Raw genomic sequence first — 72,089 nt, 5'->3', positions numbered from 1 at the left:
AACAAAAAGTGTCGGAAACATTTAACACCTCTGAGTTGGACACATTTTCGCATGAAGAGTGAGACACAATAAAAACCACTGAAAGTACAAAGCTATACATTAACATTAACTCAACAAAGTACAATGTCCAGCCTTATAAACTATAGTAAGTACAAAGTTGTACATTAGCATTAACTCAATAAAGTACAATGTCCAGCCTTATAAACTATAGAAGTACAAAGTTGTACATTAAAATTAACTCAATAGAGTACAATGTCCAGCCTTATAAACTATAGTAAGTACAAAGTTGTACATTAAAATTAACTCAATAGAGTACAATGTCCAGCCTTATAAACTATAGAAGTACAAAGTTGTACATTAAAATTAACTCAATAAAGTACAATGTCCAGCCTTATAAACTATAGTAAGTACAAAGTTGTACATTAAAATTAACTCAATAAAGTACAATGTCCAGCCTTATAAACTATAGAAGTACAAAGTTGTACATTAAAATTAACTCAATAAAGTACAATGTCCAGCCTTATAAACTATAGAAGTACAAAGTTGTACATTAAAATTAACTCAATAAAGTACAATGTCCAGCCTTATAAACTATAGTAAGTACAAAGTTGTACATTAAAATTAACTCAATAAAGTACAATGTCCAGCCTTATAAACTATAGAAGTACAAAGTTGTACATTAAAATTAACTCAATAAAGTACAATGTCCAGCCTTATAAACTATAGAAGTACAAAGTTGTACATTAAAATTAACTCAATAAAGTACAATGTCCAGCCTTATAAACTATAGTAAGTACAAAGTTGTACATTAGCATTAACTCAATAAAGTACAATGTCCAGCCTTATAAACTATAGAAGTACAAAGTTGTACATTAAAATTAACTCAATAGAGTACAATGTCCAGCCTTATAAACTATAGTAAGTACAAAGTTGTACATTAAAATTAACTCAATAGAGTACAATGTCCAGCCTTATAAACTATAGAAGTACAAAGTTGTACATTAAAATTAACTCAATAAAGTACAATGTCCAGCCTTATAAACTATAGTAAGTACAAAGTTGTACATTAAAATTAACTCAATAAAGTACAATGTCCAGCCTTATACACTATAGAAGTTCAAAGTTGTACATTAAAATTAACTCAATAAAGTACAATGTCCAGCCTTATAAACTATAGAAAGTACAAAGTTATACATTAACTCTATAGAGTATAATGTCCAGCCTTATAAACTATAGTAAGTACAAAGTTGTACATTAGCATTAACTCAATAAAGTACAATGTCCAGCCTTATAAACTATAGTAAGTACAAAGTTGTACATTAAAATTAACTCAATAAAGTACAATGTCCAGCCTTATAAACTATAGTAAGTACAAAGGTGTACATTAACATTAACTCAATAGAGTACAATGTCCAGCCTTATAAACTATAGAAGTACAAAGTTGTACATTAAAATTAACTCAATAAAGTACAATGTCCAGCCTTATAAACTATAGAAGTACAAAGTTGTACATTAACTCAATAAAGTACAATGTCCAGCCTTATAAACTATAGAAGTACAAAGTTGTACATTAAAATTAACTCATAGAGTACAATGTCCAGCCTTATAAAACTATAGAAGTACAAAGTTGTACATTAAAATTAACTCAATAAAAGTACAATGGCCCAGCCTTATAAACTATAGAAGTACAAAGTGATACATTAAAATTAAATCATATAAAGTACAGGTCCAGCCTTATAAACCTATAGGAAGTACAAGTGTACATAAAATTAACTCTATAGAGTACAATGTCCAGCCTTATAAACTATAGTAAGTACAAAGTTGTACATTAACATTAACTCTATAGAGTACAATGTCCAGCCTTATAAACTATAGTAAGTACAAAGTTGTACATTAACATTAACTCAATAGAGTACAATGTCCAGCCTTATAACTATAGTAAGTACAAAGTTATACATTAACATTAACTCAATAAAGTACAATGTCCAGCCTTATAAACTATAGTAAGTACAAAGTTGTACATTAACATTAACTCAATAGAGTACAATGTTCATCACAATGAACTACAGTAGGTACAAAACTGTACCTTCACATATACTCAATAGAGTACAAAGTTCAACCCAATACAATCAGGTCAGTACAAATGTGTACTTATAACTCAGAAGAGTACAAAGTTAAACAGTTTAACTTTATGAAAGAAAATGATTTATCTTAACAGTTGCATGCAATGTTAGCTTTACATTCCACTATGAATTGAAAATAAACTTTCTGAAGACGTACATGTACAACAAAACCGATGTTTCCCATAAAACATTTTAAATAACTGTTCATAACCTACAGGACGTGAATACATCAATAAAGGAGTGTTCCTTACATAACATCGTTCTTTCTGTTTCCTAGTATTTGTCCTGTTATATTTTCATATACTAACTTAATTCGGTTTCGTGTATTTGATTAGGCCTGCTGACGTCATCCTCCTGCAGACAGATCACGTGACATTTGAATGAACAAGATGTGCATTCAACAGAAAACAATGTCTAAAGCTTCTATTTTTGTCCCGGTTTCGATAGTATTAACTAAGTGACGCCAATTCAGTCAACTGGGAGACGCATACCAGTCCTGGTGTTTATCAATGTATTAAACAGCAATCGTACAGACTGATAAGGCCACTCTCGTGCAAACGTTTCCCCAGAGGTGGGTCTAGTCTATAAAGACTACTCTAAGACAACTACTTGCAAACTGCCGGTGAAATACGGCTCCCCAAAGATACAAGCGCTCCATTGAAAGCGTTGCTTGTTCATGAGCAAATGCTTTAAGCTTACACGTTCACCCCTGGAAATTAATTAGACGACTTTTTTTGTTAAAGATAGATTGTCCGGCTTTACTTCTGTGACGCGAGTGCTGACAAAGCAAATACAACAATTTGTATATTCAACTAAATATTACACTGTTGTCTAATAGATACGGATACTTTATGGGTCTACACGTGTATAACGTGGCCCTGGGAGACACGATGACTCACATAAGAATTATCGGCGGTTTATTTCTGAATATATATCAAGGAAACGTGGTTGTTTGTATTTATGATTCATGACGCCTAGAGATATAGAGCTACCTAATGTCATTTTCACATTGAACTTGATTGAATTAAAAGTTAACTGTGTCTGACTTTTGTGAATTGAGAATCAAAATGGAATTGTAAATAAGATTTGTTTTAATGAGATAGAAATCAAAAAGGAATATTAATATTCTTCAGCGAGTTCGATTCTGCAGGTTTGGGGAACGTGTACTATATGTCATGACATCAAATGATATATACATGGTACATAAAACATATATATCTAGTTGATGATACGGCAACAGAATGTACAGAGAATGATAGCATCATAACACCACAATACCAAACAATGATGAAAACCTATGTCATGTATTTACAGTAGATATATAACATTGCATCGGTGAAATATCAAATATGAACAATTCATTATTATGGCATATAGTTTCACAAAAACCCATATGACTTGGATATTTGACCAATCGGTCAATCGGTGTTTTTTCATCAATGACAATCATCGAAACAACTTCCTCGGATTGTTGAAAATAATAAGACATGGCATTATTTTGCTTAATATTTACTATATATTTTAACTTGGAATATTTCGGTGAGTAGCTGCATTGGTAAGTGCGTTTACTACCAAGTTTTAATTAATTTAAATAGTGACACAATTCAGGATATACACACGTGCTTAACGTTCTTTTGAAATCGAATACTGAACATATGAAATTTATTAAATTGTGAAGATGTTGCACCTCTTCAATCCAGATGTTTACATTTTTGTCGACCTTTCGAGAATCCTCCATCGCTAACGTGTCGTAGAAGGACGAACAAGGTAGGCGTGTTATGCAGTTTAATTCACTTTGGCTATTATTTTTCTGCCGCTCTTATTGTACTGAGAGGTGCTTATATTTGTAAACCTGGTCAATAGCTTGTTACCATAACCAGATAAATAGACATTGGTGTAGGAGTAAAATTCAGACAGGAAAGTGGAAATATAGACCGCTCAAACAACACATTGACAAACTTGAATGGCCGTTTTCTCTAACATCCTATTTGTATCCTCGTTACAACAAATATAAAAGTTGACGATTCAAATTTTATCGTAAAACAAACAAGAAAAAAATCAAGTTTGCTATAATAACCAAACGTCACAGGGGTGTGTTGGTATCTTCCAAATTACAATATTAATTCTTAGTAATGTCACTTAAGAGAATAGAGTGTCGCTCACAGATCTTTGGATGGAAATCAAAACACAATAATTTGAACTGCAAACAAAGGCAAAACTGTGGCTGCCATATACTTCAGCGAGTTTTATGGTTAGCCATGAATACACCCCGCCACTTGCTAGCTGAAGACTTATTCAGGAATCCACACAAAGTATACAACAGTAAAAAAAACTTTCCAAGAACAAAACCCAACAAAGCGAGATAGCCGAGTCCTGTTACTGAATACCGACTACTGGGTATACAGACATACAGGCAGAAGTCACTGTGAACCAAAAATCCTAGATATTTACGCTATGTGTCCCATATAATGGTAATAGTGAACATGACCAATGAAAGGAAACAATTGGCAAGTAAGTAAGTAATTTCAGTGATTTTTTTTTTTTTTTTTTGTAATGAAGTTATATTCATCCAACATCAAACAAGAAGAACGTGTTAAGGAAATAGCATTTGTACATGTTGTTCCAAGTGTTATTTGAGGGAACATCATCCATCACAGTATTTCAAATAAGGAAGCTTTCAGATCGCCCATCTGGAACCATGAGTATCTCTGAATGCTTCTGATAATCAAATGTTGGCCAAAGAATATATTTGTATAAACATGACTATCATGAAATTTCCAGCTAATGAAGTTGCTAGACTATCGTATATTATTTACAACGGGACAATTAAAGGTTTCTCAAGCACTGTTGCATGGCCGTGTACAAGCATTACTCACGTAAGAAGGATCCTATCGGAGATAAATCTTACCTTGATTGTACTAATATTACATGTAATGTATGTAATATATACCACCGACTAGGGTAGATCTACCACTGAATGAGATCCGTTTCAATACAGCCTGAAACATCTTGCCGGTAATTATTCAGCAACAACTACATAATGCCATTTTATCTTTTTTTTTAAATGTTTCATCGACGCTTTGGTAACGAGAGGATTACAGCAGGATTCCACAAAGGAACTAATCTACATCAGCGGATTGACGTCATTTCCGGTCACACTATCAGTGAGGAGGTGATATTATTCTTCCTGATGACACTCCATAAATATGTTTCTATTTTCATATCATCTGAATTCATATTTTACTGAAATCAAAAGCTTGTAATTACTGTGTTCATCCGACACATATCTTAAAGATAGAAGGTGATAATTTTATAATGTGGTATTGAACTGTCATATATCACAATGACAATTAAATTGAACACTACTTCACAATATACATTGTACGAAGCGAATATCTCAGCCATGCCAACATGGCATAAGATAATTTTGACATGGTGACCACTAAAACTCTAGCAACAATAAACAGATTGACATGTTGGTGACTTGTAAATAATAAATTGATCAGTTGGAATGGTCGAACCAATTGTGTTCAATCACTGTCGATGTTTGAGACAAACGAATCCCTAGAGAAGAAAGATAATGTATTTGGTATTTAACTATGACTTTTGACTGATTTGACGATGGTTCCTAACAAAGAAATACATAACAGACTCTATAAGTTTATGTAATCTCTGTATACTTTGAACAGCCATGGTCATTTAAGGACGTGCCAGGTTTTGGAGGCGGAGGAAAGCCCGGAGAAAAACCACCAGCCTACGGTCAGTACCTGGCAACTGCCCCACGTAGGTTTCGAACTCGCAACCCAGAGGTGGAGGGCTAGTGTTAAAGTGTCGGGACACCTTAACCACTCGGCCACCGCGGCCCCTCTGTATACATGTAGGTATCACCCTTCAATACCATATTATGTTTTCTTAAACGTATGGTATTGGACGCCAGATTACATAAAACCACTGTGTTGCAGACTTAAAGCAATTGTGATGATTGAACTGATTGTTAAGTCTCCAAATGGAGAAGGATCACAGTTTTGTATTGGATAGATATGTTTCTGTTTCTCATAATATTAATGATATACTGTAAAGTTGGTTTTATACTATCTGTTTTTTGTTTATTATATTATTGTTGGAATATCTAATTGTTTTATTATATTATTGTTCCAGAATTTCTAGTTCCGGATTGGTTGTCTTTCCTTGCCGTACTTTTAGTTCGGCCGTCCATAGGATCACGTGACTTCTTTGTTTATGTTCACTGGCGGAGACAACATTTTTCAACTTTCCCTCCTCCACTGGTTATATTTGAGAGCAATTTGATCGCGCTATAGAAGGGATCATTGAATATTGTGCGAAAATAAATACTCGATGAATATTCATACCTTGAATTATAAAAAGTTATCATATGTTCACCCAAAAGGATAGAAGTTTTCACTTACATTCTGTATAATGATTACAAGCAGGTGTTGCACGAAATGTCATTCCTGAAAATTAGTTCTGAACGGAACAACCACAGAATACACCTATTGGAGCCTTGAAATTGTACAACTATGCGGTAGTAGGTTCATACCTGACATTGACGCCTGCCCGCAGGTGTGTATGGGCGTTATTGTCAAGGATACCTGTTAACAAGTTTAATCTGACATCTTCCGGATTGGTATCAATGCGCGTAATCCAATTTTACATGACTATCTGTTCACAGTGAAATGAGGAGGTTTGCCTGTGATACTCACAATAGGGTGAGTGGGTGTGTCTACTGGACAGCACAAATGTAACAATAGAGCAATATACGTTCTTATTGTCTCAACATATATTGCCATTAACATGATGCAAGAACAGAGACAGTTATATCAAAGAATGATATAAAAAGTCATACAACTGTCATCACGTCCATCCAATATACTGGAGTTATAAATTAGCATCACTCATGAAATTGGATTCGGATGTCTGATAACTTCAGCAAAGGATTATAAAGATAATCTTGTTCTTCAAATCGTTGTAAGTCACACATGCGCTGAACCAAATGTAGTGAGGAGTTCATTTGCGAGAAATTATTTTCAAATGTGTATTAAGGTCAACTGAAGTACACCAACGCTGAACTGTTCTATTGTTCCTTTTAATTACATCAACATACACACATCATAACAACACATACACACATCATATACATCAACATACACATCCGTCTGATACTTCAGTCTACATAATTATATACTATAAAATATCTGCAATGAAAGATAATTTGATTGGTTTAATAGTATAGATATCTCCCAATTACGTGCCTAGGAGTAGAAGGAAGATCCGCTATATTGTTAAAAACACATTATTATAATCCTCAGGTATTCATTACTCCCACAGCGATGTTTTCATCTTCAGCATACGCAGCTATGATGTTATTATCTTATAATAAATATAAGACTTCAAACAAAATCTGGAGTTATCAAAATATTTTTCGTTTCCATATTTCAAATAAATCAATTTAAAAGTGTTACTTCATTTTGTCTTCAATTTATTATTTTATTACATGCTTTAACACTTTGAAACGCCATTTATCATAGTTAGCTTTTCCATCGTAACATAATATCTTCCAACAGGATTGCACAGCAAGCACATCGGTGTCAGGTTATATCTGGGGTTTAACGACAATTAGAATTATCAATTTGACGAGTATGTGCTAAATAGCTTCCTTTGAATCAAAAAACAAGTTAGAGCTGTAAATTAGAGATAAATAAAAGACATTAAGCACATTTTAAAGATATCATAATGAAATCAAACAATAACTTGTACAGTTGCACTGGAGATGTACTTTCATGATGGGATAAGTGTACCAAGAAACAGTTGTTGGTCTATGTTGTTGAATATCAAACTCTCGGAGTATACACCTTATAAGTAGTCTCTCGGAGTAAACACACTATCAGTAGTCTCTCGGAGTATATACCTATTAGTAGTCTCTCGGAGTATATACCCTATCAGTAGTCTCTCGGAGTATATACCCTATCAGTAGTCTCTCGGAGTATACACCCTATCAGTAGTCTCTCGGAGTATATACCCTATCAGTAGTCTCTCGGAGTATATACTCTATCAGTAGTCTCTCGGAGTATACACCCTATCAGTAGTCTCTCGGAGTATATGCCCTATCAGTAATCTCTCGGAGTATATACCCTATTAGTAGTCTCTCGGAGTATATACTCTATCAGTAGTCTCTCGGAGTATACACCCTATCAGTAGTCTCTCGGAGTATATGCCCTATCAGTAATCTCTCGGAGTATATACCCTATTAGTAGTCTCTCGGAGTATATACCCTATCAGTAGTCTCTCGGAGTATACACCCTATCAGTAGTCTCTCGGAGTATATACCCTATTAGTAGTCTCTCGGAGTATATACCCTATCAGTAGTCTCTCGGAGTATATACTCTATCAGTAGTCTCTCGGAGTATATACCCTATCAGTAGTCTCTCGGAGTATATACCCTATCAGTAGTCTCTCGGAGTATATACCCTATCAGTAATCTCTCGGAGTATATACCCTATCAGTAATCTCTCGGAGTATACACCCTATCAGTAATCTCTCGGAGTACATGTATATACCCTATTAGTAGTCTCTCGGAGTATATACCCTATCAGTAGTCTCTCGGAGTATATATATACCCTATCAGTAGTCTCTCGGAGTATATACCCTATCAGTAGTCTCTCGGAGTATATACCCTATCAGTAGTCTCTCGGAGTATATACCCTATCAGTAATCTCTCGGAGTATATACCCTATCAGTAATCTCTCGGAGTATACACCCTATCAGTAGTCTCTCGGAGTATATACCCTATCAGTAGTCTCTCGGAGTATATACCCTATTAGTAGTCTATCGGAGTATATACCCTATTAGTAGTCTCTCGGAGTATACACCCTATCACTAGTCTCTCGGAGTATATACCCTATCAGTAGTCTCTCGGAGTATATACCCTATCAGTAGTCTCTCGGAGTATACACCCTATCAGTAGTCTCTCGGAGTATATACCCTATCAGTAGTCTCTCGGAGTATACACCCTATCAGTAGTCTTTCGGAGTATATACCCTATCAGTAGTCTCTCGGAGTATATACCCTATCAGTTGTCTCTCGGAGTATATACCCTATCAGTAGTCTCTCGGAGTATATACCCTATCAGTAATCTCTCGGAGTATATACCTTATCAGTTTTCTCTCGGAGTATATACCCTATCAGTAGTCTCTCGGAGTATATTCCTTATCAGTAGTCTCTCGGAGTATATACCCGAGATTTACACTAACCACTGCATCAGAGCAAAATGTATCACTAATCTAGACCAGCATGGAATTGGGTCACGTCATATAATAGGAATTTCGGGTCATAAAAGTGAAGGAAGTTTAAAGTCCTACTCATCAAAACTCAGCGACAATAAAAAAAGAGACATTTCAAAAGTATTAGCTGAAAGTACTACTAACTCTATGAGCAGACAAAATACAGTACAGAACAATCCGGACGTTCAACACTGGTCAAAAAATGTAAATGTCCCAGAATTCGATGTTTCTCATATTGACTTTCTGGATGATGATGCTGTAAATGATCTTCTGAGTAAAATAAATGACGGTTCCTATGATATAACAGAAAATAATCAAAACTCAAAGTCGGTGTTTCATCGCGAACCATGTTATGACTCAGGAGTACCTCATCAAGGGGTTAACGTGTACAATTCAGTTGTTCATGTGCATTACTATCAAAAATGAAATAATTTCAGAATGGACTGATCATAAATTTGAGATATTGTTAGTTGTTGAATAAACTTATTTTTTGTTGAGTTTAAGAGTTTTGTCATTTCCATACCCATTTGATAACTGTATACTATCGAGAGACCACGCTATCAAAAGACACTATCGAGAGACCACGCTACCAAAAGACACTATCGAGAGATCACGCTATCAAAAGACACTATCGAGACGACGCTATCAAAAGACACTATCGAGAGACGACGCTATCAAAAGACACTATCGAGACGGCGCTATCAAAAGACACTCTTGAAAGACCACGCTACCAAAAGATACTATCGAGAGACCACGCTACCAAAAGACACTATCGAGAGACCACGCTACTAAAAGACAATATCGAGAGACCACGCTATCAAAAGACACTATCAAGAGACCACGCTACCAAAAGACAATATCGGGAGACCACGCTACGAAAAGACACTATCGAGACGACGCTACCAAAAGACAATATCGGGAGACCACGCTACCAAAGGACACTATCGAGAGACCACGCTATCAAAAGACAATATCGAGAGACCACGCTATCAAAAGACACTATCGAGAGACCACGCAACCAAAAGACACTATCGAGAGACCACGCTACCAAAGGACACTATCGAGAGACCACGCTACCAAAGGACACTATCGAGAGACCACGCTACCAAAAGACACTATCGAGACGACGCTATCAAAAGACAATATCGGGAGACCACGCTACCAAAGGACACTATCGAGAGACCACGCTACCAAAAAAGGCCACTATCGAGAGACCACGCTACCAAAAGGAAACTATCCAGACCACGCTATCAAAAGACAATATCGGGAGACCACGCTACATAAGGACACTGTCGGGAGACCACGCTACCAAAGGACACTATCGAGACGACGCTGACAAAGGACACTATCGAGAAACCACGCTACCAAAGGACACTATCGAGAGACCACGCTATCAAAAGACAATATCGGGAGACCACGCTACCAAAGGACACTATCGAGAGACCACGCTACCAAAGGACACTATCATCGAGAGACCACGCTATCAAAAGACACTATCGAGAGACCACGCTACCAAAAGACACTATCAAGACCACGCTATCAAAAGACAATATCGGGAGACCACGCTACCAAAGGACCTGTGAGGACCACGTAAGGGACCACCTACAAGCCTTCGGAGAATACAAAGAACTCAACCAGACAGGCAATATGACCCTACCAGCTATGGGCCACCTAAAAGATTGACGGTCAAAAAATTAGGAACTAAGCTATCAACCGCTACAAAGACTTTCAACATTTACCGAAATCACCTACAAGAAATACCGTACAAGCAATCCACGATCAACACTGGACAAAATAAGTCAAGAATTCGGACCATAGACTTCGGAGACAGTACAAAGACTTCAGTAAAAATACGGGCCACTAAAAAAAAAAAAACCAACTTGACACGCAAGGATACGGAGCCACAAGACTTCAGAGTCAGGCATAACCAAAAAAGACATATCGAGAATGTACCTGGATCATAAAAGATAGGACGTATAAGACATACAAAACCTACCAAAGGACTTAAGAGCAGTTACCAAAGACACTATCGAGAGACTCAGCTACAAAAGACATATCGAGAACACCTACCAAAAAATCCGACCGCTATCAACATTGAGAGACCCGCACAAAAGACCTATCGAAGACCACGCTACAAAGAACTATCGAGACGACGCTATCAAAGACACTATCGAGACGCTAAAAGAAATATCGAGACCACGCTACCAAGAACTATCGAGAGACCACTACCAAAAGCACTATCGAGAGCCACGCTACCAAAGAAATTCAGACCACGCTACAAGAACTATCGAGAGACACGCTATCAAAGACACTATGGAAGACACCTACCAAAAGACACTATCAAACCACGCTACAAAGACATATCGGGAGACCACGCTACCAAAGACACTTCGAGGACCACGCTATCAAAGACACTATCGAGACACGCATCAAAGACACTATCGGAGCCACGCTACCAAAAGACACTATCGGAGACCACGCTACCAAAGACACTTATGAGACCATGTACCAAAGACCTATCGAGGACCACGCTACCAAAGCACTCATCGAACACAGGCTATCAAAAGACAATATCGGAGACCACGCTATCAAAAGACACTAATCGAGGGACCACGCTACCAAAGGACACTATCGAGAGACCACGCTACCAAAAGACACTATCGAGACCACGCTATCAAAAGACAATATCGGGAGACCACGCTACCAAAGGACACTATCGAGGGACCACGCTACCAAAGGACACTATCGAGAGACCACGCTACCAAAAGACACTATCGAGACCATGCTATCAAGATACAATATCGGGAGACCACGCTACCAAAGGACACTATCGAGGGACCACGCTACCAAAGGACACTATCGAGACGACGCTATCAAAAGACAATATCGAGAGACCACGCTATCAAAAGACACTATCGAGAGACCACGCTACCAAAAGACACTATCGAGACCACGCTATCAAAAGACACTATCGAGAGACCACGCTATCAAAAGACAATATCGGGAGACCACGCTACCAAAGGACACTATCGAGAGACCACGCTACCAAAAAAGGCCACTATCGAGAGACCACGCTACCAAAAGGAAACTATCCAGACCACGCTATCAAAAGACAATATCGGGAGACCACGCTACATAAGGACACTGTCGAGAGACCACGCTACCAAAGGACACTATCGAGACGACGCTACCAAAAGACAATATCGGGAGACCACGCTACCAAAGGACACTATCGAGAGACCACGCTATCAAAGGACACTATCGAGAGACCACGCTACCAAAAGACACTATCGAGACCACGCTATCAAGAGACAATATCGGGAGACCACGCTACCAAAGGACACTATCGAGGGACCACGCTACCAAAGGACACTATCGAGACGACGCTATGAAAAGACAATATCGAGAGACCACGCTACCAAGAGACAATATCGCGAGACCACGCTACCAAATGACACTTTCGAGACGATGTTACCAAAGGACACTATCGAGGGACCACGCTACCAAAGGACACTATCGAGACCACGCTATCAAGAGACAATATCGGGAGACCACGCTACCAAAGGACACTATCGAGGGACCACGCTACCAAAGGACACTATCGAGAGACCACGCTATCAAAAGGACACTATCGAGAGACCACGCTACCAAAAGACACTATCGAGAGAACCACGCCTACCAAAGAACTATCGGAGGACACGCTTCCAAGGAACACTATCGAGAGACGACGCTATCAAAAGACAATATCGAGGAACCACGCTACCAAAGGACACTATCGCGGACACGCTACAAATGACACTTCGAGAGACGATGTACCAAGGACACTATCGAGGGACCACGCTACAAAGACAATTCGAGAGACCACGCTATCAAAAGACACTATCGAGAGACACGCTACAAAAGACACTATCGAGACCACGCTACAAAGGACACTTATCGAGAGACCACGCTATCAAAGACACTATCGAGAGACACGCTACCAAAAGGACACTATCGAGGAGACCACGCTAACAAAGGACACTATCGAGGGACATGCATAACCAAAAGACAATATCGGGAGACCACGCTTCCAAAGGACACTATCGAGAGACCACGCTATCAAAAGACACTATCAAGAGACCACGCTACCAAAAGACACTATCGAGACGACGCTACCAAAGGACACTATCGAGAGATCACGCTATCAAAAGACACTCTCGAGACGACGCTACCAAAGGACACTATCGAGAGACCACGCTACCAAAAGACAATATCGAGAGATCACGCTAACAAAAGACACTATCGAGAGACCACGCTATCAAAGGACACTATCGAGACGACGCTATCGAAAGACACTATCGAGAGACCACGCTACCAAAGGACACTATCGAGAGACCACGCTACCAAAGGACACTATCAAGAGACCACGCTACCAAAAGACACTATCGAGAGACCACGCTACCAAAAGACACTATCGAGACCACGCTATCAAGACAATATCGAGAGACCACGCTATCAAAAGACACTATCGAGAGACCACGCTACCAAAAGACACTATCGAGACCACGCTATCAAAAGACACTATCGAGAGACCACGCTATCAAAAGACAATATCGGGAGACCACGCTACCAAAGGACACTATCGAGAGACCACGCTACCAAAAAAGGCCACTATCGAGAGACCACGCTACCAAAAGGAAACTATCCAGACCACGCTATCAAAAGACAATATCGGGAGACCACGCTACATAAGGACACTGTCGAGAGACCACGCTACCAAAGGACACTATCGAGACGACGCTATCAAAAGACAATATCGGGAGACCACGCTACCAAAGGACACTATCGAGAGACCACGCTATCAAAGGACACTATCGAGAGACCACGCTACCAAAAGACACTATCGAGACCACGCTATCAAGAGACAATATCGGGAGACCACGCTACCAAAGGACACTATCGAGGGACCACGCTACCAAAGGACACTCTCGAGACGACGCTATCAAAAGACAATATCGAGAGACCACGCTACCAAGAGACAATATCGCGAGACCACGCTACCCAAAGAAACCTATCGAGAGACCACCACAAAGGACACTATCGGAGACCACGCTACCACCAAAGAACACTATCGAGACCACGCTATCAAAAGACAATATCGGAGACCACGCTACCAAAGGACACTATCGGGAGACCACGCTACCAAAAGGACACTATCGAGAGACACGCTACAAAGGACACTATCGAGAACCACGCTACAAAAGACAATATCGGGAGACCACGCTACAAAGACATGATCGGGAGACCACGCTACCAAAGGACACTATCGAGGACCACGCTACCAAAGGACACTATCGAGAACCGACGCTACAAAAGACACTATCGAGAGACCACGCTACAAAGACAATATCGGGAGACCACGCTACCAAAGGACACTATCGAGAGACCACGCTACCGAAGGACACTATCGAGAGACCACGCTATCAAAAGACACTATCGAGAGACCACGCTACCAAAGACACTATCGAGACCACGCTATCAAAGACAATATCGGGAGACCACGCTACCAAAGGACACTATCGAGAGACCACGCTACCAAAGGACACTATCGAGACACGCTATCAAAAGACATATCGGAGAACCACGCTACAAAGGACACTATCGCGAGACCACGCTACCAAAGACACTATCGAGACGACGCTACCAAGGACACTATCGAGAGACCACGCTACCAAGGACACTATCAGAGACGCTATCAAGACAATATGGACACGTACCAAGGACACTATCGAGAGACCACGCTACCAAAGACACTATCGAGAGACCACGCTACCAAAGGACACTATCGAGAGACCACGCTATCAAAGACACTATCGAGAGACCACGCTACCAAAAGACACTATCGAGAGACCACGCTACCAAAGGACACTATCGAGAGACCACGCTACCAAAAGACACTATCGAGAGACCACGCTACCAAAAGACACTATCGAGAGACCGATCAAAGACAATATCGAACCACGCTACCAAAGGACACTTCGAGGACCACGTACCAAAGGACACTATCGAGACGACGCTATCAAAAGACAATATCGAGAGACCACGCTACCAAGAGACAATATCGCGAGACCACGCTACCAAATGACACTTTCGAGACGATGTTACCAAAGGACACTATCGAGGGACCACGCTACCAAAGGACACTATCGAGACCGTGCTATCAAGAGACAATATCGGGAGACCACGCTACCAAAGGACACTATCGAGGGACCACGCTACCAAAGGACACTATCGAGAGACCACGCTACCAAAAGACACTATCGAGACCACGCTATCAAGAGACAATATCGGGAGACCACGCTACCAAAGGACACTATCGAGGGACCACGCTACCAAAGGACACTATCGAGACGACGCTATCAAAAGACAATATCGCGAGACCACGCTACCAAATGACACTTTCAAGACGATGTTACCAAAGGACACTATCGAGGGACCATGCTACCAAAAGACAATATCGAGAGACAACGCTATCAAAAGACACTATCGAGACGACGCTATCAAAAGACACTATCGAGAGACCACGCTACCAAAGGACACTATCGAGAGACCACGTTATCAAAAGACACTATCGAGAGACCACGCTATCAAAAGACACTATCGAGAGACCACGCTACCAAAAGACAATATCGGGAGACCACGCTTCCAAAGGACACTATCGAGAGACCACGCTATCAAAAGACACTATCAAGAGACCACGCTACCAAAAGACACTATCGAGACGACGCTACCAAAGGACACTATCGAGAGATCACGCTATCAAAAGACACTCTCGAGAGACCACGCTATCAAAGGACACTATCGAGACGACGCTATCGAAAGACACTATCGAGAGACCACGCTACCAAAGGACACTATCGAGAGACCACGCTACCAAAGGACACTATCGAGAGACCACGCTACCAAAAGACACTCTCGAGAGACCACGCTACCAAAAGACACTATCGAGAGACCACGCTACCAAAAGACACTATCGAGACGACGCTATCAAGACAATATCGAGAGACCACGCTATCAAAAGACACTATCGAGAGACCACGCTACCAAAAGACACTATCGAGACGACGCTATCAAAAGACACTATCGAGAGACCACGCTATCAAAAGACAATATCGGGAGACCACGCTACCAAAGGACACTATCGAGAGACCACGCTACCAAAAAAGGCCACTATCGAGAGACCACGCTACCAAAAGGAAACTATCCAGACCACGCTACCAAAGGACACTATCGAGAGCCCACGCTATCAAAAGACACTATCGAGAGACCACGCTACCAAAAGACACTATCAAGACCACGCTATCAAAAGACAATATCGGGAGACCACGCTACCAAAGGACACTGTCGAGGGACCACGCTACCAAAGGACACTATCGAGACGACGCTATCAAAAGACAATATCGAGAGACCACGCTACCAAGAGACAATATCGCGAGACCACGCTACCAAATGACACTTTCGAGACGATGTTACCAAAGGACACTATCGAGGGACCACGCTACCAAAGGACACTATCGAGACCAGGCTATCAAGAGACAATATCGGGAGACCACGCTACCAAAGGACACTATCGAGGGACCACGCTACCAAAGGACAATATCGAGAGACCACGCTACCAAAAGACACTATCGAGACCACGCTATCAAGAGACAATATCGGGAGATCACGCTACCAAAGGACACTATCGAGGGACCACGCTACCAAAGGACACTATCGAGAGACCACGCTACCAAAAGACACTATCGAGACCACGCTATCAAGATACAATATCGGGAGACCACGCTACCAAAGGACACTATCGAGGGACCACGCTACCAAAGGACACTATCGAGACGACGCTATCAAAAGACAATATCGAGAGACCACGCTACCAAGAGACAATATCGCGAGACCACGCTACCAAATGACACTTTCAAGACGATGTTACCAAAGGACACTATCGAGGGACCATGCTACCAAAAGACAATATCGAGAGACCACGCTATCAAAAGACACTATCGAGACGACGCTATCAAAAGACACTATCGAGAGACCACGCTACCAAAGGACACTATCGAGAGACCACGCTATCAAAAGACACTATCGAGAGACCACGCTATCAAAAGACACTATCGAGAGACCACGCTACCAAAAGACAATATCGGGAGACCACGCTTCCAAAGGACACTATCGAGAGACCACGCTATCAAAAGACACTATCAAGAGAACACGCTACCAAAAGACACTATCGAGACGACGCTACCAAAGGACACTATCGAGAGATCACGCTATCAAAAGACACTCTCGAGACGACGCTACCAAAGGACACTATCGAGAGACCACGCTATCAAAAGACACTATCGAGAGACCACGCTACCAAAAGACACTATCAAGACCACGCTATCAAAAGACAATATCGGGAGACCACGCTACCAAAGGACACTGTCGACGGACCACGCTACCAAAGGACACTATCGAGACGACGCTATCAAAAGACAATATCGAGAGACCACGCTACCAAGAGACAATATCGCGAGACCACGCTACCAAATGACACTTTCGAGACGATGTTACCAAAGGACACTATCGAGGGACCACGCTACCAAAGGACACTATCGAGACCAGGCTATCAAGAGACAATATCGGGAGACCACGCTACCAAAGGACACTATCGAGGGACCACGCTACCAAAGGACACTATCGAGAGACCACGCTACCAAAAGACACTATCGAGACCACGCTATCAAGAGACAATATCGGGAGATCACGCTACCAAAGGACACTATCGAGGGACCACGCTACCAAAGGACACTATCGAGAGACCACGCTACCAAAAGACACTATCGAGACCACGCTATCAAGATACAATATCGGGAGACCACGCTACCAAAGGACACTATCGAGGGACCACGCTACCAAAGGACACTATCGAGACGACGCTATCAAAAGACAATATCGAGAGACCACGCTACCAAGAGACAATATCGCGAGACCACGCTACCAAATGACACTTTCAAGACGATGTTACCAAAGGACACTATCGAGGGACCATGCTACCAAAAGACAATATCGAGAGACCACGCTATCAAAAGACACTATCGAGACGACGCTATCAAAAGACACTATCGAGAGACCACGCTACCAAAGGACACTATCGAGAGACCACGCTATCAAAAGACACTATCGAGAGACCACGCTATCAAAAGACACTATCGAGAGACCACGCTACCAAAAGACAATATCGGGAGATCACGCTTCCAAAGGACACTATCGAGAGACCACGCTATCAAAAGACACTATCAAGAGAACACGCTACCAAAAGACACTATCGAGACGACGCTACCAAAGGACACTATCGAGAGATCACGCTATCAAAAGACACTCTCGAGACGACGCTACCAAAGGACACTATCGAGAGACCACGCTACCAAAAGACAATATCGAGAGATCACGCTAACAAAAGACACTATCGAGAGACCACGCTATCAAAGGACACTATCGAGACGACGCTATCGAAAGACACTATCGAGAGACCACGCTACCAAAGGACACTATCGAGAGACCACGCTACCAAAGGACACTATCAAGAGACCACGCTACCAAAAGACACTATCGAGAGACTACGCTACCAAAAGACACTATCGAGACGACGCTATCAAGACAATATCGAGAGACCACGCTATCAAAAGACACTATCGAGAGACCACGCTACCAAAAGACACTATCGAGACCACGCTATCAAAAGACACTATCGAGAGACCACGCTATCAAAAGACAATATCGGGAGACCACGCTACCAAAGGACACTATCGAGAGACCACGCTACCAAAAACGGCCACTATCGAGAGACCACGCTACCAAAAGGAAACTATCCAGACCACGCTATCAAAAGACAATATCGGGAGACCACGCTACATAAGGACACTGTCGAGAGACCACGCTACCAAAGGACACTATCGAAACGACGCTATCAAAAGACAATATCGGGAGACCACGCTACCAAAGGACACTATCGAGAGACCACGCTATCAAAGGACACTATCGAGAGACCACGCTACCAAAAGACACTATCGAGACCACGCTATCAAAAGACAATATCGGGAGACCACGCTACCAAAGGACACTATCGAGGGACCACGCTACCAAAGGACACTATCGAGACGACGCTATCAAAAGACAATATCGAGAGACCACGCTACCAAGAGACAATATCGCGAGACCACGCTACCAAATGACACTTTCGAGACGATGTTACCAAAGGACACTATCGAGGGACCACGCTACCAAAGGACACTATCGAGAGACCACGCTACCAAAAGACACTATCGAGACCACGCTATCAAGAGACAATATCGGGAGACCACGCTACCAAAGGACACTATCGAGGGACCACGCTACCAAAGGACACTATCGAGACCACGCTATCAAAAGACAATATCGAGAGACCACGCTACCAAGAGACAATATCGCAAGACCAAGCTACCAAATGACACTTTCAAGACGATGTTACCAAAGGACACTATCGAGGGACCATGCTACCAAAAGACAATATCGAGAGACCACGCTATCAAAAGACACTATCGAGACCACGCTATCAAAAGACACTATCGAGAGACCACGCTACCAAAGGACACTATCAAGAGACCACGCTACCAAAAGACACTATCGAGAGACCACGCTACCAAAAGACACTATCGAGACGACGCTATCAAGACAATATCGAGAGACCACGCTATCAAAAGACACTATCGAGAGACCACGCTACCAAAAGACACTATCGAGACCACGCTATCAAAAGACACTATCGAGAGACCACGCTATCAAAAGACAATATCGGGAGACCACGCTACCAAAGGACACTATCGAGAGACCACGCTACCAAAAAAGGCCACTATCCAGAGACCACGCTACCAAAAGGAAACTATCCAGACCACGCTATCAAAAGACAATATCGGGAGACCACGCTACATAAGGACACTGTCGAGAGACCACGCTACCAAAGGACACTATCGAGACGACGCTATCAAAAGACAATATCGGGAGACCACGCTACCAAAGGACACTATCGAGAGACCACGCTATCAAAGGACACTATCGAGAGACCACGCTACCAAAAGACACTATCGAGACCACGCTATCAAAAGACAATATCGGGAGACCACGCTACCAAAGGACACTATCGAGGGACCACGCTACCAAAGGACACTATCGAGACGACGCTATCAAAAGATAATATCGAGAGACCACGCTACCAAGAGACAATATCGCGAGACCACGCTACCAAATGACACTTTCGAGACGATGTTACCAAAGGACACTATCGAGGGACCACGCTATCAAAGGACACTATCGAGAGACCACGCTACCAAAAAAGGCCACTATCGAGACCACGCTATCAAGAGACAATATCGGGAGACCACGCTACCAAAGGACACTATCGAGGGACCACGCTACCAAAGGACACTATCGAGACGACGCTATCAAAAGACAATATCGAGAGACCACGCTACCAAGAGACAATATCGCAAGACCAAGCTACCAAATGACACTTTCAAGACGATGTTACCAAAGGACACTATCGAGGGACCATGCTACCAAAAGACAATATCGAGAGACCACGCTATCAAAAGACACTATCGAGACGACGCTATCAAAAGACACTATCGAGAGACCACGCTACCAAAGGACACTATCGAGAGACCACGCTATCAAAAGACACTATCGAGAGACCACGCTATCAAAATACACTATCGAGACGACGCTATCAAAAGACACTATCGAGAGACCACGCTACCAAAGGACACTATCGAGAGACCACGCTACCAAAGGACACTATCGAGAGACCACGCTATCAAGACAATATCGAGAGACCACGCTATCAAAAGACAATATCGAGAGACCACGCTATCAAAGGACACTATCGAGAGACCACGCTTCCAAAGGACACTATCGAGAGATCACGCTACCAAAAGACACTATCGAGAGACCACGCTACCAAAGGACACTATCGAGACGACGCTACCAAAAGACAATATCGGGAGACCACGCTACCAAAGGACACTATCGAGAGACCACGCTTCCAAAGGACACTATCGAGAGACCACGCTATCAAAAGACAATATCGAGAGACCACGCTATCAAAACACTATCGAGAGACCATGCTACCAAAAGACAATATCGCGAGACCACGCTACCAAAGGACACTTTCGAGAGACCACGCTACCAAAAGACACTATCGAGAGACCACGCTATCAAAAGACAATATCGCGAGACCACGCTATCAAAACACTATCGAGAGACCACGCTACCAAAAGACAATATCGCGAGACCACGCTACCAAAGGACACTTTCGAGAGACCACGCTACCAAAAGACATTATCGAGAGACCACGCTATCAAAAGACAATATCGCGAGACCACGCTACCAAAGGACACTTTCGAGACGATGTTACCAAAGGACAATATCGGGATACCACGCTACCAAAGAACACTATCGAGAGACCACGCTACCAAAAGACACTATCGAGAGACCACGCTATCAAAAGACACTATCGAGACGGCGCTACCAAAAGACAATATCGAGAGACCACGCTACCAAAGGACACTATCGAGAGACCACGCTACCAAAGGACACTATGGAGAGACCACGCTACCAAAAGACACTATCGAGAGACCACGCTATCAAAAGACAATATCGCGAGACCACGCTACCAAAGGACACTTTCGAGACGATGTTACCAAAGGACAATATCGGGATACCACGCTACCAAAGGACACTATCGAGACGACGCTATCAAAAGACAATATCGGGAGACCACGCTACCAAAGGACACTATCGAGAGACCACGCTATCAAAGGACACTATCGAGAGACCACGCTACCAAAAGACACTATCGAGACCACGCTATCAAAAGACAATATCGGGAGACCACGCTACCAAAGGACACTATCGAGGGACCACGCTACCAAAGGACACTATCGAGACGACGCTATCAAAGACAATATCGAGAGACCACGCTACCAAGAGACAATATCGCGAGACCACGCTACCAAATGACACTTTCGAGACGATGTTACCAAAGGACACTATCGAGGGACCACGCTACCAAAGGACACTATCGAGAGACCACGCTACCAAAAAAGGCCACTATCGAGACCACGCTATCAAGAGACAATATCGGGAGACCACGCTACCAAAGGACACTATCGAGGGACCACGCTACCAAAGGACACTATCGAGACGACGCTATCAAAAGACAATATCGAGAGACCACGCTACCAAGAGACAATATCGCAAGACTAAGCTACCAAATGACACTTTCAAGACGATGTTACCAAAGGACACTATCGAGGGACCATGCTACCAAAAGACAATATCGAGAGACCACGCTATCAAAAGACACTATCGAGACGACGCTATCAAAAGACACTATCGAGAGACCACGCTACCAAAGGACACTATCGAGAGACCACGCTATCAAAAGACACTATCGAGAGACCACGCTATCAAAATACACTATCGAGACGACGCTATCAAAAGACACTATCGAGAGACCACGCTACCAAAGGACACTATCGAGAGACCACGCTACCAAAGGACACTATCGAGAGACCACGCTACCAAAGGACACTATCGAGAGACCACGCTATCAAGACAATATCGAGAGACCACGCTATCAAAAGACACTATCGAGAGACCACGCTATCAAAGGACACTATCGAGAGACCACGCTTCCAAAGGACACTATCGAGAGATCACGCTACCAAAAGACACTATCGAGAGACCACGCTACCAAAGGACACTATCGAGACGACGCTACCAAAAGACAATATCGGGAGACCACGCTACCAAAGGACACTATCGAGAGACCACGCTTCCAAAGGACACTATCGAGAGACCACGCTATCAAAAGACAATATCGAGAGACCACGCTATCAAAACACTATCGAGAGACCACGCTACCAAAAGACAATATCGCGAGACCACGCTACCAAAGGACACTTTCGAGAGACCACGCTACCAAAAGACACTATCGAGAGACCACGCTATCAAAAGACAACATCGCGAGACCACGCTACCAAAGGACACTTTCGAGACGATGTTACCAAAGGACAATATCGGGATACCACGCTACCAAAGAACACTATCGAGAGACCACGCTACCAAAAGACACTATCGAGAGACCACGCTATCAAAAGACACTATCGAGACGGCGCTACCAAAAGACAATATCGAGAGACCACGCTACCAAAGGACACTATCGAGAGACCACGCTACCAAAGGACACTATGGAGTGACCACGCTACCAAAAGACACTATCGAGAGACCACGCTATCAAAAGACAATATCGCGAGACCACGCTACCAAAGGACACTTTCGAGACGATGTTACCAAAGGACAATATCGGGATACCACGCTACCAAAGGACACTATCGAGAGACCACGCTACCAAAAGACACTATCGAGACGACGCTATCAAAAGACACTATCGAGAGACCACGCTATCAAAAGACAATATCGGGAGACCACGCTACCAAAGGACACTATCGAGAGACCACGCTATCAAAAGACACTATCGAGAGACCACGCTATCAAGACAATATCCAGAGACCACGCTACCAAAAGACACTTTCGAGAGACCACGCTACCAAAGGACACTATCGAGAGACCACGCTATCAAAAGACAATATCGGGAGACCACGGTACATAAGGACACTGTCGAGAGACCACGCTACCAAAGGACACTATCGAGAGACCACGCTACCAAAGGACACTATCGAGAGACCACGCTACCAAAGGACACTATCGAGAGACCACGCTAATCTAAACCTACTTCGGAGATGATGCTGGCTTCAATTCCCTGATACATTCCTTACTTAACAGCCTATACGTGGCCATCATAAAATCCCAGCCTGAACTCTTTTGTCTACGTTATTTACCAAACTAATTCTGGATAATGCTATTCTGATATCATATTTCCTGTCGGACTGTCCTTGGATATAGCGTTGTAGCAGAATGTACCTTATAACTCTGACCCATATATTCCCCCGTCCGCCAACCTTATCTGAATCATGGTTTAAGTGCATAACAATGAAATTATATGTTATATGAATTAATTTGAAACGATTTCGTATATTCAAATGACATTAAATATTCAATATTTACATTCTGTGTTGCATTTGCCTATATGTCGTTAGTAAACCAAATTGTATTCATGAGACTGTATACTACAATTTACAGTGATTCGGTCAATGTAGGAATACAGCTTCATGTATTGTAGGTTAAAACAATGGTCCCCAGTTACATTCGGTATAGAGAGCTTTCGAATGCTAGCATTTATTTCACATAAACCACCACAAAAATAAAGCAACGCAAGTTATGAGAGTAAAATTTAATAATAAAAAATGTCGACACAAAATTATTATAAACGATATTCTTGATCTGTCGTCACACACACAGGGGCTCGTTGGCGAATTTTCAGAAATGCTAGAACGACAACATTAAAAGTCCGGCATTTAGGCCTATAATAAAAAAAAATCGGCAGTATTGACATGGTTTCCGGTTGTGTATGCATACTGAATTATAGTTTTGTGGTTATTAAATGATGTCAAAGGCCTACCTTACTCAAAAATCGAGCCTCTGTGAAGTTGAACATCGTCTGCTAAGTTAGGCCTAGCGACACTGATGTGACGGGTTAGACTGGAATCTGTTTCGAAAGGAATATCCTTGGAATCGTTTTCACCTACTGTCAAGACGACTTTCATTTAGAATTTAAGAGCTGATATTCCTCTGAAAATAACGTAAATCCGAAAATATTTCCGAGGAATCGAGTCTGTCCTGTGCAATACCCGTTCAACGCCGCATCACTTCTAAATGGTAATCGTATACCATTGCGCCGAAAAACGGCTTTATTTTTAAACAATCGGAAATTATGCAATTGTGAACAATTTGACGATATCTACAAACGTAAATGAAATATAATGTTAAGCCAATTTTGTGCAAAAACCATTTAATGTGATTGCTATTAATAACGACATGGGGGACTTTATTATTCCTTCTGGAAATTTCGGCTGTTCTGGTATTTGAACTTGATGACGTCAGTAAGAAGGAAAGCGGCAAATTTAAACGCATCTTAAGCTGCAGTAAATTAAAACAAATCATGAATGTAAATATAAGCCTTGAACTGTTACCAAATGGTAGTATACAGTCGACGGGCGACATTCTATTGATCTGTCACCCAAATTGTATTCATATCGACTGTATACTACCATTTGGTAACAGTTCAATGCTGAAATATATTCTTAATTAAATAAGATACCGTGATAATGTTTGCAAACTAGATAGGAAACTTTTAAATGTTCGTGTCAAGTGGTTTGTCATCCAGCAGTCGATCTCTATCAAATGAAATGCGACATGAAATTAAAATAACGTACACTGGGAGAGTAAAGGTTGTTACTAACAGGAAAAGGTAAAATCACAATAAAAGGCTGCAATCTACGTTGTCTCTTTGTTAGTCATGCTAAAAGTATAAATAACGGTAAGTGGCTGATGTGTCTAAAATGTCCTCTTTTTAAAGTCTGCAGGTGTATATGTGAGTTCGGTGGTAAACAAATGTCTTCTTAAGTAAAACCACATTGTTATACAGGTATTATAATTAGAACAAAAACAAAATGGTAGGTTTGTAAGGTGATTGGTCCAAATTTTCCAAATCATGTTCAAACCCGGACTTAGTGACCTGCTTATCAACCAAACATGATGGCATTGCACTAATTGCCATCTACAGTGCCCAACATGTGGATAACCCGGCGAGGTGTATGGGTAGTGTGTGACAGGCCCTCGACGCATGCGTTAAGCTTACGCGTTTACTTTTATTTTGAGGATATCTTTAGTTACAACACCAGCATATAGACCTTCGTCTTTGATGATGGAGCGATACTGGGAAAATGATACATTACCACACTGTACAGGGTCTAGCCAGAGGACATTCATTCATAATAGCGGACGGTATATATATTTATAGTGTAAATCTATTAACTCCCCGATGTATTAGTCATCGTAGTGAGATTTCATATCGAAATCTCTTAATGGTGTACAAAATTGATTTATCTTCCACAGACGTCGGTATGAGGTTTGGAACGTTTCGACTGTTAACGGGTATTCCCTGGTAGCCTTTAAACGCCTTTAGCCGTAAATGGATACCATTGCTGAAACAGTAATGGCCCCGCTTGTCTTCTACAATTTGGTTGATCTTCTTCACGAATAGTCATTGGAAGACCATTGTCCATCGATCTGGTAGTAGGACTGTGTCCCAGGGCACCACATGTGTAGAGGAACCGAGGTTAAAAAATATACCAGCACACGTCAGAAGATGGCTCGGAAAGTTTCAGCAGTACAGTTTGGTATAAGTAGTTAGTGATATATGATAGCCACATCCCGGTGTCTGATAAAGTTGAAAGACCTCTCCTGGTTGGCTCTGATGTTGTCAATGACAAATTATTGGTAATGTTATCAACGCATTACCTCCATTAAACTACAAATGAATTGTGACCTTAATTCTTATATTAGATTTTTTTAATCTTATTTTTGACACTTTCTGATTAGCTCCAATATTGTCACGTGTTTCAAGAAAAGAAAATAGTGGCCGTCCAAAAAAAGCTGGTAAAAAATGTTTTCTTAAAATAGATTTACCTCCCCTTGGTATTGTCAAACAGTGTGATATATCTTGTCCGCTTTTGCAATATGATTGTTAGAATATCAAATTATCGAATACATGATTGTATTTAATGCTGTGTTTTAATGTATCTGTTAACTTTTGGTTGTGTATGGTTCAAAAGATATCCAACTATTGAACGGCTTTCAGTTGGCAGTTATGGGCTGATGATGCCAATAGGACAAAGGCAAAGCTAAGGAAGCGCGCTACGCTTCATTGAATTTACCTTTGTCTTGGCTGTGAGCATGTTAACAGCTCTACCATGTTGTTCCGCTTAAAAAGAAGTGCGTAAGAAAATAGAAAACTACACAAGAATGATAAATTCAATGCAAATATCTTATTTAGATGAACATTATGAAGATACAAAAAAGTAGCTGTACGTCTAGTTTTCCAAAATAAATATGTGTACTTAATACGTTTTCCGCAACAGCGGTGTGCTTCACTTGGCACAGTATTGATGCGCCGGTTGGCAGTTGATGAGATGGTAATGCTCAACTACTGTTGGTAAGGTTTTATAGTGACAATGTTATAGAGTAGTAAATATTTACAAATGCTTCACAAATCAGTTTCTTTCATTACATGTACCAGTTTAACTTGCATTTGTTCCGTGATTATCAAAAATCAAAACAACCATTTTATAATATAACAACTACAGCCTTTTGATTTCGATGAATATATTTTTTAATTAACCTGAAAAAATGTCAACCTCGGACTTTGTCCTCGGTCGATATTTTTTCAGGTTAATGAACCATGTGTCGACCTTATCAAGATGGTATAATTGTATGATATTAGGTGGTCTTATGGGAATAAATTGTATAGAAATCATCAAAACTTGAAGTTAGAATTTAGTTACCATACGCTTTGATGCTGATATATTGAAATACGAATAAGTATAACACAGGACCAAGCTATATTAGATAGACAGTGTGTGAAAAGTGATAATGTTGTTTAAATTTGATTGTTGCATTTGTAACAGAAACTTTTTTCATTTTAATAAAAACTGAAAATCTAATTAACAGCCCTCCGTTCAGTTTGTATATGTCGACTGTGAATTTTCCAAAATACAGCTGCCTTTTCTTTCCTGAAGCTCAGCGCCGCTGTGCCTCTACTACAGTGGAATGTCAGTTTACATTGACTGGGTCGCCCAGTGCTATCAACTTACAATATTATCATGGGAAGCATACTCAAGTTTAATTCTTACTTAATCTGACACGACTTGAAAACTCTGGAAGCATACTCTTTCAAATAATTATCACATTTGTACCTCCAATCGTTACATAATGTCATATGCACACTTTTATGGCATCTGAATCTTTCATCAAATTACGACGGTTGTATTTTATACACACAGACCAGATTGATAGTGTTCCCTGTACATGGAGGTTTAGATGGATATTCCATTTTTACACAAAAAAAGGATACATGTGCGATTCTAATGTCATGGATTAATTTCTCTGTCAATTTTTTACTCATATTCACTTCGATTGTTTTTTGTCATCAAAATAACAATATGTAAGGTATTCGCCTTCTCATCACACAAATTGAATTGCAGATCACAAACATTAGATTTGTAGCGATATTCTAGATTGTAATTAGTAACATAAAGGGGGTCTCTGAACAGACAGAAACTCACGATCCTGTCATTTTTTAACATATTTATGACTTTATCTCTGCTGGGAGAGAGTGAACTCAGACATATTTGTTTCAGAAAATAATTGGTGGATGAGTTATAATAAACTTCAAAGGAACAAAAATGAAAACAAATATGGCAGCATACTTTTCATTAGTAAATTATGTTATCAAGTGTACGTTATTTGTTATGTAAGAGTAAACTTAAATCCCTATAAAGCGCCCCTAGTTATACACTATAGGGATCTCTATATCGGATATACTGTAGTTGGTAATTAGTCCAATACCATCATGTTTGGTTGAGGAGTAGGTCATCCTGTCCGGGTTTGAACAGAATTTGGAAAATTAGGACCAATCACCTAACAAACTCATCAATTATTCAAATGAAATAACGGTACTAAAATATCAAAATAAGTTACTAAAGTATTAAAATACGCTACTCGAGTATTAAAATACGTTACACAATTATCAAAATACGTTCCTCACTTATTAAAATACATTCATAAGGTATTAAAATGTGTTGCTGGAGTATTAAAATACGTTATTCAAGTACTTAGATACAAGTACGTTCTCAGGTACTGAAATGTGTTACTCTAGTATTGAAATACGTTACTCAAGTACTAAAATGTGTTTCTCAAGTATTAAAATACGTTATTGAAGTATCAAAATACGTTACTTAAAATCTAAATCAAGTTACTAAAATATAATAAATCTACCGAAATATGGAATATCATTTCTGAGATATAACAATGAGTTACTGAAATGTGTGAAACAATACGCTGTTAAGATAGAACAAGTACTGAGGTTAAAAAACAATATTGTATACCAATTTATTATTTAAATAATATTGATGAAATTCCTAATTCAGAAATACAATTTACAATTAGTGATCAGTTATTCTTTGAAACCTTACTTATGGAAGTCCGTGGAAAAACAATTTCATATGCATCATTTTGGAAAAAAAAGCAAAATATTCAGGAAACTCTTCTTAAAAAAAGTATTGAAGAACTTGAATCTTTAGAAAATCATAACATAGAAGAATGAATTAGAAAAAATAAGATCTCATAAGATTAAAGGTAGCATCACCAGACCACGCGCTAAGTTGGCAGAGGAAGGGGAAAAACCTACTAATTATTTCTTTCACTTGGAAAATCGAAATTATACTTCAAAAATAATACCTAAATTACTAACCACTGATAATATTACTCTAACAAAACAAGAAGATATATTGGAAGAGGCGTGTTCATTTTATAGAAATCTTTATGGTGCTATTAACAACACAGAAGACCTGCAAAATGTTAACCTCCTTGAGTATTTAAATGATTTTGATATGCCCAAACTTTGACAGTGTGAGTCAGATAAGTTAGAAGGGGAGATAACTTGTAAAGAGGCAGGTAATACATTGAAACTGATGAAGAATGGTAAAAGCCCTGAATCTGATGGATTTACAATAGAGTTTTTTTTAATGCTTTTGGGGAAAATTAGGGGATTTTATTGTTAGATCTATTAATTTTGGTTACCGTACAGGACAACTGTTAATAACACAAAGACAGGGCATAATAACATGTATACCAAAAGCTGATAAGCCTAGGCATTTTATTAAAAATTGGAGACCAATATCATTGTTGAATGTTGTTTACAAAATTCCATCTGCCACTATTGCTAATAGGATTAAACATGTTCTTGACAAATCTATTTCGGGGCGTTATATTGGGGTAAATACACGTCAAATATATGATATGCATTATACTGAGGAGAATGATATTCCGGGCATGCTGTTAATGATTGACTTTGAGAAAGCCTTCGATTCTGTGTCTTGGCTATTTATTGAAAAAGTTCTGCTTCTTTTGGATTTGGTAACAGTATTATTAATTGGTTCAAACTTTGCATAATAAGGTTCATTCTGCAGTTAATCAGGGGGGAATCTATCTTCTTTTTTTAATATAAAGAGGGGCTGTAGACAGGGGGACCCGATCGCACCATATTTATTCATCCTATGTGCCGAAATCTTAGCCACACAAGTGAGAAATAATGTTTTGAAAGACTACTGGATGTTTTACTCATCCCTCTTTCATTTAACAAAATGTCTTTTATATTTGGATTTATTTTTAACAATCATCTTTCAAGTAACACTGAAATTACTATAATATTAAAGCAGTATATTTATAAAACCAGATGTCTAAATACACATTGTAGCTCATTAAATCTAAATGCCCTAGTAAACACAATTAAAGACAACTACACAGTGCAAAAGTGTATTGCTTATAGTAAGGGTGACATGACCAGATGTAAATTTGAGAAAGAATGGAAGAAATGGAACAGGCTTATAGAACTATAACAGTTAATTAGTGTTCATATTACACATGTAGTTCTATTAACTCATTTTCTCTTTTTTATATTATTATTTAATTTATGTACTGATTATTATATTTGTCCCTCACATATAATAGCCGGGAGATCTCTTGTTGTATGAAAAATTCCAATTCATCCTATATCATCTCACCCATTCTTCCTTTTTTTCTCTCTCTCTATCTTCTTTCCGGGGGGTGGGGTGGGGGTGGGGGGGGGTCTGTTGGTTTTTTTTTCTTTGTCTTTGTATCTCGTTTCCTATCAGTTCTTTAAAAAATAAACACAAAATACAATGTGCAATAAACTTCTATAGGCTTTAATAAAAGTATAAATAATTATCATTCCTTATATGCAGAATATATATGTGTTCAATTGGTATGCGAGAATATGTAAGTTTATATTGGTACGCCAGAATATGTATAATTCTTTTGGTATGTGAGACCATATACATTATATTGGTGTGCAAGAATATGTATGTTTAATATTGATATGCAATAATATGCATGCTCTATATAGGTATGATATAACAAGTATGGTCTATTGGTATGCTGGAATATGTAGGTTCTATTGGTATACAAGAATATGCATGCTCTATATTGGTATGCGAGAATATGTAGGTTCTATTGGTATACAAGAATATGCATGCTCTATATTGGTATGCGAGAATATGTAGGTTCTATTGGTATACTAGAATATGCATGCCCTATATTGGTATGCGAGAATATGTAGGTTCTATTGGTATACAAGAATATGCAGCTCTATATTGGTATGCGAGAATATGTAGGTTCTATTGGTATACAAGAATATGCATGCTCTATATTGGTATGCGAGAATATGTATGTTCTATTGGTATGAGAGAACAAGTATCGTCTATTGATATGCTAGAATATGTAGTTTATATTGGTATACAAGAATATGTGTGTTATATTGGTACGTAAAAATATGTATGTCCTATTGATATGCAACACGAATATGTATGTTCTATTGTATGGTGTGTAATCACAATGTATATATTGGTGCTTTGCGTACAATGTTCTCTTTGCATGCCCGGAGTATTGCTATACCATATATACCGGTAATAATCACTGAGTGTGTGTGATAATCATTATACAGAATTTCCTATGTATGTGTGTGCGTATGTACCAATGTATGAGCAGATGTGGTGTTATATAAATATGTATAAGCACATAGATGTTGTGTGAAGATGTTACAAAGTGCTCTGCTTAACATGTACATGTATCATTGTATTGAATAAAAAGATATAAGTTCCAAATAAAAGGAGATAGAACAATGCGCTTTTGAAAATTAACACTATCTTACTGTTATACAAAATGAATTTCAGAACAAAAACAATAAGATATAGCATTACGTGACATAAAATATCACAAAATCATTATTCATGTTATCATACAAATCTATGTTGCTGAATGTAGTAACGTGGAAATATGATATCTTTACCAGCATGGGACTGGATATGCAATACATATCTTGGAAAAGCAGCAATTTACGTGTACTTTTACACGTAAAATCAATTAGCTTGACTCGAAATAGCTTTGATACATATATTGGGGATCCAATAAACCAACAAAACTCATTCAAGAAAATGGCATACGTAGAATTAACAAGTGACAATTCATTTAAATTGTATATAATGAATCAGCTCCCCGTCAATATATGTTATAAAGAGATGTTGAGTATACCCCAAAGATACATCTCGTGACAAGAATACTGCCATTTTGCTAGGATTACTGATGAAACAAAACAAGCATGGAATGATCTCACAGTTGGTAAATCACCTTGATATGATTATAGTGACAACCAAGCCCGACTTACACAGATAATTATTCCTGTGTTGTACATAAATAACACTGCTCCAATAGACATTACACAAGAATTTGCTGACAAACGAAAATATCCGCCCGCTCACTGGTGTCATGGGATTTGATTTCCAGCACCATTTTACCTGTATCACGACTTCCATGATACTAATATCACGTTTGGGAGATCAGTAGGGAGTGCTACCTGTACAATAATGCTATATCGACTTTTTTTTATCCAGAAACGTGTTCCTAAGTCTCCCTAGTGCAGGATAAGCCATCAGTATGACCGAAAGACTATGGGAATTTTGTCTTCTTTGTGGCATTAGTAACTCTGCTTCAAGTCATAAAGTCCTAGAGTAAAGTGAATAATCGTTGATACATAAAAAGTCAATATCGATAAACAAACAAATATAAAAGTCAAACAGATAGACCAATCATGTTCTTGCAATTGAGAAATGAAAACAAAAACAGAAATAAAAACAGGAATATGTCTCATGAATAAGACACATGGCCATCCTTAAAGCTTTTCAGAGTTGGAATTAATATATTATATTATTAGTCAATTAACCAATTGGCCATTATGATTTGATAACGACATGAAGTCCTTCCAGCCCCCTTCATCAGTTCAGCATAGTTTGTCCCGTTGGAGGTTCGAGTGCGCTTTCCTCAGCCATCAGTTTGGATGGGGAGCTTAACCTAAACACGCCTCAAAGGTGTATCACGTTTAAATAAGAATTAATTGATGTATCATCTTCATAATATTCTAAACAACTATGTTAATACCCTGGATGTCTTTTTATGTTTCATTCTTTTAAATGTTACTTTGTTATGGTAAATGTAGATGTTACATAACGAGTGGTCGTTGCATATGGTGTTAAGCTAGTTTTTAAACGTAACAAAAAAAACGAGTTTTTGTGTTTTTGCAACGTTGGAAAAATAACTATCGAGAGTGAAAGAAATACCATATACACCAATTACGAGTTCTGTTTGATCTATTTCTACCACGATGAAAACGATATTTTGAGGAAAAATTGACCCTGGGGAGTTGAATACATGTAACACCGATCTATTGCGGTATGTAAACATTTATTTTGAGGGCTACTAATGTACAAAGACATAGTAAGACATCCATACGTCGTCTATTTTTCCATAACGAATTGTTATGCAAGTTTATCTGATTGACCTCCACAGATATTAATATATAAAAACACCTGTATAGGCATGTGCTGGTAGAATCCAGGTCAAAGTGTCACGTTTTGGCAACGCTGTTTGTGCATCATTTACGGTCATCAATATTCGTGTAGGTTGCCAGGTAATCGGTTGTCACCATGTGCCTGTCGCCTCGATTTAGCCTCGCTATGACACGATGGGCGATTTACATCGAAAATAAAAGTTTAATTGTCGACACGCTCCAACCTAGGTGCGATGTCATGACTCCCAATATATATTTGTTAAAATGCAGCTTATGCTTGCTGGGTTGGTAAATCAAGCCATGAGTGATTCGATTACCACAAGCTAATGTCTCCTTAAGGATCAAGTAAGAGATGAAATCGGGAATAGTAGGACGAAGAGTAAGTTGAGTGCTTCCAAAATCTGTATCCTACCAGACATGTAAACTTATCAGTGCACAACGTCGTACAACATACAATAGGGCATTGTTACACAGCGTACTTCGGCCTACGAAAGGTTGAAGTGACGCTGCACGTGGGATCTGGGTACGAGATGGAGACAGCTTGACATACCTCACAAAGTTTGAATTTCATCATGTAGCTGCAAAAGTATAGGCATGTGCAAAATTCTATTTTTATGTTCTCGTTTTAGTTTGATAACGTTTCATCCTCTGATTCCGATTTAAACACTTCATATTCATTTGTTTTTACGATTCAAGTAGCTCTAATGACGGAGCCACAAATGTGGCGCTCTGGTTAGGACATGAGGTCAGGCTAAAAATCATACTACGACACTCCCTCGCTTTGGTTCCACGTACTTCCTATGCAGATTGACTCTATAATCGTGGGTCCAGTTTTCGTGACGACATCATAAGGCCCTCTTCTCTGCAGTAGCAACATGTTTGCCTTCGATGGCAACAGTACCATAACCTTATCTCCCGGCTGCAAATCTCGTTGTTTGGCCCGTTTGTTGAATTTCTTCTCTGTCTTGTCTTCGCCTCTCGTAGATTGTCCATTGCAATTTCACAGGTATTCTTCAATTTCTCCCGTAAATCCATGAAGTACTGGTAGGTCGTTTTGACCTCGTCATCTGGCGAGTCCTTACTCTGTAGCTCTCAAAGGTCCCCGAACGGTTCGGCAATATAGTATCTCAAAGGGGAAACCCAAGATATAACTCTTTTTGTGCAAACAATAGAGCATTGATTAAACGGTCCCAGTCCTAAGGCCTCTCGGTGCTGATGCGTCTCATCATATCCATACATCTGTCTAGATAACTTTCCAACCGTTTTTAAACTCCTCCGGAAACCCGCTTGTCTTCTGAAACATTTGAAATATGGCCTTCTTTAAATCATTAAAATTCAAGGCCTGATATACAGGAAACCTGGAAATACGTCCAATGCTTTCCCTCAAGCAAAGCACTTAAGCTGGTCCCCCATCGGTTCCCGACCCACGTCTGAGCAGAAGCATATACTTCAAAGCGCTAAAGGCTGGGAATGTTGGACCCTTTAGCGCAACTATTGAGCTCCTATGAGTACCAATACTACCAACTGAAATGCCTTTTTGGAGTAAGGCCCAACTTACACCTTTACTCCCTCCTGGCCCTTTCATCAGCGCCTGCCTCCCTTTCAGCCTCAATTCTGGCCTGCTCGACCAACAGCTGGTTTTTTTTTCGCCTACCATCTTAAAAGCTCTCTTGGCCTCTTTATCCAATTTCTTAGTTTCAATCTGTGCTTTCCGCATTTTCCGTTCGATCTAACGTTCATCACAAGCACGATCCAGTGTCTCTGTTAAAACTTCCGTAGCTCACCTTCAGTGTAGCCAAGCTCCTTACCCGCTTCAATAACCTCATTAAGTGTCGACATGCTGGTAATGAATGGAAATGAAAAGCTAAGTAAACACCACAACCATACAATCAACAGAGTACCTACCCTTTTCGGAGACTAACATCCTATCGCAAGACCAACGTCTTTATGATACTTACCTTGATCTATAATTCACTCCTTCATGTGCTTGATCACATTCAAAACCTATAACAAGGACGTAAAAGAAATTGAACGAATGTGTATATCCCAGGAAATGCATTTCTATCAAATTCCTATCAAAATATATATAGGTAACTAATCAAATAATGCCTTAAACCGAAAAACCTACACGTTGACTTATTCCACGCTACAGTCAATTTTGTTACGTGGGACAAGGGGTCGGGTTGGTTTTCGGAATCTAGGATTAAAGTTCAATTTAAAGTCGCTAAATCGACACAGCATGGTACAATAAGAGTGCAAGGTCCTCCAAACACAGTACACGATACAAGTCCACAGTACAAGATTTCCTCATGGCGAGCATCAGTGGTAGTGTGATTCCTGAACCACAGTCCAAGTTTATCCCGCGCACACGTCATACGCTGTCCAACAAGGATGACATACACTAAGTCACATCTAATAAACTTTCCCGAAGGTAAAGTATAGAAACCATGTTGAAACCAGCAACTGAGTTCTTGAGTCTGATTCACATTAGCTGGCTTAAACATGCTGGTTGGTCTAATATACATTACGTCGATCGCTCCACGATCAATTTCCGGTCATTGAGCTGACCTCTTTCTTGGCACCTAGACCCGCCTGTAGAAACCAACCAACCTCCTGAGGTAAACCTGCGCTCTGTACTATGCTTAAGACTGAGGCTGTGATTCTGCGTTGTTCTGTTAGTTCTTGGAATTCACATCAATAATTGAAAGCACAGGCTTCAGGCCGCACCTGTATCCACGAGTAATAGGTATTTCCACCACAGGTGTTACAGTCATTACTCACGGCATCCTTACTTTTAGTGACGCTAACTCATACTCCGCACGTGCACTTCCGCTCTCGCAGTACTTCCATTCGTGCCATGAAATTATGCGCACACGATTTCATACAAATCAACATTAATATAAACATGTACATACTAATATCTGCGATCGTGGCAACATCCCCGTGTCCCAGATAAAAGGTGGTTACACTTTTTCTCAACATCACGGGGCATGATGCCACTACATCCTGCTCAATCAGTCCGCTCCAACATTATCCTTACCCTTTTTGTCTTAAATTCCGAAAACCATCTCGACCGCTTGTCCTATGTTACATTCTGTAGCAGTTTTAAGATATTTGTGCAGCTTTCCCTTTAGTAAGACACATGGTAAATTTGAAGAGTCTGGTGAATTCTCTTTTTTAAGTGGTCCTCTACTAAAATTGTTTAGTTTTCCCTATGAGGTGATGTATGATCGTGCCGGCGTATAACCATTATCATAGTATAACCATAGCGATTTTTATTAATTTTTATACTGGTTATTTCAACAAAGAATTTGGAGTAACCAACTTAACACTGACACTTCAACAACAACTCAGATGCAGACAGCTGTAAAATAGGATTCTTTCAGACACCATTTTCACCCTTCTAACCGGTTAATGTGACCAAACTGAACCATATGCACTTTATTTATCGCTGACAGTCAATTAGCTAATAGATCTACTGGAAATGTTCTCAATTTCTACTTAAAGCATGCCAGTTGTTTAAGTCTTCCCGTGATGTTTTCCGAACTTTCCTCGTTGTTTATGTCCTTTGGAGAGGATCTGATGCATTTGCGTTATTTCTAGAACAGGTTTTTGCATAACCTGCGAATTTCGAGATTGGATGATATTTGAAATAGTCTACTGGGACAGGCCCACCCCCGCAACTTCAAATTTAAATTATCGGTTGATGTCGGTATGTTATAACACAATCGATATGCGAGAATTGCAAGCTAGACCTTTGTCTGCTTTATATAAACTGCGCTGATATCGACCATGGATCTCAGGCAAAATACTGCATCTCCTCTTTATAACAAAGCATAGTTATTAAAACAATTGGCTATTGCAATATCCCCACCTGACACACTGATCCCAACCACGGTTCTATCTAAGCCTGCACATTGCACACGAAATAGATAAACTATATCCGAATATGACGTGTCAGTATTTTCGCATATCAAACGGCCATGAATTTGCCTGGCAATAACTACAAAACTTAACTGCCAATCTTCATAAAAACACGTGCAACGACTCTTTGATAAAATATTGGTCATATAAAAGATCTTAAATTCCATTTCTGTAAGTCAACATCCTAAATTTTATATATGCACAAAGTGGTCTAGATAATAAATGTCTGCTCATCCTTCCATTACTGATACGTAGAGACAGAATAAATGACAATGATGTCATAATGAACCCGCACCCCGGAACATGATTGTGATGTGAAAGCTGTAGTCAAATGGTTCAAATCAGTCTGCCATAAATATGATCAAAATTTGTCCTGATATTGTTAAAGGTCTTTCAACATATTAAACAACATAAATCCACAATACCGAGACTAACACTATGTCAACACTCCAGGCCAAAACATTGCACAATTTCAAACATAACATGATTTACAATGTAGACATAACACTATGTCAATACTCCAGGCCAAGACATTGCACAATGTCCAACATAACATGATTTACAATGTAGACATAGCAATATGTCAATACTCCAGGCCAAGGCATTGCACAATGTCAAAAGATGATTTACAATGTAGAAACAACACTTAAAAAACACTCCAGGACAACGCTTTTAACAACTTCAGCGTTAGCCAACAAAGCCAGAATAAAATACATTCGAAACCTATATACGTAACAATCTTAACGTCCAAACTAAGATACAAAATGTTTAATGTAACAAACACTCACGGAAAAGGTATATCAGAGCATCAACAAACAAAAACAGAATATGCTATACAGTCATTACAACATGGTCCAGATATACCACAGCGTTAACACTCAAATACAAATATACTTTATACCCAGATAAAGCTACACCACTCAAAAGTACGAAGACAAAATAAAAAATGTACAATGACGTCATCATACGCAACGAAATACACCAAGCTTCAAAACAAACATTCAAACGACAATGACAAAATACAACACAGCGTCAACATAATGGGGCAAACTACAATGACAAAATACCACCCAGCGTTAACACAAACATTCAAACGACAATGACAAAATACAACACAGAGTCAACATAATCGGGCAAACTACAATGACAAAATACCACATAGCGTTAACATAAACGGAAAGGCTACAATGACAAAATATAACACAGCTTCAACACATCAACAAATATAGCACAGTGACAGCACACTAATGACAAAGTTATAAATGGGCATTGTCAACAATCAAGACCAACATCAACACAAAAGTCATTGGACAAATTTGATTGGTTTAAGTATTGTATACCGTCATGGTATAGAGCACATGCATCGGCGCTATTTAAAGAGGGACAACTCTTGATAAAAAAGGACAAATCTATGAAATCTCAAGACTTACATAGGTGAGGTTTACAATGAATACGTCGGAAATACCTGTATAACAAAAAGTGTGAGATTTACAATGAATACGTCGGAAATACATGTATAACAAAAGTGTGAGATTTACAATGAATACGTCGGAAATACCTGTATAACAAAAAGTTTGTAGCTGTATTTTTTCATATTGCATGAAAAGTTTACTTCAAAGAATTACTCTTACGAGAAGGAGTTGCAATTATCAAACCGATGACGAGATCAAGGTGACAATATGATTATAACATAGATATATGTGTACAATAACATACAATGAAATGTCGAAAATAGCAGCCAACGTGTCAGAAAGGTATCAATTTATTATAGATAAGTATCACCAAACAATGTTTAAGTGTCATCCACGTTAACATAACCCAGTTTTTATCTACCAAAAACTCGGTCAGTATATTTCACAGTCGCATGTCCGTCACATAAACAAAACGTTGCTTTACCTATCTAACTCTTAGCTTATATTGGAAATAAAGATATCGTTTGTGTTTTGTATAATTCTTTGTAATCATACACGGTGTATCAATAACTTATTGGTACAGGGGAAAAGATTTACACAGTGCTTATGTGTCCATATTTCAAAACCTCGAACTGATTTGTTTTCAATGTAAATTAAATATTACCGTTTATATTAAGTTTAACACTGTCCTTGGTTTGGTTTTGGTTGTCCTTGTTCAACATCTATCAACAGCTAAGGTAGTTTGAAAACGGTCTCCTGTGAGTGCAATATGTATGCTTGTGGTGAGTGCGTATGTGTTTTGTGAGGCTGTGGGATGTTCGTGTCTCCTTGTGATAATCCGGAACTTTTACTGATTTATAGTGCCACATCACTGAAACATACTGCCAAAGACACTCAACAGGAGATTCTACCCAGTCACATGGGACAGAAACCAACATCTTCCTCACAGAAGCAAACGCTCAATTAACGGCCAATGAGGCATTGGAAGAAGAAAGTTGTTAAGAAAGCAAATAAAGACAATATCCCAAATGTAGTCGCCTCTTAGGATCATGCAATATAAGGACGTGGCGATGTGAATGTTTATAGCGATGTTGATGAAAGAAAGAGAGAAGTTTTACATGTATTTGACGCATTTTTCGTCTTCTTGTTTTTTATTTGTTTTCGAACAGTTGGTTTTGCAGCAGATGTCATGTGTATTGAACGATTTAAGAGACCAAAAGCAGAATAGTTTTAATTGACAAACATTAAACAATTCCTTTCGGAAGGTGTGGTGTCCTTTATGGTGTGATCTGTCAACTGATGTATTGTTTATAGTATTAATCTTATTTTTTATTAACAATTGGTATTTGTTTTCATTGCGTATTGACGTCAGGATACAGCTCTAGTGTATTTGCCCTGGTGTGTTGGAGCTTGGATTTATTTTGCCGTAGTGTTTACAAGTATGGTATATTTTACTCTAGTATTTTGCAGCTGTGAAATATTTTTTGAAGAAGACGACGACTGGCGGAAAAAAACTAACAACACAAGGTTTCAGGAGATGCGGATGGATTGATCCCATGAATAAGTTTTATGACCTGATGGTCACACTACAGAATAGTCCATTTCCTTGTATGATATGATTCTCTGGTATGCCTTATGGTTCTAAGGTCACCAACCTAGCTCTCATTTTGAGATTGCGACTTAACCCGGTTTTGAGCTAGTTTTGCTTCGGCTGTCGGTGAGGAACACATCTTACTATTTTCTTCTTTTTTAAGGCTCGCTATGCAAATGCATATTTTTGTTTATCAATTCTTTTTTTCGATTTTGAATAAAAACTACGGCTTCATTTCAGTGATGATATTCTCTTTTGTCTTTGCGGCGGTACATCTTGTCTTTGTGCTTTGAAGCCGTGGTATAGTTTGTCCTTGTGTTTTGAAGCTATTTTATATATTTGTACTTGCGTTTTGAAGCCGTGGTGTTGTTTTATCCTTGCGTTTTTAAGCCGTGGTGTTTTTTATCCTTGCTTTTGAAGCCGTGGCATATTTTGCCCTTGTTTTGAAAGTGTTGTGCATTTTGTCGTCGAAATTTCAAGTCGTCGTGATTTTTGTCCTAATCTTTTAAGATGTGTATTTTTTCCTTGTGTTTTGAAGCCGTTGTGTATATATTACTCGCGTGGTGATGTCGTATTTTGACCTTGTGTTTTGAAGCCGTTGTGTATGTATTACTCGTGTGGTGATGTGATATTTTCTTGTGTTTACGTAACACTTAATCATACAATTTCGAAAGGTTTCTCGTTTTTCCTTCTTCATAAAATATTTATGTTCAAAACATATATATGTTTTCTGTTTATGCCGTACCCAAGAATGATGATTTTAAATAAAAGAAACGCAAAAAGAATGCAAGGAATACAGGTGCTGTTTTAATGATAGCATGCTAACTATAACTACAGAGACACGAAACATATTCCAGTAACTACGTGTGAATCTAAATCATCTTTGTCATGACGTAAGGCTGTTCACAGGTTGTTGGACGAGTTATCTTTCTTTCTCGACCTGTGAGGTTATAGTAAGCCGTCTGTGACCAGCTCTTAGGTCTGGCCGCTACTTCCTGGTACTCATCGACGACCTCTAAATCACGCGGTCCCCAGAGAACACTCGGCTGGAACAACTTTATTAGGCCCTGGAGGAATTATAGATTTACAGATTCGATGTGATTGAATAAGATTTTTTCATCGTTATTTATATGTTATTTGATGAAATTTTAAAATAAATGCTGTCATCTATAATTTATTTAAAAATAGAGACGGGAAAATCAAAATAAATTAATATTCAACATTATATTCAAAGCAGTAATTGCAAGGGGAATATTTGATTAATTACGGCTGTAAAAGAAGTTTGCACCTTTTTCGAAAATCCATTTCCCCTGTTTCTGTACAGACTCAGCATTATCCAGTAGAGTAGTGGTATCAGAGGTAGTAGGCTGATTACAATACCAATCCCTTCAACAACACTAGGATAGTGGTAAGTACCAAACACTGGGGGTTTGTATCGGACGATACCAAGTACCAGGAACACCTGTCAATAGTTGATACAGGCTTTAAACACGTCATTAATAAGGATACGTTTTTGTTAGGATGATTTGACAAACATGAAATCATTATAAAAATTCTAACATAAATGTTATGTCTTCATTACTTACCATGAAAATAACAGGGCATATAAATGCGGCCGCAAACCGTATAATGTGAGGCATCGTAGTTCCATTCATCAACTTTATATTTTCGTCAAGCATTTGTCCTCCTTAAATGGAAACGAATTGAAAACACTTTCTTTTGTCATGGCAATATACCAATAATGTAGGACTGATTCATGACATAGGAGAATATCTTGTCATTATAACCAACCAATGAAATTATGTCGCAATCTAATGCATCTAAAAACAAGAGAAAGGAAAAAGTACTCGTGTATTTTCTGGGTAGATATCCGGCCGAATGTCAAGCCGTGCTTATCTATACATGTACGTATTATTATGGCAGTTAGGTAATCTGATCAGGGACTGAAATTTGTTTTGTAATAAATTAGGTGAAAAACAACAATGGAATTGAAATATTATTAAAGGCCATTCTTTTAATGAGTTGTGACGTTACAAGTGCATTTTTAATGAAATAATTGAAATATGATGCATTGTATACGAATATAAAGTACAATGGATTGTATTAACTTATTATTGCGACGTACCGTAAATCCACATGAAAATCACACACTCAAGAGTGGCCATGATGAACACGCCCATCGATGCCGTGTACCAACCAATTATCTGGTACATATATGCTCCCGCCTGTGTCGATAGAAATAAAAGAGTTAAATAAATATGATCAATATGTCTAACAAGAGTGATTTGTATAAGTTGATATAGGTTGCACAACAAGTATTGTAAATGAAATAAAGTTAACATGTACGTCTATATAGCACCACTATTTTGCCATTATCCAGGAGCATGCGTATAAGGCCGAATTAGATGAACGAGTTGGCTGCATTCACAAACTAAACCATCAAACTACGTTTTTATCTACAATAAAACAAGTGTGTAGGTGTGGTTAATACATAGCGTTAGTGCTAATGTGTCTCAGTCACACAACTAGCGGAACATGTTTCGTTGGAACAGGAGGCACATGAGGAAGAGCCGGAGATGATGCCGAAGAAGGCCAGGGTTCGATTCCTGTCTGGGCGATCGGCAGGACTGTGCTTTCCCTGTTCTTTCATCCTTTTTAAATTGTATGGCTTGATATACAGGTACTATGACTCTGTACAGGTACTTTACAAGAGTGGTCATCAGGTAAGGTAGTGATATTCATGACTTTATATGGCGTCTGGGCAAAAGCAATTTACCGATCATAGTAAAGATTTAAAAAAAACGGATATCAGTTAATCTACTTCTATATCAATCTAAAGGAACATACCAGGAATTGATCATAAGGTCAAATTTCACAGAAAACAATGGAGATTAAATAGTCATCGAAAGAAGTGGAGGGACAACCCGCTCGTTACAAACAACAGGAATATAATTGGATGTAATTCAAAGCCGTTCCACTGACAGTTTGCTGTGAAATTTAATGTATTATTTTATGAGTAAAGGTATCTATTAATGTAAAGTATGACATACATCAAAGCTATTAGCAATCAACAAATAATTAAATAAGTATTCCCTTTCTTACGGGATGATATCATCATACCTGTGTGCAGAATGGTAGACCGATCAGAAAACCGATGACGAACATGGCGACAAATGCTGTCTTTGGTCTAGTCTTAAGACCCGGGACAAATTGTTCGAGGAACCTTTTCAGTATTTCGTAGTAAAATATCTATGGAAAGGTATATTAATCAATTAATGAAAGTTCTTGTATGTGAAAAACTTTATACCGGTAGCTTTGTAGTAATTTAATCTCGTTTACTGAATCAAAACGTTAACAATTTCACTACATACATGATAAATTTGAGCCGGGATAAGTTTTACGACTGATCAGTGATTTCCTGTTTGAATCGATTTTAAACGACGTCCTGCAAGATACTACATGTTACATAAATAGTATACATCCATTATAATGCAATTTTAATTGATTGATACGTACCACAATGTCCGATGTCGCCACCAAGAACGCCACAAAGAATAGCACAAGCCATAGGTTAGGCAACGGAAAGAACGAAAATGCCCTGGAGAAGGCTACAAAAGCTGCTGAGTTTCCTATCAAACAAAAGGTCTCGGGTTTTACGGAACAAGAATCACATAATATATATAATGTTGCAAAACATATTTGGCCTGAACTGGGGAAATACAGCAGAACATTTATTTTTTTAATGGATACTTTTTGGAATTTATAATCTATTCATCAGCATGAATTAACATACCAGCAAATAGCGTCTGTCCAAGCTCCATGCCACTCTCGTGCGCCATCACCCCGATCACAGAGTATATTACCATGCTGGTGAAGATACTCCCCACAACATCCATCACACACGGAATGACCGAGGCGCTGAACAAAAACAGTTGAATGCCGACTGGTAAATTTTAAGAAGAGTGAAATTCTAACGAGGGTTAAATATAAAAGCGATGTAGATAAGCCATAGATATGACGATGGTAAATTCAATATGATATAGATGAATCACAAATCTAACGGGGTAGACTATATACATTACACGATAAACCCTCAATCTATCGAGGGTAGACTATCTACAATAAAAGATAAACTCTCAATCTATCGAGGGTAAAAATCAATATAATATAGATAAATCGTAAATCTAACGAGTGTAGACTATCTGCATTAAACGATAAACCCTCAATCTATCAAGGGTAAAATATCAATATCACAAAGAGAAACCGCAAATCTAACGAGGGTAAAATATTAGCAACATTAAGATAAACCGTGATTTTAACACAGTTAAAATTTTAGCAAAATATATAATTCTAAGGAAGGTAACTATGAAAAATATTCTAACATGGATACCTATCAACATTTAGGAGAACCTCTGTATCGTCGACATTCTTCATAAGAAATCTTTATAAAATCTAGGTAATGGTAAGCTATCTGGGTAATGGTAGGCTATCTACATGACAACCGCCTTGGTAGGAGCATAATCACAAGGCATATCAACGAGCAGTTGACAAAAGGGAATTTCATTAGCCAGTCTGCTAATTGATTCCTATTAAATATTACCTACTTGTTTTAGATTGGTGATCATCTATTTTATACAATAGTACTGTACCTAAATACATATGTTCGGAATGAAATCCGACTCCCTATCTCCATATTTTATGTAATAGTACTGTACCTAAATACATTTGTCCGGAATGAAGCCCGACTCCCTATCTCCATATTTCCACCATTGGCTGTACAAAGGGAGAAGGCAGCGGCAAAGCCAGCTTGGACCCATAACTGTTAAGACAAAACACTTCAGATAAACATTGTTCAAAACATTACAAACAACTTCTGTGTGATAAACAAACACAGGTACCTAAATCTTAACACATGGTATTTCTTTATATGAATAAGGATTTATATGTCATTCGAGAATATAATTGCTGTATATGCGTAATGGAAAGAAAGAAGTGTCCAATATTCAATACCTCGAAACCTATCTAGAATTTAATCATTATTTCTCTAAATACATATTGACCACATGATTACTTGTGTAATTGAACAAAAATTCATATGATAGAAAATGGAATGCTAAAAATAAAATGACTTCGTATCTATTCTACATCTACTTACCGATTTACTGCCAGACACAGATGAAATGCCAACGATTCAACATAGCCGGCATCAGGGAGACCTAAACCTGTTATTCAAACTAAATTTCAAGAAAATACCAAACGTGTGGACACGACGTTTTGACAGATTTATTTAACATATTAATGAATTAGGGAAGAAGAAAAAATAATTAAAGCTGTGAGGAAACTCTTTTGTACATGAATTATCGTAAAATGTCCATATTCGTTTGGTGTTCTCAAAGCAATAAACATCAATTCGTAATTCTAGAGAATGAATATGCTACTGAGGCAATGTATAGTTTGAAGGTCAATATCAAATAACGCATCACTAATTTGTCCATATTAGGAAAAACATATTTTTTTCTATTTTTTTTTATTTTCAAATCGAATATTGCAATTATAACATCGCCTGCAATGAACTTTTGTATGAAGTATATAATAGCGTAATCTAACCGATATTTAACAAAAATATAGAGACTGTGAGGAACTGAAAGCGCAAAATAAATGTTGGTAAGTGTCAAATTGGTATCAGAAAATTATGTATAAAAGTTTTAGTATTCAGAAATCGTTTCTGAGACATCTTACAAAGAGCATATAAAACGATATATTATGAGCTCTAACATATTTCGTCTGATTAGTGTTATTGTTTGCTATTCTTATCCGATATGTATTGTGAATAAACAGACAATTAAAGCGAATGCAAAGCCATTCAATTAGGACTGGCCCCTGTGGTTATTCTACGTTTTTGAGTCACTTCATCGAGCGCGCAACCACGATATGCACGTACGTGGAAATGGATTAATTATTTTGAATCTAAACATTATTTGTCATTCCTCATTTTAGTGTAAATTTTGTGTAATGGGGAATTTTGAGGATAAGTGAGATGTACTGACTATCTTCACTTCTCTATTACAATCTTGGGTAAGTACTTTGTTATCCATGTGATCGACCAGGTCACGTGTTGTATAATACTTATTGCAGGGTATTTTTGCGTGGGCGTTCTGTGTTCGAGTGCAAGCAGGTGTGACAATTTCGCGGGATTTGTGGGACGGGTTTGCATATAAGTCTCGGAGATGAACATAAATTAAGTCGGCATTGCCTTAGATACGATGACCGGGACATACTATCATCATAGGGAGGTATCTCAGAAGTGATTTCTGAATATTCATTTTTTTTAAACCTCGACTGAACTTGTTTTAACTTGCACTGTCAGCTTTTACCACGTAACCGTTACAATAACAAAGATTCCTATCCTGTCCTTGTTCTAAATTTATTGTTAATACACCGAATGATTTAATATTAACATTAACGGGATTCCATAGCTTAATACTTTACCTCTACTTCTCCCAATTTTGTGATGTCTGGAGTAAGAAAATAACGCATCCCCGCTACGGATCCAGGCGCAACTAGTGTACGTATCCAGATAATGATCAACAGCAAAATAGGCAAAAACGTCAACACATACATTGCCTACAAAAGAAAAGTGACAGATTGTTACTAAAATATATACTTACACAACAAACCCTATATGATGATGTTATTGAGCGTCAAAACGTTCATGGGCTAGGACAGATAAATGATGATGTATTGAACAAAATGCATGTAATAAGTAGAAGTATTGTCTGTTAGTATCTACATATAAATCACTGTTTAACACACCTGTATTATTACACGTTAATGACGATGTTTATTGTAATGTTCTCCAACGAAGAGTAATTGTATTGTATGTGTTTGTTGTTGTTTTTTCCATAATCGATTTAGCTGTTTCGGTGGTGAAATGCACACATGAGTGCACAAGCCCGAAGTTGATTATAGACTGTATTATCCAGTATGCTTATTTATATAGACACATGTTACATGTATGCAGTGTACGCTATTATATTATGTTTCATTGCTTTTAATTGCAAGATAAGTAAACCGAAACTCCTAAGTCTGTTTCATACAATAACGTTATCAATAACTTTGTCAATAACTTTATCAAACGTGCCGACCATTAGTTTTAATTATTATTTGTGGTTGTCCTTTTGCATTTTTGATAAAGCGAAATGATGGTTAATATAGTAAATAAGTAGGTGAAGATAAATAAATACGTTTTGACTGTGGCCTTACCTTTCCTATGGATTCCACACTCTTAACCACACAGGTAGCACAAGCAGTGGAGAAGACAAGTAGACAGATACACAGGTCCCAGCGTAGTGTTCGTAAATCGTATACAGATCCTGACAGCTGTAGTATCTTGTGTCTATAAGCAAACACAATACCGATATCTATCAATTACATTATCTAAGTAGACACATCTATAGCTGCAAAACTCTTTCATTCTTCCATCAAACGTTTCAGTGTGCTCCGTACTAACGCAGTGTTATACCAATTTACTGGAAACCAAAATAATTAGATATTATATGTATGCACATGTAAAGTATATAGTGGTGATCATAGACTTTCCCATTTTTTGTTATTGAGAAATACTAATAAACATACATGTTTGAAAGATATTGAATCATAGTTTCCCGTTAGAACAACTTACAGGAAGAACTCCTCTTCAGCTAGCACCTGTGGTGTGGGAACCTGTGGTGACACATTATATGCCGACACTTCCGTAATGTTCAGTGTTGTGTTCATTACTGATTGAGTGATGTAGTTATCAACACAAGCAGGAGTGTTCCATGGGTTGTCACATCGTTTCCATGGTAACGGGGACATGAAGCTGTATCCGATATATTCCATAATCCATAATCGAAAGGTTGGTGATATCATGAGGTATTCGAAGTTAATGATAAACATCCCTATTCCTAATCCTAGAAAATAAAATAGTATATACACAGCGACATCAAACGTTATTTTTCTCGGATGCCATGGCATGTTATAAATCTATTCTCTCGGACAAAGCAAAGGCATTTTATCTCTTTACAGTAGTCTACACAGGAAAAGGAAGATAATCTGTGCTGTTATTAAAAAACCAGATGATATCATTGTGTAATCAAAGAAAACTAGATCACACAGATTATGACGTGGTGTAATATATATATATTCATTCTGAAGAGTCGCCATGACGCGACGAAAGCGCTAACGGAGAGTTGTTTTTTTTTATTTTACTTATATATATATATATATATATATAATGCTGGTCACAATGAAGGTACATATTCTAAAGGTTAAACTCAAACATTCAAAAGTAAGGTCAGCTTTGTATTGTTCATATTTCAATTCGATTGAAAATAATTTGAAGTTTTAATATACCGCTACAACACAGCAATATAGTCGTCTCGAAACGGTTTACAAATTAATATTTACATATCTCCCTTCTTCAGCTTAGTAAACTCTGACTGTGAATAAATTAGCGTATATGCAGTGAAAAAAGGCTCAGCAGATTAATAAGCGCGGGAATCGGTAACATGATTATGACGTCGTCTGTTTGTGAAGTTACCGGAACGTCAACTAGACGGCGCCATTTTGAAAGGATTGATCTACGCAATTTTAGCGTTTTCTCTTGATTCCCGATGATCTCTGTACAAAACGCTACTATCAAGTGAGTATTTTGTCAAAAACTAAACTGAATATTCCAGTCCAACACCATCTTATTGCGAAGCATGATGACCGCTGGTAAAGGGGCACATGATCAAATGTTTGGTGATATGCATGTATCTTATGCTCATCATCGGTGTCATAATTTGTGACCCATTTTTGTTGCTACAAAGTATATTAAGTAAAATTGTTCCATCACATCAAACATTATTTGATTTTCAACAATAATATATTGTGAACTTTTAAGAGTTTATCAGTCTTCAATAAATGACCTTTTAAAAACAATAATATTCTTATTTGTCGAATCAACCTATTGCAATACACGGGCTTCAATCTCTGAACATATATATTGATATAAGTAGAGAAATTCACATAGACCCACAATGTCGAGTATGATTCTTCGACTATGACGGTATTAATTAGGTACATATCATGTCTATAGTGCCGTTTCACTATATCAGTGTTATATGATACACTCAAATAGTTCCTATTGATCATCAGACCTACAATCGTGTACGTTTTTAGTACAGAGATATTCCCCTGTGTGGTAATTAGCATGAAAAAGCAGAGTATATTTTTGGGGAAAAAAACCCAGACGGATGAGTAAAAATCACTCGTCATTTTTCATTTAAATATCTCTATTAATTCCTGACCATATCGTACTCCTTATATCATTTGTGCATAACATATTTGCAGCAGTGGATTTATCTGGGGCGATGTGAGATGTATATTTGCTTTGTATGGTATGTATTTGGATTCGTGCTAATCTTTATTTTTTTTCTTGTATTTTTATTCGATTATTATCATAATTGGCAGGATTCCTTACCTTTCATAATAGGAGAGATGTCCCAAACATCAAACATCCCTCGTCCTGAGAACTGGGAAACGGCTATCTCCAGGTAGTACAGAGGAACGGCTATAACAATGGCACAGATGACGTAGGCCAGGATAAACGTCCCTGGAAATATATTGTCATGTCACGTAATACACAATCTAGGCTGATCTTATTTACAAACAACATCACAGTTTCTATGAATGCACCGCATTGTCATACACTGGAAACGCATGAGAAACTAGCTTAACATACATATGACATAACTGTGTTCTACTATCAAATTTGCATATAACTCTAAAACAAGATACTCATTTATTTCTGAATGTTCTGTTTGATTCGACGCGATGAGAGTACAACTGACGCCCAAATCGTAACACCATTTCATACTTATGGGTATATTTTGGCTAAGCTCAACACAGCCATTCAATGTTTGAATGACCGATATCTCGAGACGGGGCACACTGTTTACATCCAAACATAAAATGCAAATCTTCTGTGGTATAATAAGAGAGTATCGTTGGGACATTCAATATCGTATTTCCTCCCATACGACTAAGTGATCAACAGAAAATTAAGGCAAATGTAAAGTGTTTTTCAGTTTCAGTTTAGGCAAACATATATGTCCCTGATCAATTGATCGTATTGTCTCCAAGTCGAAGTCGTCATGTCTTCGTGCAGTAGATAAATTGCTCATGTCATGTTTCTTTGCTAATTCAGGCTACACTTTCAATTTCACAATCAATGTGGCTCGACGAAGTAGAGTGAATATGTCCTGGTTCCAAATTTGTGCATGGCGACAATTAGACAACATAAACTTAATAAAATGTCATCACTTATTCCATAAACCACATAAGACAAAATTAATAACATGATTTTATTCATAATAAAAAAAACTCACTGATTGCATTTTAATCATTTCCATGCACTAATTTGTTTACCAGTCTGCACGCGACATTAGACTCTTCACAACAAAAATGTCGGAGCTGTAGGTAAGGATTTTAAACAATAACTTGAATTTTATTTAGATATTATTCTTAAAGGAGGCTCTGAAAACGTAAATATAAACGCAGCGCGGATATCGACCATAATCGAACATAGATATATATATATACCATATAAAGTCAGTTTGCTTAAGTATCTTCATGTGATGTGTTCATATTATTCTAAGAAAAGTACATACCGGTCAACATATCAAACATCTTTTTACAGTCATTTATGTCATTTTGAATGTTTAAGAATTTTTTCTTGACTCGCGTTGTTTTTTTCTCCAAGTTTTACTGTTTTCTAACAATGAAGGTGTATTATTAGACAATTTCAGAAAACAACTTATTTTTACTGTCATCTACAATTTCGCTCTATACTTGTGCGATATTCCTTACGCGGCATGAATGTGCTCGTGGTTCTATTAAATAGCAAATCGGTTAAACATCACAATTTGTCATCGAATCTATGGTGCACGTATTTTTGAAAAAAAAATAATTTAGTGGCGTATTACGACATCGCAGTCACCCAAATGGCTAACAATCTGAACTCATCAAAACCTATCACAGAGGTAAAAGATACGATCACAGGAAACGTGACACGGAGGAACTGTTAATAATATACAACAGCAATATAAAGATCGGAGATAGTAAGAAGGGCATAAAAGTGGATAGCACTGCGATATGCATATAAAACTTTCACATAATTGAGCGTCTTGGTGTTGTCAATGGTTCAAACGTATGGGAAACAAGAAAGGGTGTAAGGTTTGTATCGATGGGCAAACTATCGCTGCAGTATAAAGGGTCCTTATATGATATTTAGGATGATACGTTTTTAATATAGGCTTGGTATATACATATATATATATACTACAGGGTCGACAATTTATATAAAATAATAACTGGATTTTTGTGAATTTATTATACTTTTCATTTGTAAAAATTTCATAAGTGGTACGTTAGCTAGCCGCAAATCTCACAATACAGATCACCAAAAGTCAAAGATTAAAGTGGTTACTAACTCGGGTTTTTCTTTGATATATCTAAAAAGTATTCAACCAAATTAAATAGCAATTTATAGTTCACCAAATGGTAGTTCATATGACCAGCGTACTAGAACGTTCCTTTTCACATTCTATAATGTAATCTTACATCCCTACCTAGTATATCCTCTACCGATCTGTACCCATACATCGTTGTTCATAATAAATGTTTATTTATGAAGTCGTATATCAATAGTTAGACATGATCACCACATTGTCAAATGGTTTCGCCTGTCATGCTGCGGCCCCTTAAATGGTGTCAAATACAAGCAAGTAATATGAAACGACCTGGGTTTTACATTCACCAAGTCACAGCTATTTTAGGGTTAATAAAAAAACTCGGACAGTTTAGTGCGCATACAGGTATAAAACGATAATACCATGTCTGTTTCTCACTAAAATGTGAATTTTATACAAACCGGATCTATATTTATTCTACACAAAGAGTTTTCAAAAGAGTATATTCGAGTTGTATTCAGCTTTGTTATATTTCGTTAAATGTGAGCTTAGTTTGGATGATGTAACAGGTTATTACACATAGTTTATTTGGTTTAAGCCCATCTTGGTTGAGATATACAATGCGGAAATTATAAAACAAAATGCTACAATGATTTCATTTTCTCTTTGGAAACTGACATTAAATGTTAGGCATAATCTAGAATACCTGTTCTGATTATCAGTTTCGGTGAGATTTATTAGCATTTCTCCGAAAGTCAATACCTTATGCACTAAGCATCAAACATTGCGTTCGGTTGACATAATTTTAATCACATCATTAGCAATACCTTAGGCATCTGATAATATGCCTACAAGGCAACCTGTATTTAACTTTCTGTCATATCCTCCAGATTTATGTAAAGGAGAATGTCCGAAAGCTGTTTATTCTTTGAAATAATGGACTGGACGAGGCCGAAGGCCGAGTCCAGTCCATTATTTCAAAGAATAGACAGCTTGAGGACCTTCTCCTACTTAAAACATATCCCCCTGTTGCACTTAGTGTACGTACCATTGATATACATTTTGTAATTTGAAAGCTAACAATACTTCTATTTAAGAATGGAAATGTTCTTTGCTTGCCTGATAAATAGTTCATGTATGCAGGCATGGGGAAGTATGTTCATTCAACCTTGAATGATATTGGACTGCTACAGGTAATACTATGAGCAATGTGTGTTTAATCAACCATGAATATTTTTGGACAGGTAAAGGTAAGAAATGTAACAAGCTATATATAGTAATTGCATGAGCATTTCATGCAATGTCGTTTTATACATCAGTATTCAGACTGTTATTCTCATATAGCCATTTCTGAGGTGAACACTGAAGAGACAACATGTCTGATTCTGATACAATTTTCATAACTCAGTCGACTGTCGTGGAGCGATTAAGTAAAGGTTCTGATACCGATACTATCCTTAATGATGTATTAGACATGAAGGAAAATAACCGCCCAAATTTTGAACTCAAAAACAGTCTGCTTTCGGACATTTCGTCTGCTGATGATAAAAACCTTGTTCAGTGCTTAATGGATATGGAGAGAATGGATACTAGATTCCGAATTCCCTTGAAAGCTCAAGATCCACAGCAAATGGTGGAAAATGGCAAGTCAACTAAAACTGAGAACAAGACACGGTGTTAAAATTCCCAGAAAGGAAAGTGAAAATAGAGGGATTACGGAAATTAATATCGAATCTGCAGGTATCAAAATCAATGTGAAATATTGAAAATGGCTCATGTGACACCATATCGAAATTCTGGTGGATTATACAGTTTGTGATACTTTATCGAAATTCTGTCGAATTATATATACAGCTTGTACATATGATACTATATCGAAATTCTGTCGGATTATATATACAGCTTGTACATATGATACAATATCGAAATTCTGTCGGATTACAGCATCAATGGATTAATAAAGATGAAGTGTACAATTTTGTTGTTTTCATTATTTTTCCACCCGTCCAAAAAACAGTCCATTATTACTAGAAATAATGGACAGTTCGTCCTAATAATGGACTGATAACAGTCCATTATTAGATATAATGGTCTATACAAACAATGGATGATATCATAGATATGTTTTAATTTCAGATAGAGCAATGATGTATTTACAGTACCTTGTAGGAACGTGGCTACTTGCTTTCGGCAATCTTAGAAAATATATATCACACGTAAAAAAATTGATGGAAAAAACCACAGCATTACATATTGAACTAATAGACATGCACTTATTTTGACACAAACACATTTCCAGACAAACTATATGGACCTTAAAGGCAAACATGGCAGACACGATTATAAATACAAGTAAATTTGCATAATTTAGTTGGAGGCACACCTATCATAACCCCGAACTAGACACAAATATAAAGGCATTTTAATTTGAAATTCGATGAATATATTCCAGAGGAAAACAGTGTATCCGAAGTTATTAGTGGATCCACGGAGCAGTAGGAACCATACCGGGACCCCATTCCCGCTACAAAATAGTGTCCTGACCAGGATAGGGTAAAGGGTGTTGTTTTATATGAGAAAGTGTGTACTAAAAATATTATTACATTTATACAAAGATATGATTAGGAAGATATAACATTTGGCAATATTTCAATATTAGATCTTAATGAACAAGAAATGTTCATGGAATACTACTTACTGCCTGGATGAATACGATGTCAGAATCATAAGGTCTTGTTATCTGCCGAAGATTTTATTTAACAAAGTTTTATTACAATGCGTTACACAATTTTAATGTATACTTAGAGTGAGGTTTTGTATTATTTCATCATGAAACTTCATACGATTTGTTAAAAATGAATTGATAGGTTATTATCCCGCAGTTCACCGGTTTATCTCCAGTTTTATATGTGAACTATTTCTCTGTCAACCCCTAGGGTATGACAAATTGCACGCACTAACCTTCCGAACTTATTGATGTACTTTTTGAGTGACGTCACTAATAGTTCCCGCGTTGTTTGTTAATGTTAAATATGTGTATGAGACACAGAGTTTTGTGAAATGACAAGATGTACTGTTGTTAACATCAGAATAGTTTCACAGAGACCTTATTTCAGTGTCTTTTTGAATAAATATTGTAAATTAATCATAGACCTATGTTTTCTTGTGTAATGATATTGGGGTGCATTTTAGGGGGTTGTGATAGGTACTTCTTCAAATGAGGATATCCATGCGCCGACCATGGGCATTTGTTTACAAACATACCTTGACCATCGATTTGATAAGCAGTTATTTGAAGTGGTGGGAAAAATAATCATTCCCTACCTAGGGAGTGTGACTAAGAAATCAACCCTCGAGGAAATCATGAATACCGCTCAGATTGAGATTTCTATGTAACAACCCCAAGGCAGGGAAAGATTATATTAATCAGTTAACTAATATAAATAAAATAAGTTAATGTCTTTAATGTACTATCACTGTATTTACCGGTCTAATATAACACATCACATCATCTGCACCATGGTCTTTTTCTGAAAATATTACAAACGGCACTCAATTCTTCAGAACCTTTGAATACAAATTGAAACAGAAAGACAAACATAAATCAAGTTGTAAACTGTATCATACAGATGTGTCTTCCTTCTAGGACTCGTGAGTGATGCTAAGATCTAAATTGTTTATACCTAGGAGTTGACGAAGGAAGTTTAAAAGAGGCATGAAAAATGCCAAAATCTGGACGTTGAAATTGCATAATTTCCAACATTGGATATCAAAATAGCATTATACACGTGTTCTGAATTCACATGAAAACTTGACATTAATGTATTTGTATTGTTGGTTTAACAGTATTCATATTCAGTATCACATTTCAAAAAATAATAAATCGATAATTCAGTCAAATATAAATGCTGCTGGACATACATTACAATTGTCCAAAGTCAGTCATGAAGTTAAATAGTAATGAAGCATACTGACAATATCAGCTATTAAGTCTTAAAGTACCCATATCACAAAACATCTCCTTTAACTTGGAAAACCTAGACATAAAGGTTTTAACGCTACAGTCCTTTTCTTTCGAAATTGTACCTAATATGTGCAACATAATACACGTTAGTGTTAAGTGCCTTACTTTATCAGGTTCGTACCACTTGTACCGGTAAGGAACACATAGACATTAGAATATATCATATGATATCGTTACCTCCTCCGTGTCTCCAGATCAGGTAGGGAAATCTCCAAAAGTCGGAACTACCCGTGGTATAACCAGCCAGTGACATGATGTACTCCATTTTGTTGGCCCACATTCCTTGATTTGTTTTAACATGGCTTCCTTCCGCACTGGAATCAGCATCACACGGGATTCCGTCACTCATCATATAACTACACCTGTCCAACACAAGCGGTGACTTATAACGGTGGAGCTGGGGATTATAGACTGATACTTATGTATGCGCACGTATCAATACATATACAGTTACATTCACGAATATAACTTTCCGGTTGAAGTATTTGTTGTCATCCACCCGATGATGGCTGGCTAGACACAGCACTGAAGTCGCTTCAGTAACCTTTGTGAAAAATATCTTATTACATTTAAAAAATCCTAGTATCCAGTTAAAATTCACAGCATCGTTTATTGTTTTTCTTTATGTTCTCGGGCAAGATTCTGCAGATAAAAATATATCGTTTTGTAGAATCTATCTCGCATATTCTCTCCAACAGAGCCGCGATTGCTTAGTCTATTAGAACGATAGCCTAGTAGCCCCAGGTAAAGATCTGAGGTACGTGGTTCAACGCTCTCTACCGGTGTCAGTTCGTGTTTCTCGTCGAGGTTTGTGCCGTTGTGTATGTGTCCTTGGGCAAGACACTTTACCCTAGTCTATCTAGATGATATGCGACGGGAGTCCCTTAAGATATTCAGTGAGGTAGTCACCAGCTATTACATGAATATCCCAAAGAGGCCTGCAGAGAGAACTCCTCTTTATCTCGATATGTTGAACGCAAGGCTCGCAAGCTAGAGGTCCTGGGTTGGATTCCTAGTGAGACAAGGAAATTAATCGTGTTTTCTATTACATTGGTGCCCAAATATGGGCTTAGGAATTATACACTGTACCTAAACGTTACATGTGTTAGCATCGCTCAAACCCCGGGAAACTCAAGGACGAGTTCAGCCCAGGACAGGGAGTATGTTACCTTGGTAATACAAGCCGCAACATGCCGTTCGTCTAGAGAGAACTTCTCTTTAGCTTGATAAGACAAGTAATCCAGAGCGTAATGAGCGTATGTGCACTGTATAAGGCTGCCTATCAGCCAACAACGACATATAAACGTGGAAATATTGAATGAAAACAAGTATTGGTAATCTCTTACCTGGGACAGTCTGTTTGATCAACATGTGTTAACAGACCACTCCATCCTTGCCTCTAAAACAATGTTATATTTCCAAATTGTTATCAAAATACTTATTTCCTTAAAACGCAGATGACACACCCCTGGCATTTTGTACAATGAAAAAGTGAAACATCCGGATTTTTTTTTTCTTTTTTTTTTTTCGAAAAAGTAGAATGACATGAAAACCAAATCTTACTTACTATGGTTGAACAATGAAGTAAATATAAATAGTTTAGAACCTCGCGGACATATTGTTATATTAAGTTACATGACCCAGTTAATGGAACATACCACGATTAAGGGGATGTATTGTATGAGTATAATATGCCGTGCGGTCGACTGTGACTGTTTATGATTTTAACTGGAAAAGCAACACGTTGGAAATCTGTGTATACAGCTCGTCATCAGAATCCCGACATGAATGCCGTTCATACAATAGTAAATACAAACAGATTTCATTCAGAACCCATAGGTAAGTATGGATTTGTTTTGTTAAGGTTCTCAAATGGAGGTAATTTCATTCAAACAATATCAAGTTAAAATGCTATTATTATCATTTATGTGGGAACTTATATTTCTTTATTATATGTAAAAACAACTTGTGCTCAAAGTATTTTATAAAAGTGTTTGTAGTAATCACAAAAGAAATACCTAATTTCTTCAGGAATTTCGGCTGTTCCGGAATTTCAGCTTGCTAAAGTAAGAATTTCGGAAAGAGGAAAACTATTTCAAAGCCTTATGTCAGTATTATCATATAATATTTTATTTATTTGTAACCCGCAATGTATTCATAGCAACTGAACAATAACAACAGGTAATAATTCATTGGTTAAAATCATTGTTTACAGCGCGACAATCTTGTCTGAATCAGTTAACAAGTGTTTCATCTGAACTCATGTTGATTTAAGGGAAGTATGAAATGGCACATGCTATATTGGTGTTGTGTAACCTGACGCCTATTTGGCGAAAGTGGTAATTGAGTTATCTCCCTTGTTAAATGAAGAAAACTTTGTGAAGATCAGCCAGAGAGTTATCAGGCTAAGTTTATCAAAAATGTACTTGCTTAAATACTTTATTTCTTCAATTTTCAGATGTAATACATTTTAATGACATTTGATGATATATTGTCAGTGTAAACATTGCTTATATTAATAATGTGTACCGGTTGATGGCACCGGATCGTTGTTCAATACATGACATGGCGTGGTCGGCCATATTTTTTCATATCTCGTATATTATATATTTGAGACCGCTGATGATAGTCAAACAAATCTTCAAGCCATCGGAATGAAATACATCCTTGTATCTGGCTAAACAATTTTGAGATTCAGTCCAACTGTAGCATATTTTGTCGCACCGTGCTTATATTTAAATCAAACGCCAATGGTCGACTCGTCCCAATCGCACAATGTTGGATCGAGTTGTCTTTTATTCAAATTGGGTTTTTGTCGGACTTGCCCGATGGCATCACGTATAGGGTCGAGTTGTCTTTTATTGAAATTAGGTCAAGGTATGTTATATTGATTATGGAACTTGGAAGCGATACATAAAAGTTGATACTGAAATTATACTCTTTAGTATTCATCTGCTATAATATCAAAACAGTGATCATGTATTGGAGCAGAAAACGTAGGACAGGAGGTACCAGGGAGCCAGCTGTTGGTCAACCGGAGGATGCTACAGTAGAGCAACCGTTGGTGTCAGCTGAGAATGTGAGGCCACAGTCGGTTCAACAGGAACAGATCACAGCTGGCAATTAACAGACATCAAGGGAACCTGAGTACATATACAATGGGTATGACAATACTACCACATATGGCAAGTGTAAATGATAATTTAGGCTTGCATGTACATTCCATGTAGCAGCTAATGTTAAGCAAAAAATTATCAATGGTGAATATATTGAGCTTGCCCACTTGTTGTCACAATCCATTGGGGTATCTGAAAATACCCACAAAATTTCTTTGATTGATGGGAAGTTAGTAGTGAAGCCCAAAACACAAACCCACAAAATATCTGATATAAGTAAATGGACTGATGCATTTATAATATATATAAGTATCTACACCTCTGTTCATTCAGGGCAACTGCATGGGCTATTGAAATATATGCAGATTGTTTGCCTTGGGGCACAAAGATGTGGTGGTACTGACTCACTGGTTGAAGTATGATCAGCAGTACTGGCTTAGAAGGTCGCAAAAACCACATGAACATGGGACATTATTGACAATGAAATGTATTTGATATATATGCAGCCAAAGAAGCAGGCGTTGCGTCAGACACTGAATCATAACTCACAAAAATGCTTTGATTTCAATTACAAGGGCAGTTGTGCTCGGTCACATTGTACTTACTCGCATAAATGCATGCGGTGTAATGGAGGGCATACCACTCTCTATTGTATATTGCAAACAATCGAAATTCCAATTCCTTTCAGTCAAAACCGAACTTCATACAATCAGTCTACCCCAGAACAAAACAAGCAAGGGGGACCTATAAGGAACACAAACAGTTATGGCCCCTTAAAAAAAACTCGTAAGCACTGGGTTACTAAGTATACAAACGTGTCTGTAGGGAGGCTTCTTCTCCAAGGGTTTAAGAGCGGTTCTAGACTTCATTATTTTGACCCAAGGATCCCAAGGGGAAAAAAAATATGCAGGAAGTAGAATTAGGTAGGGTGGCAGGTTACTTTGATAACAAACCCATCGCATAGTGGAATATTTCTCAAACAGAATGAAAAGTGGTGCCTAATAACACATCTCTCATGGCCATTAGGGGATAGCATGGATAGCAATATTGACCCTGATATGGTTTCAGTCCAATACTCATCATTGGATAAAGTTGTTGAGATGATAGCTGAGTTAGGCCAAGGTGCATTATTGGGGAAGATGGAGACCATCCAGCTGATTTTCCATTGTTAAGTTTTAAGTTTCAAGACAACTACTTGAATAAATGTTTACCTATGGGTTGCTCAGTGTGGTGTAGTTTATTTGAAAAGTTTTCATCTTTCATTGAGTGGATTGTCGGAGAGAAGTCTGGTGAACAAAGTTTAGATCATTATGTAGATGACTTCATATTTGCTGGGAAGGACAAAAAGGACACATGTGCTAGCCTCCTAGGCTTCAAACATGTCAAGACATTGGTATACCCATCGCTGAGGAGAAATCTGATGGTCCAACTACAACTGATATCCTTAGGTCTTGAAATTGAAACAGTGGAAATGACAATTAGGGTCCCACAGGAAAAAGTTGTAGTACTAAGGACAGAGATTTTGGAAGTTTTAGGTATGGGGTAAAGGTTAGATTACAGGAATTACAGGAATTTAGCAGGGATAATGTCATTTCGTGCTAATGCTATACCAATAGCTAGAGTATTTATTCTGCGCCTTTTTGATGTCATGTTAGGCATACAAAAACCTTACTACAGAATAAGAATATTTCAAGAAATTAGAGCTGACCTAGAGATGTGGTTGCAATTTTTAAGTCAATTCAATGGCAAATGTTATTATTTTTAGGGAAAAGTCTTGGAATAGTAATGTGGATTTAGTGTTGGGATTAGACATACCAGATTGCCTATTACTGTTGATATGTTAGCAAGCAGTATATCAGTCTTGCCAAATAATGAAGTTCCCAATATGAGGTTGCTTTGTTTAGTTGTGTCTGTTCATTGGCATTCTATGGATTTTTTCGTGTTGGAGAAATTACTGTCAGTAGTAGGGACATGGTTTACAGGGTTGTAACAGTTGCACAAGTATCACTTCAGGGAAGTGCTGCTAAAGTATTGTCCTCACCAAAGCATGCACTAGCTTTGGCCGTAACATTAATTTTCTTTACAAATCCACATCAACCTCCCTATGTGGTATGTCTACTGAAGATATTATGGAATGTGGTAGGTGGAAATCCAGTGTTTACAAAAGATACATCAGAATTCCAACCCAAAGAATAATTGTAAAGTGTTAGACTGTTAGTACGCGTTTTAAGATTTGTAGGTGTACCTGAGGGAAGGTCTGGATTCTTGTCATCAATCATTAAATACACCTTTGTTCACAGTCGGGTTTGCCCAGGAGGGGTACACCTTGGGCTGTCTCGCATTGGATTAACAGTGTGGTGGCAGTTTAAAGGAGGTACATGTATGGTCATTTCGGACATCAAAAGTAAAATTTGTCACTTGGGAAATTTGAAACTGATCAACCAGCAAGGCTTGTCATACACTGTGGGGGTAATGACATAGGTAACACTGGGGTTGGGTGCATTGAATAAGATTAAAAAAGATCATGTATTTCCTGATGTCTGAGTTCCCAGGGACATTATTGATATGGTCGCAAATATTACCCCGAAGGAGTTGGAGGAGGGCCAAAAGTCATTACGTACTTAAAAAAGTCCAAAAGAGATTAAACAGTGCAATTTCTGGTCATGTTTTACAGTATAGTGGAGCTGTTGTACATTATACAGACTTGAAATTAGATAACCAATTTTTTTCTGAAAGATGGGGTCCACCTGTCACCTTTGGGTAATGACCTATTTCTTAACACCTTAAAAGGTGCTTTAGAAAGTTTTAAAACAAAAAGCCCTAACAGTTACTAGTTCACAGTTACAAGTAATATGGAACAATAATGACATGTTAGGATTTTGGTCACAGCCTTGTACCGGGAAATGTGTCGCCTCCTCTTCTGTCTTCGTTTGGCGGTGAATGAGTTTCATGTGGATAACTCATTCATATGGCAGATTTCGCGGTACAAGCATTTATTGGTGATTATTGAGTTATTGATTGATATCGATTGATGTATATTGCGCATATTGATGCGAATCAGTTGATATCTGTTTCCCAGTAACTACTGATCATTATTGTCATCTGATTGATTTGTAGTCAGCTGAAATCTGTTTCCCAGGATCAGCTGATTAATTGATTTGAATTGTGGTGTTTAGTTGGTTGAGAACTGTTTCCCAGAATCAATCAATTAATTTGTTTGATTGAAATTGAATTTATTGTTGGCGTGCCATTATGGTCTATTGACAGACCGGCCGCAATATCTTTGCAATAAAGCTGTGACCATAAATCCAAATTTAAATTGTTTGTGATATGTGCATTTATTGATAAATGTGAAATGCATACAATATTGATAAGGTACACAGCTGCAATATGTCCCTTGATATATTGAATAGATAAAACGTTTTGAGCGATATATAGTGCAAAATGCTTCTACCGTCAATATCGATGATTACCTGCACACTTAAAATCAAAAAGAAAAACAGAAACGTGCATATACTGCATAAAGAGAACTGCAATGACATACATGTCTGCAAATGTGAACCTTGTTGACGATACATTACAAAATGCAGATATTGCCGTGAACTCATCTGGTTTGTTAATTTTAACGACTTTTTAAAAATTAAAATGTCAAATTGTCACATTTCGAATATTTTTTACTAGGCTGTATTTAGTAATGCAAACATTGTCGAAATCGCAAATTTTAATTGGTGTCTTTTCATGTTTCAGATGGTAATGTAGACTCATAGTCTGCCACCATATTAAACTAAAAGTTCATAGGGTAATAAAACACCGTATTTCGCCATATTACTAAACTCAACCTTCATATGGTTATGTAGCACTGTATTGCGCCATATTACTAAACTAAACTTTCATATGGTGATGTAGCAATGTATTTCGCCACATTACTAAACTAAACGTTCATATGGTGAAGTAGCACAGTATTCCGCCACGTTACTAAACTTAACCTTCATATGGTGATGTAGCACAGTATTCCGCTACGTTACTAAACTCAACGTTCATATGGTAATGTAGCATTATATTCCGCCACATTACTAAACTAAACTAAAAAAAATATGTAAAAGCAAGCTTTTAACTGGGTACAAAGTGATTCGGTCAATTGTCGAGTTGTCTCTCTTCTACTATTGTCCTCACAAACACTGCAATAACAAAAATCTTTTAAATATGAAATGCAGAGTATATGATTGGTGCTTTACTCATCCACATAAGTTTGGGTTTTTTTTTCAGTAGATACCTGTCACTACCACTTTAGGACGACATGAAATATTTATCTGCCACCCAAATTGTATTCATATCGACTGTATACTACCATTTGGTAACAGTTCAATGCTTATATTTACATTAATAAAGATTTTTTATTTACTGTAGGTTATGACGCGTTTAAATTTGCCGCTTACCCTATCACTGACGTCATCAAGTCAAAATACCGGAACAGCCGAAATTTCCAGAAGGAATAATATAGTCCCTGAGGACGTTATTAATAGCAAGCACATACGATCATTTTTGTACAAATTTGGCTTTATTTTTTATTTCATATACGTCTGTTGGTATCGTCAAATTGTTCACAATTGCATAATTTCTGATTTTTTTAAATCGAAACCATTTTTTCTTTGCAATGATATACAGTTAGCATTTAGAAGTGATGCGGCGTTGAACGGGCATTTCCCAGGACAGACTCTATTCCTCGGAAACACTTATGTTTCTATCGATTGGATTTACGTTATTTTAAGAAGAATACCAGCTCTTAAATTCTAAATGAAAGTCGTCTTGACAGTAAGGGGAAAACGATTCCAAGGATATTTCGTTCGAAACAGATTTCAGTCTAACCGGTCAACTCAGTGTCGCTAACTTAGCAGACGATTTTCAACTTCACAGGGGCTCGATTTTGTAAGGTAGGCCTTTGTCATCAGTGAATAACCACAAAGCTGAAATCCAGCAGGCCTACACATAAACAATCGGAAACCATGTCGGTACTCCCGATATTTATACAGATTTTTTTTTATAAATACTTTACTTTTATTGTTGTCGTGTCTTGCATTTCTGAAAATTCGGAACGAGCCCCTGTGAGTGTGACGACATTGACAATTTGATCATATTTCGTATAGATCAAGAATGACACTTATAGTAATTTCGTGTTGACTACATTTTTCCTATTATAAAATAATACTCTCATAACTTGTGACGTTCCTTTATTTTTCGTTATGGCTTCGGTAAATAAATGCTAGCATTTCAAAGTTCTCTAGACCGAAAGTACCTGGCAGCCATTGTTGAACATACAACACCTGGAGCTGTATTCCTACAGTGACCGAATCACTGTTAATTGTAGTATACAGTCTCATGAATACAATTTAGATTACTAACGACATATCACGTGCAACACAGAATGTAATTATACTGCTATGGCCGTTAATAGGGCGTTAAACAAAATAAACCAAACCAAATACTACAACACAATATAATTAAGTCCGTTGTTGTCAGCTGTCCTGCAGGCAGTGTTTCATATTGTACCTGCTGTTCCCATTTCATGTTTCGTAAAGAGGCGACTGAACTAGGATTTTTGTCTTTTTTCTTCTTTCCGAACAATCTATTTTTTTCTAATAACAATGTAACCCTTCAATGTTGTCGCTTGAGAAGAGAGGGATATGACTCCCATCTCTTACGATAGGAACAAGACGATAACTAATGATCATTTAGACTCATTTTCCCTTTATTTTTGTATATATTGTCTTACTCCTACCATGACCCCCTTAACATGTCTGTTTGTTTTTCAACATTGGTTTTGCAATACCCAATTGTCTCGGCGACGTAATAATCAATATTAATATGCTGTTCCTGGTTTTTTTTTCGTCGTTTGATGTGTATCCGTTGCCTAAATTATCTTTGTAATCTGAAATTGAAAAAGAAAAAGAAAAAATAAGATAAGATAAATCATACCATTATCAATATGTTAACATAGCAAATTAGTGATACTAACAATATCTATAACACAACTTATACATTTAAAAGTGATAAAATCCTATCGAACTACCGACATTTTTTCAAAAATTATCTTTAAAAAAAAAAATATATATATATATATAAGTGTATAATCCGTTGTATTAGTACTTTTGGTGACTGTGTATAAACCGAATTAGCTAATTGCATGAATGAATGTTTTATTTAGCGAAATGAACTATTAACAATGATCCTAGGATATAAACAGGATTAGGTCCTTGCACTTTGTTTAAGAGGGTCCACATGCACCTTTACATAATATTCACGTTTTGCTCAAGTATTGCGTTTACTTGTTCTCTGCTCGTTTCTGAGACATTATGCATTAGGTTTAGACATTTTCTTCGTAATTGCAGCTTAAGTTCACTCACAGAGGAATTAGTAGATTATGACGTGTCAAGTGTGTTCCTGAGACCTATGGAATTCACTAATATATCTATAAACACGAAAGGAAACCGTATGGTCTTTAAGGTTTAATACAATCGTTTTACTATTTTTGGCAGTATTTATATTGTTAGCTCTCCGTCCGTACCCGTCTCTAAGCTGACTACCAGTTTCTTTCTTTATTGTTTAGAATGAAAGCTTGTGTCTCCTGAATCTCTAATTAAATATTCTTAAAAGTTTATAATTTAATCCCGATTACATATCAAGCTTACCGTCAGCAGCCATTTGGGATTCTGCTGAAGCCTATTTCCAGGGTGCTTGTCTTGCAAACATCGTTTAACCAATGCAATAACGTCAATTCATCTCAACGATTGCAAAGTGGTTTATCTCAAACTCTCAAAATTTCAAAAAGTATTCTTATAGAACCTAGTCGAAAAAGAACCACAAAAAGTCATTTTGCATTTTCGCATTTACTGTTAGGTAAATGATTTATTTTTGTTTGACATTATTGTACTAGTAAATAGCACAATTTATGCACTTATGGCATTAATCTAAATATATCTTTCTTTAGTTTAACTTACAGGTGTGTGATATGTCATTCTTCAAAATTATGGTTAGTAGACCAGAATTGAAAACTCCATTTAAGCAGGAAAGTGGTAAACGTTAACACTAACGTCTATGGGAAATCATTTGGTTCCGTTGTTCCCATAGTATAACCGAAAATGACCTGTCGATCTGTTAACAATCTCGAACACATAACACCTCATTCTACATAGATTGTATAGTGTAGACGATACAGACCTGTCGATATGTTTACAGTCTCGTACACATTACCTAGAGGGTATATATATTATAGTGTAGACGATACAGACCTGTCATTATGTTACAGTCTCGTACACATTACCTAGATGGTATATATATTATAGTGTAGACGCTACAGACCTGTCGATCTGTTTACAGTCTCGTACACATTACCTAGAGGGTATATATATTATAGTGTAGACGATACAGACCTGTCGATATGTTTACAGTCTCGTACATGTATATATATTATAGTGTAGACAATACAGACCTGTCATTCTGTTACAGTGTCGTACACATTACCTAGATGGTATATATATTATAGTGTAGACGATACAGACCTGTCGATCTGTTACAGTCTCGTACACATTACCTAGATGGTATATATATTATAGTGTAGACGATACAGACCTGTCATTCTGTTTACAGTCTCGTACACATTACCTAGATGGTATATATATTATAGTGTAGACGATACAGACCTGTCGATCTGTTACAGTCTCGTACACATTACCTAGATGGTATATATATTATAGTGTAGACGATACAGACCTGTCGATCTGTTTACAGTCTCGTACACATTACCTAGAGGGTATATATATTATAGTGTAGACGATACAGACCTGTCATTCTGTTACAGTCTCGTACACATTACCTAGATGGTATATATATTATAGTGTAGACGATACAGACCTGTCGATCTGTTACAGTCTCGTACACATTACCTAGATGGTATATATATTATAGTGTAGACGATACAGACCTGTCGATCTGTTTACAGTCTCGTACACATTATCTAGAGGGTATATATATTATAGTGTAGACGATACAGACCTGTCATTCTGTTACAGTGTCGTACACATTACCTGGATGGTATATATATTATAGTGTAGACGATACAGACCTGTCTTTCTGTTACAGTCTCGTACACATTACCTAGAGTGTATATATCTTATAGTGTAGACGATACAGACCTGTCGATCTGTTACAGTCTCGTACACATTACCTAGATGGTATATATATTATAGTGTAGACGATACAGACCTGTCATTCTGTTTACAGTCTCGTACACATAAGACCCAGGTGTACATTGCTGGTATTGATCATATTTATATTTTTAAACCTAAAGAACATCAAAAGAAATCACAAACATACCAATAATCTATCTAATATTTTACAACAATTACAAAACGAATTATATCAATTAACATCATTCATGCTTTTTGGCCCGGATTAAAGCGTGCGAGAAGTCTTACAGTGGGAGGAGTACCCGGGGGAAACCAACGTGGTCTTAATACGAAAATACTCATCACAACATTTGTTACCATATTTGAAAATCAATACCATCATAGTAAACACGGACAGTTGATCACCTAACATGATCACATGCTCTAGTTTCCTATTAAATCATAGCTGTATTGATTTTAGATTTGATAAACTCATCAATACATTGAATGTCAATAATTCAATCAATATATTTTTTTTTCTGATAATCAAACGACATTCCACTCAATAACGCGATTAACATAGATTATATAGGGTGTACTTGATAATTAGTTTTGTATTTTGAGACAACGTCTATCAATTCACTTCAGTTTTTGCTAATGTATTGTTCTGTATTAACAAAAGTAAATCGAACAAATTTCTGTGTCAGCTACGTGAAGTAACTCTGCTATTTGGTGATTGTATGGATTACTTAGGAAATGTATATAGAAGGAGTACAACACTTATTGTAAGTAGCAAAAAAGCCTCGATTTTTTTAAGATAATGCAATATCTACGTGTATATGTCGCTCTATAAATATCAGCCGCAGCGTATGTCCTTTTATGTGCATCTGGGTATAGATATTTACTGTATATTATGGAAACAAAATTCTGTGTTCTTGTAACCTTATGACGTGTGGATTGGTATACGTGTTATAAAGAGGATGAATGAATGAATGAATAATCTTTATTTCCTCCAACTACATGAAGATTAATTTTTCATACAAACATTATACAACACAAAAAATATATACAATTGATATATGCAATCACGTGACTAATACAAAAACTTGTCCATAGATAAGTAGTTAAATCATATTATATACAATTACATGACCTCCTTCATAGTTATTTTGTTTCAAGTTAATTGAAGGTATATTTACAAGTTTGGACATTTTCCCTCATTTTCATCCTCATCGGCTCTATCATTTTTGCAATATTTAACATAATATTGCGCCAATCTTCACAATTTATACTTTGTGTTACATAATTTAATCCGCCAAATAAAAAAGTCAGTATTTCATTATCATTTTGATTAAAAAGTTGAACTGATTCGGTGACTGGTAGAATGTCAACTATCATGTAAAAAGTTGCGTTTCTTTCTTCAAGTAGTTTCCAACAATTCATCATTAAATGTTTTATAATATCAGCAGAAGTCATTCCACATAGACGACAAACGCCTGGTGTAATAGCCATACATCCAAGTTTAAGAAGATATGTTAATTGTTTTCTTAGATCGGTATGATTTGACAGCAGTGCAATAAGACGATGTTCTTTTAACTCTGTATGAATTAAACAAAATCGTTCAAGGTCTAATCTATTTTTAACTTTGTTTTTCCACGTCTCTTCCTCATGCTTGAAGATAGCATTATTAACAATATTTTTCCATGGAAGTTTTGATGGAAAGTATCCATCTTTGATAAATTGTTCTATAAAAAAATTAAGCTGATATTTGATAACAATATTCATCAGATTAAAAGTAATTGAATTTGAAAAATCTGTATGTCCATAAATAATACATCCAAGAAGGTAATTTAAAATTTTCTTGTGGGTATAGTCATATTTGGCATTACATAATCTTCAAAAAATAACATTTTGTATTTATCTATTTTCCCCTGGACTGACCAGAGTCCAAGTGAAGAAACTGTAGCGTCTACTGGGGAAGTTGAATGAAACTCAAGAATAAACCTCACGAAATATCTTTGTGTTATTTCTAGTGTTTCACTTAGTTGTGAGGATAAATTATTTCATGTTTCACATGAGTACAATGCAGCAAGTAATATAACTCGTTTTTTGGATGCAAAATTAACAGTGTTACTTCCGTCATGCTTCGCTGACAATAATGTACCAGCATATATCGTTGAATCTTTTTCAAAAACTATACTATTACAAAAATTCAATGTCAATTTAGCACATTGTGTTTTTGTATTAGTACATCTGAAAACAATAAGTGAACTTTTGTTTCCATTATAAGTCAATCGCCATTTGTTAGCATAATTTTCTACGTATTGCAGAAGACACTGCATGTTACGTACAGATGATGAAAGTAAGGTAGTGTCATCTGCTAACAGTACAGAGGAAATATGTGTGTCTCCAATAATAAGACCACTTTTACTTTTTTCTAGGGAATACATCAATTGGTCTATATATACAGAAAACATCCATGGTGACATTACTCTCCCTTGACCGACCCCTTGTCTTATATGGACCCTGTCACTTAGAGAAGAAGTATACCTCACTTCACATGAAGCTCCATTGTATGTATTATGTACTAATTTCCACAATTTACCTTTTATATTTAAATCATAATACAACTTATAGAAAAGACCATTCTGCCAGATTCTATCAAATGCTTTCTCGTTGTCTAAGAAACAACAATACACATTAGAATTTCTGCCATTGTAGTAATTAACTCTTTAACTACATAAATTGCTGGAATAGAACCATGCTCTTTACGAAAACCAAATTGACATGGATGGGGAAATGATTTGACATTACCTTATGTAAGTAACACGTCTGTGACTTTGCAGAAATAATGTGACGAAGGGTAGACGACTGAGGGTTTTGTCTGATGTGACGTCGTCAAAACATAGGGCAATGTTACAGTCTATGACGTTTGACGTACATTAAAAATATCTTATCAGTGGTATATTGATACCGACAAAATACTTTTAACAGGGGATGGAAAATAACCGGAACAGTTAACAATGTCAGGATAAATAGTAAATTCTTGCAACTTGACATCAATTAAAACCTCTATTAAAATAGGGACCATTTTAATCAAAGTACATGTATGTTACCCGAATTTAATGAATTTTTCATCGAAAACAAATTACCTAATTGTTTAATTATAGTGTAGTGGTTTCACGACCTATGGAGTGAACACTAATTGAACCAATGTTTCTATCGTTACGGGAGTGTAATGTTTGTAACACTGTATGTAAATAGCTCAATTATGACTAATTAACTGGGTCCAAAGCGATAAAGCTTGCTATTTAAACACAGAATACCATGCAAGGCAAAACACAGCAAAGATATTATAAATAGATTATATGCCATTCATTGATTCTAGAAGGAACAGGAGCATCACAAGGGTCTGGGGCAGTAGATTTTTAACCACACAAACAGTATGTATGCAAGACTGAATATGAAAACAGAACATATATCAAGAGCCAATACATAAAGACAAATATGTTGCCTTCCCATAAATTCTAGTAGCAGTTTTTTCGTACAAATCATTTAAAATGCAACAAAAATGTTTTATCTTTGCCATGTATCATTGAAAAAGTAAATATATATATATATATATTTACCACGTAAATCAACTTCATTGTAGCAATAATAAATAATAAATGAAGTATAGAATAACTCCTCACAGGTATTTTTATCCCGTTAAGACGTTAAACGCGCCACTAAAACTTTTGTATGGTAATTATTTTACAGGGTTGGGAGTATAATCACTTACTGGTATTAAGTAACTATTTCTAACTGAATAAATGTGAACGATACTATCCTGATTATTTTCATGGTCCAACGCCATTTCCGATGCCAATCATTAATAAAGGCTGTTTGATTTTTCTTTCAGATTGTTTTAATGAGTGCTGTTGTTTAAAAAAAAAGAGTCCAATATTTAGATTATAGAATGTCATTTCTACAGCGACATTCAAGGCCGCATATCATATAGAGATGTAGATTCCTGACTGATATGTCCGGCGTATTTCAATTCCACCTCGGAGGGTCCCATTTTTTCGGCGGGTTCTTCCGTTTTGAAGTCGTAGGACCTGGCGCGCCAGTACTACTGGTCTTTGATATAGGTTTGGTGGTGGATTCTTCTCTGTCATTATTGACGTCGGTCTTTTCGTCAATTGTCTTATAGTCAGGGAGAGTTCCAGTTATTTTATCGAACGCGT

General features: G+C 37.6%; 1 protein-coding gene across 1 annotated transcript; it reads right to left on the bottom strand.

Moving 5' to 3' along the window:
- Positions 1 to 41,851: 41,851 nt before the first annotated feature.
- Positions 41,852 to 57,289, bottom strand: LOC117336078 (sodium- and chloride-dependent GABA transporter 3-like). The gene is made up of 13 exons (XM_033896447.1): positions 56,763 to 57,289; positions 50,572 to 50,703; positions 48,748 to 49,018; positions 48,330 to 48,462; positions 47,556 to 47,690; positions 45,782 to 45,885; positions 44,860 to 44,984; positions 44,583 to 44,695; positions 44,187 to 44,315; positions 43,192 to 43,291; positions 42,653 to 42,753; positions 42,355 to 42,528; positions 41,852 to 42,133 (listed from the first exon to the last, which is right to left on the bottom strand). Exons 1-13 carry the CDS (start codon positions 56,935 to 56,937, stop codon positions 41,939 to 41,941), a joined length of 1,887 nt encoding a protein of 628 aa, XP_033752338.1. The 5' UTR covers positions 56,938 to 57,289; the 3' UTR covers positions 41,852 to 41,938.
- Between the last annotated feature and the right edge of the window lie 14,800 nt (positions 57,290 to 72,089).

The sequence above is a fragment of the Pecten maximus genome, chromosome 10 (genome assembly GCF_902652985.1).
Source record: "Pecten maximus chromosome 10, xPecMax1.1, whole genome shotgun sequence".
NCBI classification, from domain to species: Eukaryota; Metazoa; Mollusca; class Bivalvia; order Pectinida; family Pectinidae; genus Pecten; species Pecten maximus.
This window is presented reverse-complemented; position numbering and strand designations above follow the sequence as displayed.

Bases quoted from the DNA above. Each gene is read 5' to 3' on its own strand.
- LOC117336078 (XM_033896447.1), bottom strand. From the start codon at position 56,937: ATGATGAGTGACGGAATCCCGTGTGATGCTGATTCCAGTGCGGAAGGA. The intron at 43,292-44,186 runs GTATGATGATAT...CTATCGACACAG, and splicing joins GTCTACCATTCTGCACACAG to GCGGGAGCATATATGTACCA. The intron at 42,529-42,652 runs GTAAGTAATGAA...AACTATTGACAG, and splicing joins TATGCCCTGTTATTTTCATG to GTGTTCCTGGTACTTGGTAT.